Source organism: Chiloscyllium punctatum, chromosome 31 (assembly GCF_047496795.1).
Source record: "Chiloscyllium punctatum isolate Juve2018m chromosome 31, sChiPun1.3, whole genome shotgun sequence".
NCBI classification, from domain to species: Eukaryota; Metazoa; Chordata; class Chondrichthyes; order Orectolobiformes; family Hemiscylliidae; genus Chiloscyllium; species Chiloscyllium punctatum.
The window spans coordinates 16,691,733-16,762,580 of record NC_092769.1 but is presented as its reverse complement, the minus strand read 5'-3'; positions in this window follow the sequence as shown (position 1 = coordinate 16,762,580).

The following is a 70,848-nucleotide window of genomic DNA, read 5'->3' as shown; positions in this document are numbered from 1 at the left end:
CGTCTCAGGCGAGTCAGTCAACCCAGACTCATTTACCTGTGTGAGAAAGTGAGGACTGCAGATGCTGGAGAGTCAGAGTTACAAAGTGTGGAGCTGGAGAAGCACAGCAGGTCAGCCAGGAGAGTCGATGGGTCAGGCCTGACCTGCTGGGCTTTTCCAGCTCCACACTTTTCCACTCATTTCCCTCTGCCCCAGGGAGTGGGGATCACAGCAATGTTGGGGGCAGCAAAATATTTGAGGGGGGCACAGTTGGTAAGGAAGGTATTTGGGAGGGAAGGTTTTTGGGGAAGGGAATAAATTTCTGAGGAGAGTTAAAATGAGGGGCAAATGTTTTTAGCGGGGTCAAAATTGGGTGAGCACTTTCAGGTCTGAAATAAAGAAAAAGAGAAAGGGAGGGTGAGAAAAAAAGAGAGAGGAAGAGCGAGTGGAGATGGAGAAGGGGGATGAGAGAAAGATGGGGCAGAGACAGACAGTGAGAGGGAGGGTGTGAGAGAAAGGCAGATTGAGAGAAAGAGACAGACAGGGAGAGAGAAGGACAAAGAGAGAAGGGGAAGTCAGACTGAGACAAACAGGCGTTAAAGCATGGACAGACTGAAGGGGTGACACTCAGTATTCCAGTTGGTTCCAGCTCTCTCTCTCTCAATGGTTTTTCACACTCCCTCTCTCCCATGCTCCTGAGGTTTCCTTCAGCTTGTCTCTCTCTCCCACTCTCTCTCCCTCTCTCTGGATGGTGAGCTGGTCTCTGTCCCTTGCCATGTTGGTCACCTCAGAAAGCCTCCAGAAAATTCAAGAGATCAGTCTGCAGGTGATCCCTGGTTTTGTTCATTTCTGGATGGTTTCCCAGAACTTTCTATACTTCTGGCCAATTCAAAGAATCAGTTAATAGTTTGAAGCGTTGCTAATCATTTGGATGGCTTGTTCCTGTTAGTTTCTTTGTGTAGCAGGACCCGGTACCTTCCTGTTTGGGCCCTCCTTTGTTTGGTGGAGACGTTGTTAGGGATATGTCTGCCCAGGGGAACTGTTGCCTTTGACATTATGCTGATGGGATAACCATCTGGCTGCTGTCTGGCTTTTGTGATTTGGGAGTATAACTTGTCCAATATACCCAGCATCTCTTAGCTGTCTATCTGTGTTTTAGCAAGGAGGCAGTAACATTTCACCCATTCCCCCTCCCCCACCCAGTCTTTTGAATAGAAAGAAGCTTATACAATGAATTACAAACCTAATTTTAAAAGCTGGTTATGTTTGTTGTCAGAGTAGCCTGCTGTTTGAGCGAAAACCATTTTGTACATTGGTCAAACCGATTGTCATATGGCTGATAAGTGATACCATAGAATCCCTACAGAGCAGAAACAGGCCCTTCAGCCCATCGAGTGCACAATGACCCTCTGAAGAGAATCCAACTCAGATCCATCCCCTGATGATATCCCTGAAACCCTACATTTCCCATGGCTATTCCAGCTAACCTGAATATCCCTCGGCACTATGGGCAATCTGTCAAAAATGCCCACCATTGAACAGTGGGAGAAAACCCATACAGATGGAGGGAGAATGTACAAACTCCACACAGACAGTCGCTCAGGAGTGGAATCAAACCCAGGTCTCTGGCGCTGTGATGTAACAGTGCTAACCACTGAGTGACTGTGGCTCTCCTAACTGTTTTGACAAAACATATTCCGTTCTGAGAATCCATACAGAATTGTGATGCATAGCCTACATCCGGTGAGCAGAATAAATGCAAGTGAATGAGACCTCCTGGCTCAAACTCCAGGAATTCCCTTCCTAAGGACATTGTGGGTCCACTACCTGCAACAGTTCAATGTGCAGCTCACCACCAAAACCAGCTCCCGAGCAGCTACGGACAGGCAATCAATACTGGGCCCAGCCAGGAACACTCAAACACTGCAAATGAATGAAACTAAGGTGATCACCCGGGGAGTTCCATCTACCTTCCAGTCCCTGGGGGTGTGTCCAGGCATTATTCACCATGATCGGACCCATCTGTTACAGCCTGCAATCCTAACCACCGGTATCCCGAGATATATCAAGGTGAGTGCGGTTAGGGCCACAGCTTGATGTGAGAGGAGCCGAATTCGTTAATGACAGGCGGTGGGAATGCCATGGTCTGGCCTGTTCCTTCACATTTACGTAAGGGTGGTCCTTGTCAATGTCCCCTCTATCTCCACAGCATGTGGGATGGAATCATGATAACCCATCCAAATACCTTCTTTAATGTAATTCCGATACTTTCGACTTCAAAGATCCCCATCCTAACATTGTCACTTGGGATAATTGGAATCCCTCGCACCAAGCCCAGTGCCCCACTGAAAGTGTCCTTACAGCTGTCATTAACCCAGTCCTTGGTGAGCTGCTATAACTGACAGTGAGACATGTTAGTGTGGGTGTTCTCCTGGAACAAATATTTCCGCTGTTTGTCACTAATCCGGGATGGGACTTCTCTCGAGCAGTGAGGACTGCTGCCTTCATTTCATCAAGGATGCCCCTCCCCCACTGTTGTCCCTCAGGGAGGGCTGAATGGCCTGGTGGACAAAGTCACATGGCGATTAATTTAATTTGTTTGTCAGCATCCAGTCCGTGTATGACAGACTGTCGGTCTATCTCATCCAAAAATGTATCTGGGTTTGAGACAGGAACAAACAGAGTGGCCTTTTTGGTGCTGCCCACCAGCTGGGTGCCTGGAATGGCTGTTGTGTACGGAGTGAAGACCATAAGCTGCTTTACCCTGGGTAACCACAGGATTCATGGAATCTGGGTCCGTCTGTGGCTCAGGGATGGGGGCAAAAGTTGCAGTTACCTGGGAGACAGGCAGTGGGAGTCCCCATCTGTGAGCGGGTGTGGATGTGTCAGTGTGGGGCCTATCATTATCTCCCTGGGGAAGTAGAACCCCAAAGGCACACTTTATCCCATTCTGGGAGGAGTCCTGGTTCCCTAGGGATTGTATTTGCTCCTGACACCTCCTACTAGGGCCTGATGTGTGTTGTTCCGTGTTGTAGGTGTACAGGACCCATGCAGCTGCTTGGAGCTCATACACTGTCCTTCCAGATTGTCAATGTAACCTGAGGCTGCCTCCCCATCCCCAGAGACCCTCCTTTCACTGGAATGGGCTCTTCCCAATTGGAACTGGAGTGGTCCCATGTGGGTGAGATTTTCCTGCAACCTTCTGTCCTGCTCATTGTATCGGAGACCTAGCTCGGTCACAGCCTGTAGTTTTCCCTGGGGTGACCGGATCCCAGCTGCCTTATCCCAGCCGGGGGACCTCTATGCTATCAGCAGTGGAATGAGCTTTCCAGCTTCCTTCCCCAGTTCTCTATGGGCATCTCACCACAGCTCCTGTGCCAGGAATCCTTCACTGCACGGCCAGGCTGGCTTCCTGCCAAATTCTGAAGGACTGTTTCACATTTGTACCGGCTCGTGTTCCTGTTGCTTTGGCTGCTTCTGTATTATGGGATACCTGGGTATGTTCATATAGTCATAGAGTTCTACAGCATGGAGCCATGCTCTTTGGCCCAAACTGCTCCATCCACACTAACCCCGTTTCCCTGCACTTGGCCCATATCCTTCCAATACGTTCCTCTCCATGTATTTGTCCAAGTGCATTTTAAATGTTCTTAAATGTATCCTCCTCGACCACTTGCACTGGTAGTTCATTCCGTAAGTGTACCACCCACTGGGGAAAAGCATTATCCCTCAGGTTCCCTTTTAATCTTCCCCTTTCACCTTAAACTGATGCCCTTTCATCCTTGATTCCCCAAGCCTTGGATAAAGACTGAGTGCATTCACCCTATCCATGCCTCCCATGATCCTATACACCTCTATAAGGACACCCCCTCAGTCTCCTACGCACTAAAGAAAATGCCCTAACTTGTCCAACTTCTCTCTATATCTGTCTAGTTGAGTTCTGGCAACATCCTTGTAAGTTTCTTCTGCACTCTTTCCAGTTTAATAACATCCTTCCGATAGCAAGGTGGGTAAAACTGAACACAATACTCCGTGTGTGGCCTCACTAACATCCTGCACAACTACAACAGAACTTCCCAACTTCGATATTCCATGCCCTGACTGGTGAAGGGCCCAGTCTGCCAAAAGCCTTCTTCACTGCCCTGTCTCCCTGAGTTCAGAGAGCCGTGCTCCTGGAATCCAAGGTCCCTCTGTTCCACTACACTCCTTCAGGCCCTACCATTCCCCATGAAACCCCTGTCTTGATGTGACTTTCCAAAATGCAAGATCTCGCCCTTGTCTGTATTAAACTCCATTTGCCATTTCTCAGCCCAATTCCCCAGCTGATCAAGGCCCTGTTGCAATTGCTGAGAACCTTCCTCACTTATTTTAGTGTAATCTGCAAACTTTCAAATCATGCCTTAAACATCCTCATCCAAATCATTGATATAGATGACAAACAGCAATGGGCCTAGCACTGACCAGCTCAGCGGCACAATGGCTCAGTGGTTAGCACTGCTGCCTCACAGCACCGTGGATCTGGGTTCAAATCCAACCTCACAGGATGGTCTGTGTGGGTTAGATCCTGTTAGGGTTATATTTCCTACAGTATGGAAACAGGCCATTTAGCCCATCAAGTCCACACTGACCTGCTGAAGAGTAACCCACCTCGAGCCATTCTCCTTACCCAATATTTACTCTGGACGAATGTACCGAACACTATGGACAACTTAGCACGGCCAATTCATTCTGACCTGTACATTTTTGGATTGTGGGAGGAAACCCACGCAGACATAGGGAGAATGTGCAAACTCCACACAGACAGTCACCCGAGGCTGGGGTCAAACCCGGGTCCCTGGCGCTGTGAGGCAGCAGTGCCAACCACTGAGACACCATGCCAACCCAACTGAGATTGTATGTTCTTCCCATGTCTGCGTGGGTTTCCTCTTGGTGCTCCGGTTTCCTCCCACAGTCCAAAGATGTGCAGGTCAGGTAAATTGGCCATGCTCAATTGCCTATAGCGTTCATGGATGTGTAAGGAATTTGCATTAGTCAGGGGTTAATGTAGACTAACAGGGTACGGGAATAGGTTTGAGTGAAATGATCTTCAGAGGGCCAGTGGACTTGTTGGGCCGAAGGGCCTGTTTCCACATAAGACGGATTCTATGATTCTATGACCGCTGAGTCACACCACTAGTCACAGGCCTCCAGTCTGACTGTTACCCTCTGCTTCCTACCATCAAGCCAATTGAGTACTCAGTTTGCGAACGGATCCTGGATTCTATGCGATCTAACCTTCCAGAGCAAGGTACCATGTGGAATCTTATCAAAGGCCTTCCTGAAGTCTGTAGAGTCTACATGTACTGGCCTGCCCTCGTCAAACTTCCTGATCACTTCATCAAAAGAACCCTGACAAATTTGTGAGGCCTAGTCTCCCACACACAAGGCTATGCTGACTACTCCCAATTAAATGTTGTATTTCCAAATACAGAGCATCTTCTCAAGTAATTTACTTACCATGGATGTTGGGTTTACTGTTCTATAGTTCCCAGGTTTTCCTTTGCAGCCATTCTCGAACAAGGACACAACATTTGCTGCCCTCCAAAATCTGGGACCTCACCCGTAGGTAATGTTGATGCAAAAAGATCAGCCAGGGACCCCACAATTTCTTCTCTCGCCTCTTGCAGTGTTGTTGGATATATTTGGTCAGGAGATTTGTCCACGTTCATACATTCTAATACATACAAATACACAAAGGACAGGATTAATTATTAATACCTGCATCCCTCTGACCTGATCTGGGAGAGATGGGTCAGGAGGGGGAGATTACTTTGTTGGGTGGGTGTCAGTCAGGGAGGGGGAGATTGCAGTGTTGGGGAGGGACCAGTCAGGGAGGGGCATATTGCAGTGTTGGGTAGGGATCAGTCAGGGAGGGGGAGGTTGCAGTGTTGTGTAGAACATAGAACATAGAACATAGAACAATACAGCACAGAACAGGCCCTTCGGCCCACGATGTTGTGCCGAACTTCTATCCTAGATTAAGCACCCATCCATGTACCTATCCAAATGCCGCTTAAAGGTCGCCAATGAATCTGACTCTACCACTCCCACGGGCAGCGCATTCCATGCCCCCACCACTCTCTGGGTGAAGAACCCACCCCTGACATCTCCCCTATACCTTCCACCCTTCACCTTAAATTTATGTCCCCTTGTAACACTCTGTTGTACCCGGGGAAAAAGTTTCTGACTGTCTACTCTATCTATTCCTCTGATCATCTTATAAACCTCTATCAAGTCACCCCTCATCCTTCGCCGTTCCAACGAGAAAAGGCCGAGAACTCTCAACCTATCCTCGTATGACCTACTCTCCATTCCAGGCAACATCCTGGTAAATCTTCTTTGCACCCTCTCCAAAGCTTCCACATCTTTCCTAAAGTGAGGCGACCAGAACTGCACACAGTACTCCAAATGTGGCCTAACCAAAGTCCTGTACAGCTGCAACATCACCTCACGACTCTTGAATTCAATCCCTCTGCTAATGAACGATAATACTCCATAGGCCTTCTTACAAACTCTATCCACCTGAGTGGCAACCTTCAAAGATCTATGTACATAGACCCCAAGATCCCTCTGTTCCTCCACCTGACCAAGAACCCTACCATTAACCCTGTATTCCGCATTCTTATTTGTTCTTCCAAAATGGACAACTTCACACTTGGCAGGGTTGAACTCCATCTGCCACTCCTCAGCCCAGCTCTGCATCATATCTAAGTCCCTCTGCAGCCGACAACAGTCCTCCTCACTGTCCACAACTCCACCTATCTTTGTATCATCTGCAAATTTACTGACCCACCCTTCGACTCCCTCATCTAAGTCATTAATAAAAATTACAAACAGCAGAGGACCCAGAACTGATCCCTGCGGAACTCCACTTGTAACTGGACTCCATGCTGAATATTTACCATCTACTACCACTCTCTGACTTCGACCGGTTAGCCAGTTTTCTATCCAATTGGCCAAATTTCCCTCTATCCCATGCCTCCTGACTTTCCGCATAAGCCTACCATGGGGAACCTTATCAAATGCCTTACTAAAATCCATGTACACTACATCCACTGCTCTACCCTCATCCACATGCTTGGTCACCTCCTCGAAGAATTCAATAAGACTTGTAACGCAAGACCTACCCTTCACAAATCCGTGCTGGCTGTCCCTAATCAAGCAGTGCCGTTCCAGATACTCGTAAATCCTATCCCTCAGTACCCTTTCCATTACTTTGCCTACCACAGAAGTAAGACTAACTGGCCTGTAATTCCCGGGGTTATCCCTATTCCCTTTTTTGAACAGGGGCACAACATTCGCTACTCTCCAGTCCCCTGGTACCACCCCCGTTGCCAGTGAAGACGAGAAGATCATTGCCAACGGTACTGCAATTTCCTCTCTTGCTTCCCACATAATCCTAGGATATATCCCGTCAGGCCCGGGGGACTTGTCTATCCTCAAGTTGTTCAAAATGTCCAACACATCTTCCTTCCTAACAGATATCTCTTCTAACTTATCAGTCCGTTTCACACGGGTTAGAGTTAGGGTTAGAGGGAAATCAGAAGGGCAAAAAGGGGACATGAGATTGCTTTAACAATTAGGGTTAAGGAGAATCCAAAGATCTTTTACAAATGCATAAAGGCCAAAGGGTCACTGGGGAGACAATAGGGCCCTCAAAGATCAAGACAGCCTGCACGTGGAGCTGCAGGAGAGTGAGAATATACCGAACAAGTATTTCCTGTCGAGAAGGACATGGAAGATGTAGAATGGAATGATGGTTTGGGAAATAGCATTTGGGAGTAGATGATGTCATCTTGCAAAATGTCCATATTACAGAGGAGGAGGTGCTGGATGTCTTGAAATGGTTAAAGATGGATAAATCCCCAGGACCTGATCAGGTGTACTCTCGATCTCTGTGGGAAGGTAGAGAAGTGATTGCTGGGCCCTGTGCTGAAATATTTGTATCATCGATAAACACAGGTGAGGTACCAGAAGACTGGAGGTTGGGCTAACGTGGTGCCACTGTTTAGGAAGGGTGGTAAGGACAAGCCAGGGAACTACAGACTGGTTCACCTGTCGTCAGTCGTGGGCACATTGAGAGACGGATACATGAGGGACAGGAATTACATGTGTTTAGAAAGGCAATGTCTAATTGGGGATAGTCAGCATTGACTATCATGTCTCAAGATATTGAGTTTTTTGAAGTAGTAACAAAAGGATTGATGAGGGCAGAGCGGTGGATATGAGTGATATGGACTTCAGTAAGGTGTTCGAAATGTTTCCACATGGGAGATTGGAGAGCAAGGATAGATCTCACCGAATACAGGGAAAACCAGCCATTTGGATACAGAACTGGCACGAAGGTAGAAGACAGAGGGTGGTTGTGGAGGGTGTTTTTTTTCAGCCTGGAGACCTGTGACCAGTGGAGTGCCACAAGGATCGGTGCTGCGTCCACTACTTTCCATTAATTATATAAATGATTTGGATGTGAACACAGCAGGTATAGTTAGTAAGTTTGGAGATGACACCAACATTGGAGGGGTAGTGGACAGTGAAGAATGTTACTTCACATTACAACGGGATGGTGAACTGATGGGCCAATGGGCTGAGGAGTGGGAGATGGAGCTTCATTTAGATTAATGGGAGGTGCTGAATTTTGGGAAAGCAACTCTTCGCAGGACTGATACACTTAAAATTAAGGTCCCATGGAGTGTTTCTGAACAAAGAGACCTTGGAGTGCAAGTTCATTGTTCCTTGAAAGGAGAATTGTAGGTCGATAGGATAGTGAATAAGGAGTTTGGTATGCTTGTGTTTACTGATCAGTGCATTGAGTAGAGGAGTTGGGAGGTCATGTTGTGGCTATACAGGATATTGGATAAGCCAGTTTTGGAATATTGCGTGCAATTCTTGTCTCCTCCCTATCGGAAGGATGTTGTATAAATTGAAAGGGTTCAGAAAAGATTTACAAAGACGCTGACAGGATTGGAGGATGTGAGCTACAGAGAGAGGTGAAATGGACTGGGCCTGTTTTCCCGAGAATGTCTGAGGCTGAGGGGCACCCATATGTAGGTTTATAAAACCATGAGACAAATCGATAGGTATAATAGACATGTTCTTTTCCCTAGGGTGGGGTAGTCCAGAACTGGAGGGCCCAGGTTGAGGGTGAGAGGGGAAAGATATAAAAGGAACATAAGGGACAACGTTTTGATGTGGAGGGTGTTGCGTGTATGGAATTAACTGCCAGATGAAGTGGTGGAGACGGGTACAATTACTGCATTTAAAAGGCACCTGGATGGATATACGAACAGGAAGGGTTGAGAGGGATTTGGGCCAAGTGCTGGCAAATAAAACGAGATTATGATAGGATATGTGGGTGGCGTGGATGATTTGTTTCCGTGCTGTACATCTCTATGACTGTGAATGTTTTCCACTGTCCATTTCCAGCCATACACTTCACTGTTTCCCCTGTTTACCTTGGTCAGTTCTCCTCTCAAACACATGTCAATGGCTTTGGTTGTGATTGTAGGGTGTGCTTTATGGTCACTTTAAAAATCCATCATCTCGCTGAATTCCACTACACTACAATTCCCAGAGGATATCTCAGTGGGACATTACTCCTTCACTCAGCGTCATCACCCAACGGTCGATCTGAGATAGTCACCTCCCTGGCCGTTTGCACAACGTCTTATTCAAAGAAACACTGACACAAACATTCAAAGAGGAGTTCGGAGAACATCCCTTTTGCCGATGTGACTGTCCCAGATTATACAAAGACTGAAGTCTCCCAGAATTATCACAGTGCCTCTGTATTACACAGGAATGTGTAACAGGGTCTGAGCAATGAAATGCTGTTAGGTCACCTAAAAACTGTTCTCCTGCTTGTGTTTTTGACACGTGTTACCCAGAATCTGCATTCAGACTGATTCAGCTGCATCATCTGAGGCCAAATGCTTTCACTGTAATGTCTTTGTTAACCATTACTGTCAGGGTTACCCATCCTGCACTCCCTGACACCCCTAAAGGAGGTGGACAATAGAATATTCATGTTCCTCCTTTTGTTCACCCTGTCACCACTAAATCTCATTTATCTCTGTGCCACAGTCCATCCACCTTATTGCAGAGACATTATCCAGTCCAAAAAAGAACTTTACGATTGACTATTTCCACAATTTCTTGTCACAGTCCAATTAACTGATGTACAGTTTCAGTTAAACTCTGTCTCTCCCTGTTCCTTTCTGCTTGTCTTCAGCTACATCACCATTTTCTCTTTGGATTTGGAAAGCTCCTTTCACCTGAACCCTGGCCCTGCATCCTCTCTGTCAGTTTAAAGCCCTGTCCATAAGCTTACCGACATGATTGACCAGGACACTGCTCCCAGCAGTGTTGTGTTTAATTCACTCATGGGATGTTGCTGTCTCTGGCTGGCCAGCATCGCATGTCCACCCCGAGCTGCCCTTGAGCTGAGTGCCTTGCTGGATGATTACAGAGAGCTGTTTAGAGTCAACCCCATTGCTCTGGGTCTGGATCATGTGTAGGCCAGACCCACTGTCTATAATATATTTCCATCCTAAAAGGATATTAAGCAGTTAGATGGGTTATACTGGACACCGGCATTAACATCTGGATGAACAGTCGGGTGAGAATAGCACGAGGTCATCACCTGTCCCACTCGTAGGTCACCGTTCACTGAGGACTGATCCCCGTGCACCATGAATCACAACCCTTTTATCATGACCATTGTGTGATCCTGATACCTTCCTGCACTCTGGTGATATCACTCAGTCTCTCTCCATGTGGTATCCCTCACTGTGTGGGTCTAATTGCTGCCTCTGTCAGCGTCTCTCACACTTGCAGCTACTCCAGATCCTGAGCCAATGGAATTCCCCATTCCAGAGGGACACAGCAGCACAGGCCATGGATGGAGACTGGAATTTTCCAGATCTCTGTGGGACTCAGGGCCATTCTCCCATGTGTAACCCTCACTGCATCAGTCTAATTTCCCATTCTGTCTGTTTCTCTCTGTCTCCTGTAGGTCATCAGGATGTTCCTGTCTCAGCCGAATTCCTAACTCTTGTCCTCGTCCATAACCACCTGAAGACGCTTGGTCAGTCAGAGAGACATGAAGAGGGAGGTCAGGAGCCTTCAGTAAATCCTGCAGCGGTAAGATCACTCACAGTGAACAGCACAGGGAGGGTTAGTGACCTTCTGTATTCAGACATGGAAGACAGGACATAGACACAGAGCTGGGCAAGGAACAGCTACATTCTAGGCTTCATTCACATCATCTTGTGTGGGTCCTGCTTTCACTTTCTGCTGGACTGGTCCTCCCTGAGACATCTCTCTCTCTCTGTCTCTCTCCCCCTCTCTCACCCCCTCACTCGTATTCTCTCTTTCTCACCCTCTCTTTCTCTCTCACCCCTTCACTCACTCTCCACCCAAACCCTCTCTGTCACCCGACTCTCTCTCCCTCGTGTCCCTCTCTCCCTCATCCCTCTGTCTCTGGCTTGCCCTATATCTCTCCCTATCACGCTCTGCCCCCTCTCTATCAATCTTTCTCTTTCTCACGCGCTCTCTCTCTCTCTCTCTCTCGTCCCCTTCTCGTGTGCTCTTTCACTCTCTCAGACTCTCTCTCTCATTTCCATTTCCTCCCACTCACTTGCACCTCTCTGTCTTTTGCCCCCTCACTCTCTTTCACTCGCCCCCTCTCTCACCCCACTATTTCTCACCCCTCTCTCTACCCAAATCTCTCACCCCTCTCTCTCCCCCCTCACAATCTCACCCCCTCTCGCTCACACCCCCTCTCAATCACAACCCATCCCTCCCTCACCCTCTCTCCCCCGCCTCTCTCTTCCTCTCTCTCTCTGCCCCTCTTGTGCTCTCTACTCCTCTCTCACTCCACGTCTCTCACTCTCCCCACTCTCCCCCTCTCTCCCCCTCTCTCTCCCCCCTCTCTCTCCCCCCACTCTTACCCCTCTCTCTCTCCTCTCTCTTTCACCCCTTTCTCTTACCCTTCTCCCTCACTCCTTTCTCTCACTCCTCTCTTTCACTCCTCGCTCACACCCCCCTCTCACTCTCAACCCATCTCTCTCTCTCACCCTCTCTCCCCGCTCCTCTCTCTCTCTTCCCCCTCTCTCTTCTTCTCTCTCTCTGCCCCTCTTGTGCTCTCTACTCCTCTCTCACTCCACCTCTCTCACTCCCCCTCTCTCCCCCCTCTCTCGCCCTCTCTCTCCTCCCCCTCTCTCCCCCCACTCTCCCCCTCTCTCTCACCCCGCTATCTCGCCCACCAATCTCCCCCCACCACTCTCTCCCTCCCCCTCTCTCTCCCTCCCCCTCTCTCTCCTCCCTCTCTCTCCCCTCTCTCTCACCCCTTTCTCTCACCCTTCTCTCTCACCCCATTCTCTCAACCCTCTCTTTCACCCCTCGCTCACACCCCCTCTCACTCTCAACCCATCTCTCTCTCACCCTCGCGCTCTCCCGGCCTCTCTCTCTCTCTCTCTTCACCCTCTCTCTTCCCCTCTTGTGCTTTCTTCACCCTCTCTCACTCCACCTCTCTCACTCCCCCTCTCTCCCCTCTCTCCCCTCTCTCCCCCCTCTCCCCCTCACCCCTCTCTCCCGTCTCTCCCCTCCCTCACCCTCTCTCCCCTCCCTCTCTCTCACCCCTCTCTCTCACCCGCCACTCTCCCCCTCCCCTCTGTCTCACCCCTCTCTCTCACACCACTCTGTCACCCCTCACACTCCCCCATCTCTCTCGCCCACCTCACTCCCCTTCTCCCCTCTTTCATTCCTTTCTCTCAGCCCTCTCTCCCCCTCTCTCTCCCCCTCTCTACCCCCTCTCTCCCCACTCTCTCTTGCCCACATCGCTCCCCCCTCCCTCACCCCTCTCTCTCACCCTCTCTCTCCCCCTCTCTCTGCACCCCTGCTCTCACTCATCTCCCCCTCTCTCTCCCCCACCACTCCCCTCTCTCCCTCCTCTCTTCCCCCTCTCTCTCCACCCACCTCACCCCATTTCTCTCACACTCTCTCTCCCCTCCCCCTCTCTCACCCTTCTCTCACACTCCTCTCTCCTCCCGTCTCTCCCCCTCTCTCCTCCTTTCTGCCCCCGCTCTCCTCCCTCTGTCTCCCCCCTCTCTACCGCTCTCCCTCTCTCGCCCCTCTCTCCCTCCTCTCTCTCCCCCACCTCTCCCCTCTCTCCCTCCTCTCTTTCCCCTCTCTCTCCCCCCTGTCTCCCCTCTCTCTCCACAAATCTCACCCCCATTTCTCTCACACCCTCTCTCCCCTCCCTATCTCTCTCACCCTTCTCTCACACACCTCTCTCCTCCCGTCTCTCTCCCTTCTCACACCCCTCTCTCACTCCCTTTCTCACTCCCCTCTCTCTCACCACTCTCTCACCGCTGTCTCACCCCTCTCTCTCACCCCTCTCTCTGCCACCCTCTCACTCTACTCCTCTCTCTACCCCTTCTCTCCCCCCCTCTCTCCCCATCCCCTTCCCCCATCTGTCTCCTGTTCTCTCTCACCCCTCTCAACCCCCCTCTCTCTCCCCATCTCTCACCCCTTCCTCCCCCTCTCCCCCTCTCACCCCTCTATCATTCCTCTCCCTTACCCATCCCTTCCCCTTTCTCTCCCCCTCTCTCCCCACACTCTCTCGCACACATCTCAACCCCCTCCCTCACCCCTCCCTCTCTCCCCGTCTCTCTGCCCCCCGCTCTCCCCCTCTGTCTCCCCCCTCTCCCGCTCTCCCTCTCCCTCTCTCTCCTCCTCTCTCTCCCCCACCTTACCCCTCTCTCCCCCCTCTCTTTCCCCCTCTCTCTCCACCCATCTCACCCCATTTCTCTCACACTCCTCTCTCCCCCTTGTCTCTCCCCCTCTCTCACTCCCCTCTCTCTCACCGTTCTTTAACCACATTCTCTCAATCCCCCCCTCTCTCACATCCCTCTCTCTCACCCCTCTCTCCCCTTCTCTCCCCTCTCTCTCCCTCATCCCATCCACCCTCTCTCTCTCCCGCTCTCTCTCACCCCTCTCAAACTCCTCTCTCTCTCACCCCCTCTCTCACCCCCTCTCTTCCCCGCCTCTCTCTCACCCCTCTCTCTCACCCCCACTCTCAGAACCTCTGCCTGTCACACCCCTCTCTCTCACCCCCTCTCTTCCTCACTCCCTCTGTCTCTTGCCCGCTCTCTCTCTCGCCCACGTTCTCACTCACTCTCTCTCTCGCCCACTCTCTCTCTCTAGCCCACACTCTCTCAAACCCCTCTCTCTCATCACTCTCTCTCAGCCCTCTCTCTCTCTCACACCCTTCTCTCTCTCTCAGCCCCTTCTCTCTCACCCATCTCCCTCTCACGCCTCTCTCACCCCTCTCTTTCTCTCGCTCTCACCCAACTCTCTCTCTCTCACCCTCTCTCTCACTCCCTCTCTCTCACCCTGTGTCTGTCTCAACTCCTCTCTATCCCAACCCCTCTCTCTCAATCCCTCTCTCTCAACCCCTGTCTGTCTCACGTCCTCTCTCTCAACCCCCTCTCTCTCTCACCGCCTCTCTCAACACCCTGTCTCACTCAACCCCTCTCTCCCTCCCCCTCTCTCTCCCCCTCTATCTCTCCCCTCTCTCTAACCCCTCACTCACCTCGTCACTCTCTCTCCCCCTCTCTCTCTCTCACCGCCTCTCTCTCTCGCTCTCACCCCTCTCTCTCTCACCCCCTTCGCTCTCACCCCTCTCTGTCACCCCTCTCCCTCTCAACCTCTCTCTCTTTCACCCCCTCTCTCACACACTCCCTCTCTCTCTCGCCCCCTCTCTCTCATCCTCCCCTCTCTCTCTTAGCCTCTCTCTATCACCCCTCTCTCTCACCCTCTCTCCTTGAACCCCCCTCACACACTCCCTAACTCTAGCCCCCTCCTCTCACCCCTCTCTCTCTCACCCCTCTCTCTTTCTCGCCCCTCTCTCTCTCGCCCCGTCTCTCTTACCCCTCTCTCTCTGACCCCTCGCTCTCACCCCATGCTCTCGCTCACCCCACTCTCTCTCACCCCTCTCTCACCCGCTCTCTCTTTCACCCCGTCTCTCACACACTCTCTCTCTCTCGCCCCCTGTCTCTGTCGCCCCCTTTCTCTCTCGCCCCCTCTCTCCCCCCTCACGCTCTCCACCCTCTCTCTCCCCTCTCTCCCCCCTCTCCCCCTCAGCGTTCTCTCTCTCTCACCTCTCTCTCTCCCATCTGCTCTCTACCCCTCTCTCTCATCCCTTTCTTAACCTCTCTTACACTCCTCCCTCTCTCTCACCCCTCTCTCAGCCCTCTCATATTCTCACCCCTCTCTCTCTTACACCACTCGCTCTCCCCCCTCTCTCATCCCAATCTCTCACTGCTCTGTCTTACGCCCCTCTCTATTTTTCTCACCCTCTCTCATCCCCTCTCTTTCTCTCACCCTTCTCTCTCTCACCCCTCTCTCTCTCACCGCTCTCTCTCCCACCCCCTCTCTCACCCCCTCACTTTCTCACCCCTTCCCAACACCCTCTCTCTCTCAGCCCCTCTCTCAGCCCTCTCTCTCTCAGCCCCCTCTCTCTACTCACGCCCCCTCTCTCTCACCCATCTCCCTCTCACCCCTCCTCACGCCCCTCTCTCTCACCCCTCTCTCACCACTCTCTCTCATCCTGTCTCTCTCAGCCCTCTCTCTTTCACCCCCCTCACACGCTCCCTCTCTCTCACACCCCCCTCTCTCACAGCCCTCTCGCTCTCCTCCCACCACTCTCTCTCCCTCTCACTCATCCCTCTCTTAACCACTCTCTTTCTTACACTCCTCCCTCTCTCGCTCACCACTCTCTCAGCCCTCTTATAATCTTACCCCTCTCTCTCTTACACCACTCTCTCTCTCCTCCGCTCTCTCTACCCCTCTCTCTCAACCAACTCTCTCAACCCTCTCTCTTACACACCTATCTCTCACCCCTCTCTCAACCCCCTCTCTCACTCACCCCCCTCTCTCTCACCCCACTCTCTCTTACTCTCTCCCTCTGCCATCTCTCACTCTCACCCCTCTCTCTCTCACCGCCCCTTCTCTCTCACCCCACCTCCCTCTCACCCTGCTCTCTCACCTCTCTCTCTTACCTCCCTCTCTCACCTCTCTCTCACCCTCTCTCTCACCCCCTCTCTCTCACCCCGTGTCTGTCTCACCTCCTCTCTCCCAACCCCTCTTTCTCTCACCGCCTCTCTCAACACCCTCTCTCACTCAACACCCCTCTCTCTCACCCCCTCCCTCTCTCACCCTCTCTCTCAACCACTGTCTGTCTCAACTCCTCTCTCTCTCACACCCCTCCCTCTCTCAACCGTCTCTCTCTCTCACACCCCCTCTCTCTCACCCTCTTTCTCTTTCACCTTCCCTTCTCACACGCTCCCTCTCTCTCACACTCTTTCTCTTTCACCTTCCCTTCTCACACGCTCCCTCTCTCTCGCCCCCCCCCCCCACCCTGTCTCTCTCTCTCTCTCTCCCCCCGATCTCTCAGCCCTCTCTCTCTCTCACCACTCTCACTCTCCTCCGGCTCTCTCTCTCCACTCACTCATCCCTCTCTTAACCACTCTCCTTTCTTTCACTCCTCCCTCTCTCTCACCACTCTCAGTCCTCTCTATCTATCTCACCCCTCTCTCAACCCTCCCTCTCTCTCTCACCCCGTGCTCTCTTACCCTCTCTCTCTGACCTCTCTCTCTCACCTTTCTCTCTCACCCCCAGTCTGTCTCACCTCCTCTCTCTTCCAATCCCCCCTCTCACCCTCTCTCTCTTCACCCCCCTCTCTCTCTCTCACCACCTCTCTCACACCTCTCTCTCTCACACACCTCTATCGCCCCCCCCTCTCTCACCCCTCACTCTCTCTCACCCCATGCTCTCGCTCACCCCTCTCTCTCACCCTCTCCCTCACCCTCTCTCTCGTTCACCCCGTCTCTCACACACAAACTCTCTCTCGCCCCTGTCTCTCTCGGCACCTCTCTCTCGCACCCTCTCTCTCTCGCCTCTCTCCCCCTCTCTCAGCCCCCTCAGTCTCTCACCCCGTCACTCTCTCTCTCTTAAACCGCCTCTCTCTCACCACCCTCTTTCTCACACAACCCCATCTCTCCATCACCCTCTCTCTCTATCACCCCACTCTCTCACCCTCTCTCACCCCCTCTTTCTCACACAACCTCTCTCACAGCCTCACTTGCCCGCTCTCTCTTTCATCCCATCCCTCACACACTCTCTGTCTCGCCCCCTGTCTCGCTGCCTCTCTCTCGCCCCCCTCTCTCTCGGCAGTCTCTCTCCCCCTCACTCTCTCCCCCTTTCTCTCCCCCCTCACTCTCTCCCCCTCTATCTCTGTCTCTGTATCTCACACCCTCGCTCTCTCACCCCGTCACTCTCTCTCCGCCTCTCTCCGTCTCACCACCTCTCTCTCTCTCTCGCTATCACCCATCTCTCGCTCCCACCATCTCTCTCTACCCCGCTCTCTCATCCCACTGTCTCACCCTTTTCTCTTATACCCTCTCTATCTGTCTCATCCCTCTCTCACCCATCTCTCTCTCACCCCTCTCTCTCACCCCCCTCTCTCTCTCTCACTCTCACCCCCCTCTCTTACCTCTCCCTCTCACCCCCCCTCACCCTCTCTCTCTCTCACCCTTCTCTCTCTCACCTCACTCTCTCTCCCCCCTCTCACACCCTCTCTCTCTCAGCCCCTCTCTCTCTCTCACCCGCTCACTATCTCACCACGCCACTGTCTCTCCCCCTCTCTCTCTCTCACCGCCTCGCTCTCAACACCCTCTCTCACTCATCCCCCTCTCTCTCACCCGCCCTCTCTCACCATCTGTCTGTCTCACATCCTCTCTCTTACCCCTCTCTATCTCTCACCCCCTCTCTCTCACCCCCGTCTTTCTCACCTCCTCACTCTCTCATACCCCTCTCTCTCACCGCCTGTCTCGCAACACCCTCTCTCACTCAACCCCTCTCTCTCTCACCCCTCTCTCTCTCACACCTCCTCTCTCTCACACCTCTCTCTCTCACCTGTTCTCTCTATCTCACTTCACTATCTTACTCACCCCTCTCTCTCTCTCTCAACCCTCCCTCTAATCCCCATCTCTCCCTCTCACCCTCTCTTTCTCTCACCCCGTCTTTCTCACACCTCCGTCTCTTTCACCCCTTTCTTACTCACCCCTCTCTCAGCCCTCTCTCTCCCTCACCCGACCCTCACTCTCACTCCCTCTCTGTCTCTCACTCCTTTTCTCTCTCTTACCCCCTCACTCTCTCACCCCTCTCTCACCCTCTCTCTCACTCCCACCCTTCTCCCTCACCCCTCTCTTTCAACCCTGTCTCTTTCACCCCTTTCTTTCTCACCCCTCTCTCAGCCCTCTCTCTGGCTCACCCGACTCTCCCTCTCACTCCCTCTCTATCTCTCACCCTTCTCTCTCTCACCCCTCTCACTCAACCCTCTCTCTCTCACCCTCTCTCTCTTTCACCCCCCTCTCTCACACACTCTCTCACTCTCGCCCCCTCTCTCTCTCACCCCTCTATCTCTCACCCCATGCTCTCTCTCACCCCTCTCTCTCACACCCCTCTCTCACCCTCTCTCTCTTTCACCCCATCTCTCACACACTCCCTCTCTCTTGCCCTCGTCTCTGTCGTCCCCTTTCTCTCTCGGCCCCTCTCTCTCTCGCCCGTCTCTCTCCCCCTCACACTCTCCACCCTCTCTCTCTCCCCCTGTATCTCTCTCCCTGTCGCTCACCTCCCGACTCTCTCACCCCGTCACTCTCTCTCCCCCTCACCACTCTCTCTCTCTCTCACCCTCTTTCTGTCACCCCTCTCTCTCTCACCCCATGCTCTCGCTCACCCCCTCTAACACCCCTCTCCCTCATCCTCTCACTCTTTCACCCCGTTTCTCACACACTCCCTCTCTCTCGACTCCTGTCACTCTCATCGTCTCTCTCTCGCCCTCTCGCTCACCCCTCTCTCTCACCCCTCTCCCTCACCCTCTCTCTCTTTCACACTGTCTCTCATACACTCCCTCTCTCTCGCCCCCTGTCTCTCTCTCCGTCTATCTCTCCCCCCTTCATTCAGTCTTTCCCCTCACTATCTCACCCCGTCTGTCTCTCCCTCTCTCCCTCTCACCGCCTCACCCCCCTCTCTCACCCCCTCTCTCTCTCACAACCTGTCTGTCTCACCTCCTCTCTCTCCCACCCCTCTCTATCTCTCACCCACCTCACCCCTCTCTCTTACCCTCTCTCGCTGACCTCTCTCTCTCACCCTCTCTCTCACACCTCTCTCTCACCCCGTGTCTGTCTCACCTCCTCTCTCTTCCAACCCCCCCTCTCTCTCACCCCCTCTGTCTCACCCCCTGTCTGTCTCACCTCCTCTCTCTCTCACCCCTCTCTCTCTCTCAGACCTCCTCTCTCTCACCCCCTCTTTCCCACACCCCCTCTCTCACAACCTTCCTCGCCCTCTCTCTCTTTCATCCCATCCCTCACACACTCTCTCTCTCTCTCTCGACCCTGTTTCTCTCGCTGCCTCTCTCTCGCCCCTCTCTCTCTCTCGCCCCTCTCTCTCTAGCCTCACTCTCTCCCACCTCTCTCTCCCCCTCTATCTCTCTCCCTGTCTCTCAACCCCTCTCTCTCACACCCTCGCTCTCTCACCCCGTCACTCTCTCTCCACCTCTCTCTATCTCACCACCTCTCTCTCTCGTTCTCACCCATCTCTCTCTCCCACCATCTCTCTCTACCCCTCTCTCTCATCCCACTCTCTCACCCTTTTCTCTTCTACCCTCTCTATCTCTCTCACCCCTCTCTCATCACCTTCTCTCTCACACTTCTGTCTCTCACCCCCTCTCTCACTCCCGCCCCTCTCTCTCAACCCTCCCTCTCTCACACCTCTCTCTCACCCCCCCTCTCACACCCCTCTCTCTCTACCCCTCTCTCTCATCCCAGTCTCTCACCCTTCTCTCCTCCACCCCTCTCTATCTCTCTCACCCCTGTATCATCCACCACACTCTCTCACACCTCTCTCTCGCACCCCTCTCTCTCACTCACGCCCCTCTCTATCACACCTCTCTCTCACCCCTCTCTCTCTTACCCTCACTCTCTCAGCTCGCTCTCTCTTACCCTCTCTCTCAGTCCGCTCTCTCATCCCTCTCTCTCACCCATCTCTCTCTAACCCTTCTCTCTCACCCCGCTCTCTCTCTCGCTCTCACCCTTCTCTCTCTTACCTCTCTCTCTCTTACCTCTCTCTCACCCTCTCTCTCACCATTCTATCTCTTACCCCCTCACTATCTCACCCCGTCAATGTCTCTCCCCCTCTCTCTCTCACCGCCTCGCCCTCAACACCCTCTGTCACTCATCCCCCTCTCTCGCACCCCCTCTCTCTTACCACCTGTCTGTCTCACATCCTCTCTCTCTCACACCTCTCTACCTCTCACACCCATCTGTCTCACCTCCTCACTCTCTCATACCTCTCTCTCTCACCGCCTGTCTCGCAACACCCTCTCTTACTCACCCCCTCTCTCTCTCTCCCCCTCTCTCACTCACACCTCTCTCTCTCACCGGTTCTCTCTATCTCACTTCACTATCTTACTCACCCCTCTCTCCCTCTCACCCTCTCTCTCTCTCACCCCATCTCGCTCACCCCTCTCTCTCTTTCACACCTTTCTTTCTCACCCCTCTCTCAGCCCTCTCTCTCCCTCACCCGACCCTCACTCTCACTCCCACTCTGTCTCTCACTCCTTTTCTCTGTCTTACCCCCTCACTCTCTCATCCCTCTCTCACACTCTCTCTCTCTTAGCCCTCTCTCTCTCACCCTCTCTCTCTCGCTCTCACCCTTCTCTCTCTCTCACCCCCTCTCTCTCACCCCTCTCTCTCTTACCCCTCTCTCACCCTCTCTCTCTTTCACCCCGTCTGTCACACACTCCCTCTCTCTCGCCCCCGTCTCTGTCACCCCCTTTCTCTCTCGGCCCCTCTCTCTCTCACCCATCTATCTTCCCCCTCACACTCTCTACCCTCTCTCTCTCCCCCCTCTCTCCCCCTCTCTCCCCCTCTATCTCTCCCCCTGTCTCTCACCCCCTGAGTCTCTCACCCCATCACTCTCTCTCCCCCTCTCTCCCTCACCACTCTCTCTCTCTCACCCCTCTGTCTCTCACCCCATGCTCTCGCTCACCCTCTCTAACACCACTCTCCCTCATCCTCTAACTCTTTCATCCTGTCTCTCACACACTCCCTCTCTCTCGCCCCCTGTTTCTCTCGCTGTCTCTCTGTCGCCTCCCCTCATCCCTCTCTCTCTCCCCCTCTCCCCCTCTATCTCTCCCCTGTCTCTCAGTCTCTCTCTCTCATCCCCTCACTATCTCACCCTGTCGCTGTCTCTCCCCCTCTCTCACCGTCTCGCTCTCAACACCCTCTCTCACACATCCCCCTCTTTCTCCCCTCTCTCAGTCTCACCCCCCTCTCTCACCCCCTCTCTCTCACAACCTGTCTGTCTCACCTCCTCTCTCCCCCAGCCCTCTCTATCTCTCAACCCCTCTCTCTCACCCCTCTCTCTCACCCCGCTCTCTCTTGCCCTCTCTCTCTGACCTCTCCCTCTCTCACCCTCTCTCACCCCTCTCTCTCACCCCTGTCTGTCTTACCTCCTCTCTCTCTCACCCCTCTCTCTCACCACCTCTCTCTCTCAACACCCTCTCTCGCTCATCCCTTCTCTCTCTCACACCTCTCTCTCTCACCCCTCACTCTCTCTCACCCCATGCTCTCGCTCACCCCTTCTCTCCCCCTCCCCCTCACCCTCTCTTTTGTTCACCCCGTCTCTCACACACTCCCTCTCTCTCGCCCTCTCTCTCTCGCCTCTCTCCCTCTCTCTCAGCCCCTTCAGTCTCTCACCCCGTCACTCTCTCTCTCTCTCACACCGCCTCTCTCTCAACACCCTCTTTCTCACACATCCCCATATCGCCTTCACCCTCTCTCTCTCACCCCACTCTTTCACCCCACTCTCTCACCCCCTCTTTCTCACACCCCCTCTCACAACCTTCCTCGCCCTCTCTCTCTTTCATCCCATCCCACACACACACACACTCTCTCTCTCTCTCGCCCCCTGTTTCTCTCGCTGCCTCTCTTGCCCCTCTCTCTTGCCCCTCTCTCTCCCCCTCACTCTCTCCCACCTCTCTCTCCCCATCACTCTCTCCCCCCTCTATCTCTCTCCCTGTCTCTCAACCCCTCTCTCTCACCCCCTCGCTCTCTCACCCCGTCACTCTCTCTCCGCCTCTCTCCCTCACCACTGTCTCTCTCACCCCTCTCTCTCACCCTTCTGTCTCTCACGCGATGCTCTTGCTCACCCTCTCTAACACCCCTCTCCCTCATCCTCTCACTCTTTCTCCCCGTCTCTCACACACTCCCTCTCTCTCGCCCCCGTCTCTCTCGCCGTCTCTCTCTCGCCCTCCCCTCTTCCCTCTCTCTCTCCCCCCACTCTCTCCCCCTTCTCTCACCCCCTCTATCTCTCCCCCTGTCTCTCAGTCCCTCCCTCTCTCACCCCCTCTCTATCTCACCCTGTCACTGTCTCTCCCCCTCTCTCTCTCTCACCGCCTCGCTCTCAACATCCTCTCTCACTCATCTCCATCTTTCACCCCTCTCTCAGTCTCACCCCTCTCTCTCACCCCCTCTCTCTCACCACCTGTCTGTCTCACCTCCTTTCTGGCCCACTCCTCTCAATCTCTCACCCCCTCTCTCTCACCCCTGTCTGTCTCAGCTCCTCTCTCTCTCTCTCATACTGCTCTCCCTCACTGCCTCTCTTGCAACACCCTTTCTCACTCACCCCCTCTCTCTCACACTCTCTCTCTCACACGTTCTCTCTATTTCACTTCACTATCTCACTCACCCCTCTCTCTCTCAACCCTGTCTCTCATCCCTCTATCTCTCCCTCTCACCCCCTCTCTCTCTCTCACCCCATCTCTCTCTCACCCCTCTTTCTCTTTCACCCCTCTCTTTCTCACCCCTCTCTCTCCCTCCTCTGTCTCTCACCCAACTCTCTCTCACAGTCCCTCTCTTTCTCTCACTCCTCTCTCTCTCTCTCTCACCCCCTCACTGCCTCACCCCTCTCTCTCACCCCTCTCTCTCTCAGCCATCTCTCACTCACCCTCTCTCTCTCTCGCTGTCCCCCTTCTCTCTCACACCCCCCTATCTCTCTCCCCACTCTCACTCACCCTCTCTCTCTCTCTCACCCTCTCTCTCACCCCTCTCTCTCTCACCCTCTCTCTCTCTCGCTCTCACCCTTCTCTCTCTCACCCCTCTTTCTCACAATGCTCTCTCACCCCTCTCTCACACCCTCTCTCTCCCAGCCCTCTCTCTCTCTCCTTCTCTCTCTCTTGCTCTCACCCTTCTCTCTCTTACCCCCCTCTCTCTCACATCTTTCTCTTTCTAACTCTTTACCCCACTCTCTCTCATCCCTCTCTTCCCCCTCTCTCTCTTATACTCCTCCATCTCTCTCACCACTCTCTCAGCCCCCTCATACTCTCACCCCTCTCTCTCTTAAACCACTTTCTCTCTACCCTCTCTCTCTACCCCTCTCTCTCACACACCCCTCCTTCTCTCTCTCTCCCCCCCTCTCTCTCACCCCTGTCTCTCTCACCCCCCTCTCTCTCACCCCCTCTCTCACACCCTCTCTCACTCGCCCTCTCTCTTTCACCCCGTGTCTCACACACGCCCTCTCTCTCACCCCCTGTTTCTCTCTCTCCCCCACATTCTCTCGCCCCCCTCTCTCTCTCTCGCTCCTCTCTCTCTCCCCCTCATGCTCTCCACTCTCTCTCTGTCACCCCCTCTCTCTCCCCCTCTATCTCTCCCCTGTCTCTCAGCCCCTTTCTCTCTCACCACCTCACTCTCTCTCCCCAATCTCTCACCACCTCTCTCTCAACACCCTCTCTCACACATCCCCCCCTCTCTCTCACCCTCTCTCTCTCTTACCCAATCTTTCTCACTCCCTGTCTGTCTCACCTACTCTCTCTCCCACCCCCTCTCTCTCTCACCCCCTGTCTGTCTCTCCTCCTCTCACTCACGACCCTCTCTCTCTCACCGCCTCTCCCTCAACAACCTCTCTCACTCACCCCTCTCTCTCTCTTTCACCCGTCTGTTTCTCACCCCTCTCTCAGCCCTCTCTCTCCCTCACCCGACTCTCTCTCACTCTCTCTCTGTCTCTCACTTCTTCTGTCTCTCTCACCCCCTCATTCTCTCTCTCATCCTCTCTATCTCTCTGTCACACCACTCTCTGTCTCTCACGCCCCAATCTCTCACCCCTATCTCCCTCTCAACCCTTTCTCTCACCCTCTCTCTCTCCTCTCACCCTTGTTGCTCTCACCCTTCTCTCTCTCACCCCCTCCTATCTCACCCCTCTCTCTCTCTCATACCACCCTCTCTCACCGTCTCTCTCTTTCACCGCCCTCTCTCACACACTGCCTCTCTTTCGGCCCCTCTCTCGCACCCCGTCTCTCTCTCCCCACCTCTCTCAACTCTCTCCCTCTCTCACCTCTCTACCCCCTCTCTCATCCCTCTCTTACACTCTCTCTCTTACACTCCTCCCTCTTCTATCTCACACCCCTCTCTCACCCTCTGTCTCTCTCTCTCTTACCGCCCTCTCTCACACACTGCCTCTCTCTCGGCCCTTCTCTCGCAACCCGTCTCTCTCTCTCTCTCCTCCTCTCTCTCTCAGCTCCCTCTCTCTCTCACCGTCTCTCTCTCTCCCTTTCACCCTTCTCTCTCTCACCGCTCTTTCTCACCATGCTCTCTCACCCCTCTCTCATACCCTCTCTCTCCCAGCCCTCTCTCTCTCTCTCACCTTCTCTCTCTCTTGCACTCACCCTTCTCTCTCTTACACCTCTCTCACATCTTTCTCTTTCTATCTCTTTACCCCACTGTCTCTCATCCCTCTCTTACCCCTCTCTCTCTCTTATACTCCTCCATCTCTCTCTCACCACTCTCCCAGCCCCCTCATACTCTCACCCCTCTCTCTCTTACACTACTGTCTCTCTCCCCTCTCTCTCTACCCCTCTCTCAACCCACTCTCTCACCTCTCTCTTGCACCCCTCTCTATCTCTCTCACCCCTCTCTCTCACCCCTCGCTCTCACCCCTCTCTCTCACACACCCCTCCTTCTCTCTCTCTCTCACCCCCCTCTCTCTCACCCCTGTCTCTCTCAACCCCTCTCTCTCACCCCTCTCTCTCACACCCTCTCTCACTCCCCGTCTCTCACCCCCTGACTCTCTCACCCCGTCACTCTCTCTCCCTCTCTCTCTCTCACCGCCTCTCTCTCAACAGGCTCTCTCACTCATCCCCCTCGCTCTCTCATCCCTGTCTCTCTCCCCCCCCTCTCACCCCATTTCTGTCTCACCTCCTCTCTCTCACCCCCTTTCTATCATCGCCTCTCTCTCTCACCCCTCTCTCTCGTTCACCCCTCTCTGAGCCCTCTTTCTCCCTCACCCGACTCTCTCTCTCGCTCCCTCTCTGTCTCACACTCCTTCTCTCATTCTCTCATCCTCTCACAATCTCACCCCTCTCTCTCTCACCCTCTCTCTCTCACCCTCTCTCTTTCACCGCCCTCTCTCACACACTGCCTCTCTCTCGACCCCTCGGTCTCACCTCGTCACTCTCTCTCTCTCCCGCCTCTCTCTCTCTTTCACTTCTCTCTCTCACTCCGCTCTCTCTCATCCCTCTCTTAACCCCTCTCTCTCTTACACTACTCTCTCTTACCCTCTCTCTCCCTTCCCCTCTCTCTCATCCCACTCTTTCACCCCTCTCTTTTACACCCCTCTCTGTCTCTCTCACCCCTCTCTCTTTCAAACACCTCTCTCTCACTCACGACCTCTCTCTCACCCCATCTCTCTCACCCTCTCTCTCCCTTCTCTCTCTCTCAGCCCTCTCTCTCACCCCCCCTCTCTCACACCCATCTCTCTCTCACCCCTCTCTCTCTCACACCCATCTAGCACTCTCGTTCTCACCCCTCTCTCTCTCACACCCTCTCTCCCTCACCCTCTCTCTCTTTAATCCGCCTCTCTCACACTCCCTCTCTCTCTCTCAGTCCCCTCTCTCTCACACACGCCCTCTCTCACCCCTTCTCTCTCTCACCCTTCTCTCTCTCACACCCCCTGTGTCTCATCCCCTCTCTCTCTCTCCCCCTCTCTCTTCCCCTCTCTCTCCCCTCTCGTCCCCTCACTCCACAACTCTCGTCACCTCTGTCTCCCCTCTCTCTCACCTCTCTCATTCCGTCTCTCTCCTCCTCCTCTCATCCCCTCTCTCTGCCCTTTCTCTCCCCTCTCTCGCCCCCTCCATTTCACCCCTCTCTCTCCCTCCCTCGCCCCTTCTCTATCCCTCTCTCCTCCCCTTTCTGCCCCCTCGCGTCCCCTCTCTATCCCCCACTCGTCACCTCTCTCTCCACCACTTGCATCAGCTTACTTTCCCCTCTCTCGCCCCTGTCTTGTCCCCTCTCTCTCCCTCTCTCCCCCTCTGCACCCATTGTTCCATCTCTCTCCCTCATCGTCCCCGCTCTCCCCCTCTCGTCCCCTCTGTCTCACCCCATCGTCCCCTCTCTCACCCCCATCATCCCCTCTCTCTCCCCACATCGACCCCCTCTCTCTCCCTCTCTCTCCCCCTTCTGTCTCTCTCCCCCTCTCTCTCTCTTCTGCTCTCTCTCCCTCTCTTGACCCCTCTCTCTCCCTCTCTCTTCCCCTGTCTCTCCCCATGTCATTACCACTCTCTCCCCTCCCTCGTCCCCTCTCTCTCCCTCTCGTCCCCTCTCTCTCCCTCAATATCTCCCCCTCTCTCTCTCACTTCCCATCTCTTGCTCCCTCTCGTCACCTCTCTCTCCTCTCTCCCCTCTCTCCACCCCTCTCTCTCTCCTCTCTCGTCCCCCCTCTCTCTCTCCCCCCTCCCCATCATCCCCTCTCTCTCCTCCTTTCGTCCCCTCTCTCTCCCCTCTCGTCCCCTCACTCCACTCCTCTCGTCAACTCTCACTCCCCTCTCTCTCACCTCTCTCATTCCGTCTCTCTCCTCCTCCTCTCATCCCCTCTCTCTGCCCTTTCTCTCCTCTCTCTCGCCCCCTCCATTTCACCCCTCTCTCTCCCTCCCTCGCCCCTTCTCTATCCCTCTCTCCTCCCCTTTCTGCCCCCTCGCGTCCCCTCTCTATCCCCCACTCGTCACCTCTCTCTCCACCACTTGCTTCACCTTATTTTCCCCTCTCTCGCCCCTGTCTTGTCCCCTCTCTCTCCCTCTCTCCCCCTCTGCACCCATTGTTCCATCTCTCTCCCTCATCGTCCCCTCTCTCTCCCTCTCGTCCCCTCTGTCTCACCCCATCGTCCCCTCTCTCACCCCCATCATCCCCTCTCTCTCCCCACATCGACCCATCTCTCTCCCCCTCTCTCTCCCCCTCTCTCTCTCCCCCCTCTCTCTCTTCTACTCTCTCTCCTTCTCTTGCCCCCTCTCTCTCCCTCTCTCTTCCCCTGTCTCTCCCCATCTCGTTACCTCTCTCTCCCCTCTCTCGTCCCCTCTCTCTCCCTCTCGTCCCCTCTCTCTCCCTCAATATCTCCCCTTCTCTCTTCCCCTCTCTCTCTCACTTCCCATCTCTTGCTCCCTCTCGTCACCTCTCTCTCTCCTCTCTCCCCTCTCTCGTCCCCCCCTCTCTCTCTCTCCCCCTTCCTCTCTCTCCCCCCTCACCATCATCCCCTCTCTCTCCTCCTCTCGTCCCCTCTGTCTTCCCCATTGTCCCCTCTGTTTCCCTCTCTCATCCCCTCTCTCTCCATCATTCGTCCCCGTCTCTCCCGCTCTCGTCACCTCTCCCCCCTCATTCGTCCCCTCTCTCTCCCCCTCTCATCCCTTCTCTCTCACTCCTGTCCCCTCTCTCTCCCCTCGTCCCCTCTCTCTCTGTCTCTCCTCCCCTCTCACTCCCACCCCTCTCTCTCCCCCTCTTGTCCCCTCGCTCCCCCTCTCATCACCTCTCTCTCCCCCTCTCTTCAGCTCTCTCCCTCCCCTCTCTTGTACTCTCTCTCCCCTCTCTCGACCCCTCTCCTTCCTTCTCCCTCACCCTCATCCCCATCGTCTCCCTCTCTCCCCCCATCGTCCCCTCTCTCTCCCACCCCTCTCTCTACCTCTCTCGTCCCCTCTCTCTCCACCCTCGTCCTCTCTCTCCCCCTTTTGTCCCACCTCTCTTACCCTCTCTCCCCCCGCCATCGTCCCCTCTCTTTCCTTCACTCATCCCCTCTTTCTCCCCCTCTCGTCCCCTCGACCCCCATCACTTCTTTCCCCATCGTCCCCTCTCTCTCCCCTCTCATCCCCTCACTCCATTCCTCTCGTCATCTCTCTCTCCCCTCTCTATCTCCGCTCTCGTTCCCTCTCTCTCCTCCTCTCATCCTCTCTCTCTCCCCTTTCTCTCCCCTCTCTCACCTCCTCCCTTTCGCCCCTCTCTCTGTCCCTCCCTTGTCCCCTCTCTATCCCTCTCTTGTCCCCTTTCTCCCTTCTCGTCCCCTCTCTCCCCCTCTCCTCACCTCTCTCTCCACCCCTCTCGTCACCTCTCTTTCCCCTCTCTTGCCCCTCTCTTGTCCCCTATCTCTCCCCCATTGTGCCCTCTCTCTCCCTCTCTTCCCCTCTGCACACATCATTCCCTCTCTCTCTCCCATGGTGCCCTCTCTCTCCCCTCTCTCAGCCCCTCTGTCTCACCCCATCGTCCCCTCTCTCTCCCCCCATCGTCCCCTCTCCCTCCCCCCATCGACCCCTCTCTCTCCCTCTTTCTTCCCCTCTCTCTCTACCCCCTCTCTCTCCCTCTCTCTTCCCATTTCTCTCTCTTCCCCACGCTCGCCCCTCTCGTCCCCTCTCTCTCCCTCAATCTTTCCCCCTCTCTCTTCCCTCTCTCTCTTCCCCTCTCTCTCCCCCATTCGTCACCTCTCTCTCCCCTCTCTCTGTCACTTTCCCTCTCTCTCTCCCTCTCGTAACCTCTCTCCCCCCTCTCTCTATCACTTTCCCTCTCTCTCCCCTCTCTCATCCCCTCTCTCTCCCTCTATCGCCCCATCTCTCCCCTATAGTCCCCTCTGCCTCCCACTCTCTCCACTCTCTCTCCCTCTCTCATCCTCTCTCTCCCCATCTCTCTCCCCCACCGTCCCCCCTCTCTCCTGCTCTCGTCACCTCTCCCGCCTCATTCGTCCCCTCTCTCTCTCCCCCATCGTCCCCTCTCTCTTCCCCCCTCATCCCTTCTATATCGCTCCCGTCCCCTCTCACTCCTGTCGTCCACTCTCTCTCTCTCTCTGTCCTCCCCTCTCGCTCCCTCCCCATTCTCTCCTTCTCTTGTCACCTCTCTCTCCCGCTCTTGTCCCCTCGCTCCCCCACTCCCCCATCACCTCTCTCACCTTCTCTCTTGCCCTCTCTCATCCCCTCTCTCTCCCCCTCTGGTCACCTCTGTCTCCCCTCTCCCGAAACCCTCTCTCCCCCTCTCTCTCCCCCTCTCTCTTCCCCTCTCTCTCTCAATTACCCTCTCTCTCTCTCCCTCTCGTCTCCTCTCTCTGCCCTCTCTCCCCTCTCTCCACCCCTCTCCCCTCTCTCGTGCGCTCTCTCTCCCACAAGCTCTCCCCCTCTCTCTTCCCCTCTCTCTTTCCATCTCGTCTCCTCTCTCTCGCCCCATAATCCCCCATCTCTCCTGTCCCCTCTCTCTCCCTGTCTCGTCCCCGCTGTCTCCACCCTCGTCCACTCTATCGTCCCCTCTTGTCCCACCTCTCCTAACCTCCCTCTCATCCTCTCTCCCCCCATCGTCGCCTCTCTCCCTCTCTCTCGTCTCTCTCTTCCCGCATCGTCTCCTCTCTGGCCATCCATCGTCCCCTTTCTCTCCCTCTGTCCCCACATCGTAACCTCTCTCTCCCTCTCTCTCCTTTTTCTATCCCTCCATCGGCCCCTCTCTCTCCCTCTCGCTACCCTCTCTCTACCCTCTCTCCCACAATTCTCTACTCTCTCTCCCCCCATCGTCCCCCTCTCTCCCTCTCTCTCCCCTATCTCTCCCTCCTTCTCCCCTCTCTCTCTCCCCCTTTCGTCCCCTCACTCTCCCCACATCGTCCCCTCTCTCCCCCCCCCCATTGTCCCCTCTCTCTCCCTCTCTCGTCCCCTCTGTCTCACCCCATCGTCCCCTCTGTCTCTCCCTCTCTCCTACCCTCTCTTTCCCACCCCTCTCTCTCCTCCTCTTGTCCCCTCTCTCTCCCCCATCATTCCATCTCTCTCCCCCTCTCATCCCTTCTCTCTCATCCCCGCCCCTCTCTGTCCCCCATCATCCCCTCTCTTTAACCATCCTCCCCTCTCTCTCCCCATCTCTTCCCTTCTCTCTCACCCCGTCCTCCTCTCTCCCCTCTCTCATCCACTCTCTCTCCCTCTATCGCCCCCTCTCTCCCCTATAGTCCCCTCTGTCTCCCACTCTCTCCCCCCTCTCTCCCTCTCTCGTCCCCGTTCTCTCCACCCTCGTCCTCTCTCTCGTCCCCTCTTGTCCCACCTCTACTAACCTCCCTCACACCCTCTCTCCCCCCATCGTCGCCTCTCTCCCTCTCTCTCGTCTCTCTCTTGTCTCTCTCTTCCCGCATCGTCTCCTCTCTGGCCACCCATCGTCCCCTTTCTCTCCCTCTCTCTCCCCACATCGTCACCTCTCTCTCCCTCTCTCTCCTTTTTCTATCCCTCCATCGGCCCCTCTCTCTTCCCTCTCTCTCTTCCCCTCTCGCTCCCCTAATCGTCACCACTCTCTCCCCTCTCTCTATCACTTTCCCTCTCTCTCTCCCTCTCGTCACCTCTCTCTCCCCTCTCTCTATCACTTTCCCTCTCTCTCCCCTCTCTCATCCCCTCTCTCTCCCTCTATCGCCCCCTCTCTCCCCTATAGTCCCCTCTGTCTCCCACTATCTCCCCCTCTCTCGTCCCCATTCTCTCCACCCTCGTCCTCTCTCTCTCTCCCGCTGTTGTCCCACCTTCTCTTTCCCTCTCTCTCTCCCTCACTCCCCCTCTCTCTCCCACTCTCGTCCCCTTTCTCCACCATCAACTCTCTTCCCCATCGTCCCCCTCTCTCCCCGCTCGTCCCCTGATTCCATTCCTCTCATCACCTCTCTCCCCTCTCTCTCACCTCTCTCGTTCCTTCTCTCTCCTCCTCTAATCCCCTCTCTCTCCCCTCTCTCTCCCCCTCTCTCTCCCTCTCTCTTCCCCTCTCTCTCTCTTCCCCTCTCTCTCTTCCCCTCTCTCTCCCTCTCTTGGCCCCTCCCTCTCCCTCTCTCTCCCCCTCTCAATCCCTCTCTCTCTCCCCCCCCATCGTCACCTCTCTTTCCTTCTCTCCTCTCCTCTCTCTCCCCCTCTCGTCCACTCGCTTCCCCATCACCTCTCTCCCCCCATCGTCCACTCTCTCTCCCACCCCTCTCTCTACCTCTCTCGTCCCCTCTCTCTCCACCCTCGTACTCTCTCTCCCCCTCTTGTCCCACCTCTCCTACCCTCTCTCTAACCCCCTCACTCCCCCTCTCTCCCCCCCATCGTCCCCTCTTTCCTTCTCTCGTCCTTTTTCTCCCCCTCTCGTCCCCTCGCTCCCCATCACTTCTTTCCCAATCGTCCCCTCTCTCTCCCCTCTCATCCCCTCACTCCACTCCTCTCGTCATCTCTCTCTCCCCTCTCTATCTCCTCTCTCGTTCCCTCTCTCTCCTCCTCTCATCCCCTCTCTCTCCCCTTTCTCTCCCTCTCTCACCCCCTCCCTTTCGCCCCTCTCTCTCTCCCTCCCTTGTCCCCTCTCTATCCCTCTCTTGTCCCCTTTCTCCCTTCTCGTCCCCTCTCTCCCCCTCTCCTCACCTCTCTCTCCACCCCTCTCGTCACCTCTCTTTCCCCTCTCTTGCCCCTCTCTTGTCCCCTCTCTCGCCCCCATTGTCCCCTCTCTCTCCCTCTCTCCCCCTCTGCACACATCATACCCTCTCTCTCTCCCATGGTGCCCTCTCTCTCCCCTCTCTCAGCCCCTCTGTCTCACCCCATCGTCCCGTCTCTCTCCCCCCATCGTACCCTCTCCCTCCCCCCATCGACCCCTCTCTATCCCTCTTTCTTCCCCTCTCACTCTACACTCTCCCTCTCTCATCCCCTTTCTCTATCTTCCCCTCTCTTTGCCCCTCTCGTCCCCTCTCTCTCCCTCAATCTTTCCCCCTCTCTCTTCCCTCTCTCTCTTCCCCTCTCTCTCCCCCATTCATCACCTCTCTCTCCCCTCTCTCTATGACTTTCCCTCTCTCTCTCCCTCTCCGCTCTCTATCACTTTCCCTCTCTCTCCCCCTCTCATCCCCTCTCTCTCCCTCTATCGCCCCTCTCTCCCCTATAGTCCCCTCTGTCTCCCACTCTCTCCCCTCTCTCTCCCTCTCTCATCCTCTCTCTCCCCATCTCTCTCCCCCACCGTCCCCCCTCTCTCCTGCTCTCGTCACCTCTCCCGCCTCATTCGTCCCCTCTCTCTCCCCCATCGTCCCCTCTCTCTTCCCCCCTCGTCCCTTCTATATCGCTCCCGTCCCCTCTCTCTTTCCCGTCGTCCAATCTCTCTCTCTGTCCTCCCCTCTCGCTCCCTCCCCATTCTCTCCTTCTCTTGTCACCTCTCTCTAGCGCTCTTGTCCCCTCGCTCCCCCACCCCCCATCACCTCTCTCACCCTCTCTCTTGCCCTCTCTCGTCCCCTCTCTCTCCCCATCTGATCACCTCTGTCTCCCCTGTCCCGAAACCCTCTCTCCCCCTCTCTCTTGCCATCCTCTCCCCCTCTCCCTTTCCCGTCTCTCACTTACCCACTCTCTCTCCCTCTCGTCTCCTCTCTCTGCCCTCTCTCCCCTCTCTCCCCTCTCTCGTCCGCTCTCTCTCCCACAATCTCTCCCCCTCTCTCTTCCCCTCTCTCTTTCCATCGCGTCTCCTCTATCTCGCCCCATAGTCCACCCTCTCTCCTGTCCCCTCTCTCTCCCTCTCTCGTCCCCGCTCTCTCCACCCTCGTCCTCTCTCTCGTCCCCTCTTGTCCCACCTCTCCTAACCTCCCTCTCAACCTCTCTCCCCCCATCGTCGCCTCTCTCCCTCTCTCTCGTCTCTCTCTTGTCTCTCTCTTTCCGCAACGTCTCCTCTCTGGCCACCCATCGTCTCCTTTTTCTCCCTCTCTCCCCACATCGTCACCTCTCTCTCCCTCTCTCTCCTTTTTCTATCCCTCCATCGGCCACTCTCTCTCCCTCTCTCTACCCTCTCTCCCACAATTCTCTACTCTCTCTCCCCCCATCGTCCCCCTCTCTCCCTCTCTCTCCCCTCTCTCTCCATCCCTCTCCCCTCTCTCTCCCCCTTTCATCCCCTCACTCTCCCCACATCGTCCAATCTCTCTACCCCCCATTGTCCCCTCTCTCTCCCTCTCTCGTCCCCTCTGTCTCCCCCTATCGTCCCCTCTCTCTCTCCCTCTCTCCTCCCTTCTCTTTCCCACCCCTCTCTCTCCTCCTCTTGTCCCCTCTCTCTCCCCCATCGTTTCATCTCTCTCCCCCTCTCGTCCCTTCTCTGTCATCCCCACCCCTCTCTCTCCTCTCGTCCCCTCTCTCTCCCCTCATCGTCCCCTCTCTCTCCCACCCCTCTTTCTCCCCCATCATCCCCTCTCTTTCACCATCCGCCCCTCTCTCTCCCCATCTCGTCCCTTCTCTCTTACCCCGTCCTCCTCTCTCTCCTCTCGTCCCCTCTCTCTCCCCTCATCGTCCCCTCTCTCTCCCACCCCTCTCTCTCCCCCATCATCCCCTCTCTTTCACCATCCTCCCCTCTCTCTCCCCATCTCGTCCCTTCTCTCTTACCCCGTCCTCCTCTCTCTCCCCTATAGTCCCCTCTGTCTCCCATTCTCTCCCCTCTCTCTCCCTCTCTCATCCCCGCTCCCTCCACCTCGTCCTCTCTCTCTCTCCCCCTGTTGTCCCACCTTCTCTTTCCCTCTCTCTCCCCCTCACTCCCCCTCTCTCTCCACCCCGTCCCCTCTCTCCACCATCACCTCTCTCCCCCGTCGTCCCCTTCTCTCCCCGCTCGTTCCCTGACTCCATTCCTCTCATCACCTCTCTCCCCTCTCTCTCACCTCTCTCGTTCCTTCTCTCTCCTCCTCTAATCCCCTCTCTCTTCCTCTCTCTTCCCCTGTCTGTCTCTTCCCCTCTCTCTCTTCCCCTCTCTCTCCCTCTCTTGGCCCCTTCCTCTCCCTCTCTCTCCCCCTCTCAATCCCTCTCTCTCTCCCCCCATCGTCACCTATCATTCCTTCTCTCCTCTCCTCTCTCTCCCCCTCTCGTCCCCTCGCCTCCCCATTTCCTCTCTCCCCCCATCGTCCCCTCTCTCTCCCACCCCTCTCTCTACCTGTCTCGTCCCCTCTCTCTCCACCCTCGTCCTCTCTCTCCCCCTCTTGTCCCACCTCTATTACCCGCTGTCTATCCCCCCCACTCCCCCTCTCTCCCTACCCATCATCCCCTCCCTCTCCCACCCCTCTCTCTACCTCTCTCGTCCCCTCTCTCTCCACCCTCGTCCTCTCTCTCCCCCTCTTGTCCCACCTCACTTCCCCTCTCTATATCCCCACTCACTCCCCCTCTCTCCCCCCCCATCGTACCCTCTCTTTCCTTCTCTCATCCCCTCTTTCTCCCCCTCTTGTCCCCTCGCTCCCCCATCACTTCTTTCCCCATCGTCCCCTCTCTCTCTCCCCTCTCATCCCCTCACTCCACTCCTCTCGTCATCTCTCTCTCCCCTCTCTATCTCCTCTCTCGTTCCCTCTCTCTCCTCCTCTCATCCTCTCTCTCTCCCCTTTCTCTCCCCTCTCTCACTCCTCACTTTCGCCCCTCTCTCTCTCCCTCCCTTGTCCACTCTCTATCCCTCTCTTGTCCCCTTTGTCCCTTCTCGTCCCCTCTCTCCCCCTCTCCTCACCTCTCTCTCCACCCCTCTCGTCACCTCTCTTTCCCCTCTCTTGCCCCTCTCTTGTCCCCTCTCTCTCCCCCATTGTCCTCTCTCTCTCCCTCTCACCTCTCTGCACCCATCATTCCCCCTCTCTCCCATGGTGCCCTCTCTCTCCCCTCTCTCCGCCCCCCTGTCTCACCCCATCGTCCCCTCTCTCTCCCCCCATCGTCCCCTCTTCCTCCCCCCATCGACCTCTCTCTCTCCCTCTTTCTTCCCCTCTCTCTCTACCCCCTCTCTCTCCCTCTCTCTTACCCTTTCTCTCTCTTCCCCTCTCTCGCCCCTCTCGTCCCCTCTCTCTCCCTCAATCTTTCCCCCTTCTCTTCCCTCTCTCTCTTCCCCTCTCTCTCCCCCAATTGTCACCTCTCTCTCCCCTCTCTCTATCACTTTCCCTATCTCTCTCCCTCTCGTCACCTCCCTCTCCGCTCTCTCTATCACTTTCCCTCTGTCTCCCCTCTCTCATCCCCTCTCTCTCCCTCTATCGCCCCCTCTCTCCCTTATAGTAAACTCTGTCTCCCACTCTCTCCCCTCTCTCTCCCTCTCTGATCCTCTCTCTCTCCCCATCTCTCTCCCCCACAGTCCCCCCTCTCTCCTGCTTTCGTCACCTCTCCCGCCTCATTCGTCACCTTCTCTCCCCCATCGTCCCCTTTCTCTTCCCCACTCGTCCCTTCTATATCACTCCCGTCCTCTCTCTCTCCCGTCGTCCACTCTCTCTCTCTGACTTCCCCTCTCGCTCCCTCCCCATTCTCTCCTTCTCTTGTCACCTCTCTCTAGCGCTGTTGTCCCCTCGCTCCCCCACCCCCCATCACCTCTCTCTCCCTCTCTCTTGCCCTCTCTCGTCCCCGCTCTCTCCCCCTCTGGTCACCTCTGTCTCCCCTCTCCCGAAACACTCTCTCCCCCTCTCTCTCTCCCTCTCTCTTGCCACCCTCTCCCCCTCTCTCTTCCCCTCTCTCTCAATTACCCTCTCTCTCTCCCTCTCGTCTCCTCTCTCTGCCCTCTCTCCTCCCCTCTCTCTCCCCTCTCTCGTCCGCTCTCTCTCCCACAATCTCTCCCCCTCCCTCTTCCCCTCTTTCTTTCCATCTCGTCTCCTCTCTCTCGCCCCATAGTCCCCCCATCTCTCCTGTCACCACTCTCTCCCTCTCTCGTCCCCGCTCTCTCCACCCTCGTCCTCTCTCTCGTCCCCTCTTGTCCCACCTCTCCTAACCTCCCTCTCATCCTCTCTCCCCCCATCGTCGCCTCTCTCCCTCTCTCTCGTCTCTCTCTTGTCTCTCTCTTCCCGCATCGTCTCCTCTCTGGCCACTCATTGTCCCCTTTCTCTCCCTCTCTCCCCACATCTTCACCTCTCTCTCCCTCTCTCTCCTTTTTCTATCCCTCTCGCTACCCTCTCTCTACCCTCTCTCCCATAATCCTCTACTCTCTCCCCTCCCATCGTCCCCCTCTCTCCCTCCCTCTCCCCTCTCTCTCCCTCTTTCGTCCTCTCACTCTCCCCACATCGTACCCTCTCTCTCCCCCCATTGTCCCCTCTCTCTCCCTCTCTCGTCCCCTCTGTCTCCCCCTATCGTCCCCTCTCTCTCTCCCGCTCTCCTCCCCTCTCTTTCCCACCCCTCTCTCTCCTCCTGTTGTCCCCTTTCTCTCCCCAATCATTCCCTCTCTCTCCCCCTCTCCTCCCTTCTCTCTCATCCCCGCCCCTCACTCTCCCCCATCATCCCCTCTCTTTCACAATCCTCCCCTCTCTCTCCCCATCTCGTCCCTTCTCTCTTACCCCGTCCTCCTCTCTCTCCTCTCGTCTCCTCTCTCTCCCCTCATCGTCCCCTCTCTCTCCCGCCCATCTCTCTCCCTCTCTCGTCCCCCCTCTCTCCACCCTCTTCCTCTCTCTCTCTCTCCCCCTGTTGTCCCACCTTCTCTTCCCCCTCTCTCCCCCTCACTCCCCCTCTCTCTCCCCGTCTCGTACTCTCTCTCCACCATCACCTCTCTCCCCCATCGTCCCCCTCTCTCCCCGCTCGTCCCCTGACTCCTTTCCTCTCATCACCTCTCTCCCCTCTCTCTCACCTCTCTTGTTCCTTCTCTCACCTCCTCTAATCCCCTCTCTCCCCCTCTCTCTCCCTCTCTCTTCTCCTCTCTCTCTCTTCCCCTCTCTCTCTTCCCCTCTCTCTCCGTCTCTTGGCACCTCCCTCTCCCTCTCTCCCCCTCTCAATCCCTCTCTCTCTCCCCCCATCGTCACCTCTCTTTCCTTCTCTCCTCTCCTCTCTCTCCCCTCTCGTCCCCTCGTTTCCCCATCACCTCTCTCCCGTCATCGTCCCCTCTCTCTCCCCGCTCGTCCCCTCACTCCACTCCTCTCCTCCCCTCTCTCTCCCCTCTCTCGTCCGCTCTCTCTCCCACAATCTCTCCCCCTCTCTCTTCCCCTCTTTCTTTCCATCTTGTCTCCTCTATCTCGCCCCATAGTCCCCCCTCTCTCCTGTCCCCACTCTCTCCCTCTCTCGTCCCCGCTCTCTCCACCTCGTCCTCTCTCTCGTCCCCTCTTGTCCCACCTCTCCTAACCTCCCTCTCATCCTCTCTCCCCCCATCGTCGCCTCTCTCCCTCTCTCTCGTCTCTCTCTTGTCTCTCTCTTCCCGCATCGTCTCCTCTCTGGCCACTCATTGTACCCTTTCTCTCCCTCTCTCCCCACATCTTCACCTCTCTCTCCCTCTCTCTCCTTTTTCTATCCCTCCATCGGCCCCTCTCTCTCCCTCTCGCTACCCTCTCTCTACCCTCTCTCCCACAATCCTCTACTCTCTCCCCTCCCATCGTCCCCCTCTCTCCCTCCCTCTCCCCTCTCTCTCCCTCTTTCGTCCTCTCACTCTCCCCACATCGTACCCTCTCTCTCCCCCCATTGTCCCCTCTCTCTCCCTCTCTCGTCCCCTCTGTCTCCCCCTATCGTCCCCTCTCTCTCTCCCTCTCTCCTCCCCTCTCTTTCCCACCCCTCTCTCTCCTCCTGTTGTCCCCTCTCTCTCCCCCATCATTCCCTCTCTCTCCCCCTCTCCTCCCTTCTCTCTCATCCCTGCCCCTCTCTCTCTCCCCCATCATCCCCTCTCTTTCACAATCCTCCCCTCTCTCTCCCCATCTCGTCCCTTCTCTCTTACCCCGTCCTCCTCTCTCTCCTCTCGTCCCCTCTCTCTCCCCTCATCGTCCCCTCTCTCTCCCGCCCATCTCTCTCCCTCTCTCGTCCCCCCTCTCTCCACCCTCTTCCTCTCTCTCTCTCTCCACCTGTTGTCCCACCTTCTCTTCCCCCTCTCTCCCCTTCACTCCCCCTCTCTCTCCCCATCTCGTACTCTCTCTCCACCATCACCTCTCTCCCCCATCGTCCCCCTCTCTCCCCGCTCGTCCCCTGACTCCTTTCCTCTCATCACCTCTCTCCCCTCTCTCTCACCTCTCTTGTTCCTTCTCTCACCTCCTCTAATCCCCTCTCTCCCCCTCTCTCTCCCTCTCTCTTCTCCTCTCTCTCTCTTCCCCTCTCTCTCTTCCCCTCTCTCTCCGTCTCTTGGCACCTCCCTCTCCCTCTCTCCCCCTCTCAATCCCTCTCTCTCTCCCCCCATCGTCACCTCTCTTTCCTTCTCTCCTCTCCTCTCTCTCCCCTCTCGTCCCCTCGTTTCCCCATCACCTCTCTCCCGTCATCGTCCCCTCTCTCTCCCCGCTCGTCCCCTCACTCCACTCCTCTCCTCCCCTCTCTCTCCACTCTCTCGTCCGCTCTCTCTCCCACAATCTCTCCCCCTCTCTCTTCCCCTCTTTCTTTCCATCTCGTCTCCTCTCTCTCCCCTCATCGTCCCTTCTCTCTCCCGCCCATCTCTCTCCCTCTCTCGTCCCCGCTCTCTCCACCCTCGTCCTCTCTCTCGTCCCCTCTTGTCCCACCTCTCCTAACCTCCCTCTCATCCTCTCTCCCCCCATCGTCGCCTCTCTCCCTCTCTCTCGTCTCTCTCTTGTCTCTCTCTTCCCGCATCGTCTCCTCTCTGGCCACTCATTGTCCCCTTTCTCTCCCTCTCTCCCCACATCTTCACCTCTCTCTCCCTCTCTCTCCTTTTTCTATCCCTCCATCAACCCCTCTCTCTCCCTCTCGCTACCCTCTCTCTACCCTCTCTCCCACAATCCTCTACTCTCTCCCCTCCCATCGTCCCCCTCTCTCCCTCCCTCTCCCCTCTCTCTCCCTCTTTCGTCCTCTCACTCTCCCCACATCGTACCCTCTCTCTCCCCCCATTGTCCCCTCTCTCTCCCTCTCTCGTCCCGTCTGTCTCCCCCTATCGTCCCCTCTCTCTCTCCCTCTCTCCTCCCCTCTCTTTCCCACCCCTCTCTCTCCTCCTGTTGTCCCCTCTCTCTCCCCATCATTCCCTCTCTCTCCCACTCTCCTCCCTTCTCTCTCATCCCCGCCCCTCTCTCTCCCCCATCATCCCCTCTCTTTCACAATCCTCCCCTCTCTCTCCCCATCTCGTCCCTTCTCTCTTACCCCGTCCTCCTCTCTCTCCTCTCGTCCCCTCTCTCTCCCCTCATCGTCCCCTCTCTCTCCCGCCCATCTCTCTCCCTCTCTCGTCCCCCTCTCTCCACCCTCTTCCTCTCTCTCTCTCTCCACCTGTTGTCCCACCTTCTCTTCCCCCTCTCTCCCCCTCACTCCCCCTCTCTCTCCCCGTCTCGTACTCTCTCTCCACCATCACCTCTCTCCCCCATCGTCCCCCTCTCTCCCCGCTCGTCCCCTGACTCCATTCCTCTCATCACCTCTCTCCCCTCTCTCTCACCTCTCTCCCCTCTCTCTCACCTCTCTTGTTCCTTCTCTCGCCTCCTCTAATCCCCTCTCTCCCCCTCTCTCTCCCTCTCTCTTCTCCTCTCTCTCTCTTCCCCTCTCTCTCTTCCCCTCTCTCTCCGTCTCTTGGCACCTCCCTCTCCCTCTCTCCCCCTCTCAATCCCTCTCTCTCTCCCCCCATCGTCACCTCTCTTTCCTTCTCTCCTCTCCTCTCTCTCCCCTCTCGTCCCCTCGTTTCCCCATCACCTCTCTCCCGTCATCATCCCCTCTCTCTCCCCGCTCGTCCCCTCACTCCACTCCTCTTAACACCTCTCTCTCCCCTCTTTCTCCCTTCTCTCACCCCCTCCCTTTCCCCCTCTCCCTCCCTCCCCCGTATTCTCTCTATTCCTCTCTTTATCCCCTCCCTTTATGGCCCCTCTCGTCCCCTCTGTCGTCCCCTCTTGGCAGCCCCCAACCCTCCTGTCATCTCTCTTTCCCCTCTCTCGCCCCTCTCTTGTCCCCTCTCTCTCTACCCATTGTCCCCTCTCTCTCTCTCTCTCTCTCTCCCCCCACTCTCCCCCTATCGTCCTCTCTCTCTCCCTCATTAGTCCCCCTCTCTCCCGCTCTCATCCTCTCTGCTCCCTCATTCGGCCGGTCTCTCTTCACCCATCGTCCGCTGTCTCTCACACATCGTTCCCTCTCTCTACCCCTCTCGTCCCCTCTGCCACACCCCATCATCCCCCTCTCTCCCCATCTCGTCACCTCTCTCTCCCTCCATCGACCCCTCTCTCCCTCTCTCCCTCTCTTCCCATCACCCCCGTCGTCCTCTCTCTCTCCCCCTCTCTCTCCCACTCTCTCCCCATCGTGCCTTCTCTCTCCCTCTCTGTCCCATCTCTCTCCCCCTCTCGTACCCCTCTCTCTCCCCCCATCATCTCCTCTCTCACACCCTATTGTCCTCTCTCTCGCCCTCCCATCTCAATCCCTCGTTCGTCCCCCCTCTCCCCCATTCCCTCTCTCCCCCCATCGTCCCCTCTCTCCCTTGTCTCGTACCCTCTCTCTCCCACCATCTTCCTCACTCTCTCTCCCCATAGTCCCCTCTCTCTCCCTCTCACTACCTCTCTCCCCGCCATTGTCCCTTCTTTCTCCCCCATCGACCCTCGCTCTCTCTCTTCCCCCTCTCCCTCTCTCTCCCCTCTCTCACCCCCTCTCGACCCCTCTCTCTCTCCCCAATTCGTCCCTCTCTCTCTCCCTCTCGTCCCCTTTCTCTCCCGCATCGTGCCCTCTCTCTCCATCTCTCGTCCCCTCTCTCTTCCCCATCGTCCCCTCTGTCACCTCACTCTCTTCCCCCTGTCATCCCCTCTCTCCCTATTGTTCCCTTTCTATCCCACCATCGTCCCCTCTCTCTCCCTCTCTCTCCACTCTCTCCCCTTTCTGTCCCCTCATCGTCTCCTCTCTCTCCCCTCTCCATCCCCTCTCTCTTCCTCTCTCTCTCTCCGTCTCCATACCCCCTTCCCCATCGTCCCCTCTCTGTCCGCCTCTCGTCCCCTCTCTCTCCTCCCATCGTCGCCTCTCTCCCCTCTCTCCCACCTCTCTCTCCTTCTCTCGAACCCCCATCTCCCTCTCTTTCCTCCCTCCCCTTCGTCAGCTTTCGTTCCCCCTCTCGTCCCCTCTCTCTCCCCCCATCACCCCTCTCTCTCACTCTCTCTCCACTCTCTCTCCTTCATTGGTCCCCCCTCTCTCCCGCTATCGAACCCTCTCCCCCCTCATTCATTTCCTCTCTCTCCACCCATCGTCCCATCTCTCTCCCCATCTCCCCTCTCTCTACCCCCATCGTCCCCTCTCTTTACCCCCATCATCCCCTCTCTCTCTGCAATCGTCCCCCCTCTCTCCCCCTCTCGTCCCTTCTCTCTCACCCCCGTCCCCTCTCTCTTCCCCCCCTCTCTCTCCTTCCTCTCGCTCCCTCCCCTCTCTCATCCCCTCTCCCTTCCCCTGTCTCTCCCCCTCTCTCTCCTTTTCTCGTCCCCTCTCTCTCCCGCTCTGGTCCCCTCTCTCCCCCTTCTCTGCCCCTCACCCCCCTTGTCCCCGCGGTCTCCCCTTCTCGTCCCCCCCTCTCTCCCCCCATCGTCCCCTCTCTATCCCCTTCCTCCCCTCTCTCTCCCCCTTTCTCTCTCTCCTCCCCTCTCGCTCCCTCCCCTCTCTCTCCTTCTCTCGTCCCCTCTCTCTCCCCCCTCGTCCCCTCGCTCCACCCTTCTCATCACCTCTCTCCCCTCTCTCTTCCCCTCTCCCTCTCTCGTCCCCTCTCTTCGCCATCTCATCCCCTCTCTCTGACCCATCGTCCCCTCTCACCCTCATTCATCCACTCTGTCTCCCCCAACCTCCCCCTCTCTCCCCTCTCTTCCCCTCTCGCTCCCTCCCCTCTCTTTTCTTCTCTCGTCCCCTCTCTCTCCCCTCTCGTCCCCTCGCTCCCCTCTTCTCGTCCCGTCGCTCCCCTCTTCTCATCAACTCTCTCCCCTCTCTTCCCCTCTCCCTCTCTCGTACCCCTCTTCCCCCTGTTATCCGCTCTCTCCCCTCTCTCGTCCCGCTCCATTCCCCGCTCGCTCCCCCTCTCTCTCTCCCGTCCTCGTCCCCTCTCCCTCCCTCTCTCTCCCCCTCAACATCATCGTCCTCGCGCTCTCCCCCTCTCGTCCCCTCCCTCTCCCCCATCATCCCCACTCTCTCCCCCATCCTCTACTCTTTCTCCCCTCTTGTCCCCTCTCTCTCTCCCCCCCATTGTCCCCTCTCTCTCTCCCTCTTTACCCCTTTGCACCCATCGTCCCCTCTGTCTCCCCCATCGCCCCCTCTCTCTCTCCCCATCTCATCCCATCTCCCTCCCGCCATCGACCCCTTTCTCTCCCTCTCTCTCACCCCCGTCGTCACCTCTCTCTCCCCTCTCTCCCTCTTTCTCTCCCCCATCGCCCCTCTCTATCCCTCTCTCTCCCCTCTCTCTCCCCCTGTTAACCCACTCTCTCCCCCCTCGTCCACTCTCTCTCACCTTCTAGTCCGCTCTCTCCGCTGTCTCGTCCCTTTTCTCTCCCACCATCGTCCTCACTCTCTCCTCCCATCATCCCCTCACTCTCCCTCTCTCTACCCTCTCTCTCCCCATCGTCCCCTCTCTCTCCCCCCATCGTCCCCTCTCCCTCCCCTCTCTCTCCCCCATTCGACACCTCTCTCTCTCCCCATCGTTTCCTTTGTCTCTCGCCCATTGTCCCCTCTCTCTCTCCCCACTCTCTACCCCTGTCGTCCCCCCTCTCTCCCACCATCGTCCCCTCTCTCTCCCCTCTCTCTCCCCTCTCTCTCCCTCTCTCTACCCTCATCGTCTCCACTCTCTACCCCATCGTCCCCTCTTTCTCCCCCTCTCGTCCCTTCTCTCTCAACCTGTCCCCTCTCCCTCCACCCCCCTCTCTGTACTCGCTCCGTCCCCACTCTCTCCTTCTCTCGTCCCCTCTCTCTCCCCCTCTCGTCCCCTCGCTCTCCCCTCTCATCACCTCTCTCCCCTCTTTCTTCCCCTTTCCCTGTCTCGTCCCCTCTCTCCCCCTCTCACCCCCTCTCTCTCCCCTGTCTCATCCCCTCTCCCTCCCCCTCTCTCTCTCTCCCTCTCTCTCCCCCTCACCCCCATCGTCCCCACTCTCTCCCCCTCTTGTCCTCCATCTCTCCCCGATCCTCCCCTCTCTCTCACTCTCTCTCCCCTCTCTCTCCTCCCTCTCTCCCCCTCTCTCTCCCCCCATCGTCCCCTCTCTCTTCCCCATCGTGCCCTCTCTCTTCCCCTCTCGTCCCTTCTCTCTCACCACCGTGCCTCCTCTCTCCTCCTTATCCCCCTCTCTCCCTCTCTCCTTCCCACTCTCTTATTCCCCTCTCTCCCTCTCTCGTCCCCTCTCTCCCCACCCTCGTCCCCTCTCTCTCCCCCTCTTGTCCAACCTCTCTTACCCTCTCTCTCTCCCCTCTCTACCCCTCTCACTCCCCCACTCTCCCATCGTCCCCTGTCTTTCCCTCTCTCGTCCCCTCTCTCTCTCCCTCTCGTCCACTCGCTCCTCCCTCATCACCTCTCCTCCCCCATCGTCCCCCCTCTCTCCCCACTCGTCCCCTTACTACTTTCTTCTCGCCACCTCTCTCTCCCCTCTCTCGCCCCCTCCCTCTCCCCCTCTTTCTCCCTCCCTCGTCCCCTCTCTCTCGACCCCTATCTTCCCCGTCCCATCTCTCCCCCTCTCGTCACCTCTCTCTCCCAGTCTCCCCCTCTGCACCCATCGTCCCCTCTCTCTCCCCCATCATCCGGTCTCGTCCCCTCTGTTTCCCCCCATCGTCCCCTCTGCTTCCCCCCCGTCGTCCCCCCTCTCTCCCCTCTCTCTCCCCTCTCTCTCTTCTCTCTCTCTCTCCCTCCATCGTCCTCTCTCTGTCCCTCTCTCCCCTCTCTCGCCCCCTCTCGACCCCTCCCTCTCCCTCTCTCGTCCACTCTCTCTCCCCCATCGTCCCCTCTCTCTCTCCCTCCCCTCTCAATCCCTCGTTCGTCCCCTCTGTCCCCGTTCCCTCTCTCTCCCACATCGCCCCTCTCTGTCCCTCTCTCTCTCCCTCTGTCTCCCCCCATCGTGCCCTCTCTCCCCCTTTCTCGTCCCCTCTCTCTCCCACCATTGTCCCCATTTTCTCTCCCCATCCTCCCCCTCTCTCCCTCCCTCTACCCTCTCTCGACCCCCATCCTCCCCTCTCTCTCCCCCACCCTCCCCTCTCTCTCCTCCCATCGTCCTCTCTCTCCCCATCATCCCCTCTCTCTCCCTTTCTCTCACCTCTATCTCCCATCTCTCTCTCCACATCGTCCACTCTCTCTCCTTCTCTCTCTCCCCTCTGTCTCCCCTCTCTCTCTCTCGATCGAACCCCCCTCTCTCCCTCTCTCTACCGCCCGTCAGCCCCTCTCTCTCCCCCCTCTCTCCCCTCGCTCTCCCCCAACGTCCCCTCTCTATCCCCCATTGTCTCCTCTCTCTACACTCTAAATCCCCTCTCTCTCCCCCTCTCTCCCCTCGCTCTCCCCCATCGTCCCCTCTCTATCCCCCATTGTCTCCTCTCTCTACACTCTAAATCCCCTCTCTCTCCCCACATCGTCCCCTCTCTCTCCCTCTCTCTCCCCTCTATCTCCCCGCATCGTCCCCTCTCACTCCATCTCTCATCCCCTCTCTCTCCCCCATTGTCCCCCCTCTCCCTCTCTCTCCCCTCTCTATCCCTCGCTCGTCCCCTCCCTCTCTCTCTTTTGTCCCCCCTCTCTCCCCCATTGTCCCTCCTCTCTCCCTCTCTCTCCTCTCTCCCTCTCTCGTCCCCTCTCTCTCACCTCATCGTCCCCTCTCTCTCAGCCTCTCGTCCCCTCTCTCCACTTCTCTTGTACCTTCTCTCTCCCCGATCTTGCCCTCTCTCTCCCCATTGTCCCCTCTCTCTCCGTCTGTCTCCCCGTGTCGTCCCCTCTCTCACGCCTCTCTCTACGCTCTCTCTCCCTCTCTCGTCCCCCCTCTCCCCTCTCTCGTACCCTCTCTCTTCCCATAGTGCCCTCTCTTTCCCCCAGTCGTCCCCCCTCTCTCCCTCTCTCTCCCCTCACTCTCCACACTCTCTCCACTCTCTCTCTCCCTACATCGCCCCTCTCTCTCCCCCTCTCTCCCCTCTCTCTCCCTCATTAGTCCCCGTCTCGTCCCCTCTCATCACCTCTCTCTCTCCCCTTGTCCCTTCTCTCTCATCCCCGTCCCCTCTCACGCCCCTCGCTCTCTCTCTCTCCTCCCCTCTAGCTTCCTACCCTCTCTCCTTCTCTCGTCCCCTCTCTTTCCCCCTCTCGTCCGCTAGCTCCCTCTCTCATTACCTGCTTCCCCCACTCTTCCCCCCTCTCTCTCTCGCTCGTCCCCTCTCTCCCCTCATGTCACCCCTCTCTCCCCTCTCTCATCCCCTCTCTCTCCCCCTCATCCCCTCGCTCTCCCCCCTCTCTCGTCCCCGCTCTCTCCCTCTCTCTCCCCGTCACCCCATCATCCCCGCGCTCTCCCCCTCTCGTCCCCTCTCTCTCTCCCATCCTCCCCTCTCTTTCCCAATCTCATCCCCTCTCTCTCCCTCTCTTCTCCCCTCTCTCTCCCTCCCCTTTCTCTCCCTCTCTCGACTCTCTCTCTCCACCCTCGTCCTCTCTCTCTCTCCCCCCTCTTGTCCCACCTCTCTTACCTTCTCTCTCCCCCCCTCTCCCTCTCTCACTCCCCCACTCTCTCCCCATCGTCGCATCTCTCCCCTCGCTTCCCCCCTCCTCACCTCTCTACCCCTCTCTCTTCCCCCTCTCTCGTCCCCTCTCTCTTCCCCTCATGTCACCTCTTTCTCCCCTCTCTCGTCCCCTCTCTCCCCCTCTCATCCCCTCTCTCTCCCCTCTCTAGTCCCCTCTCCCTACCCCTCTATCTCTCCCTCTCGCATCCCCTCTCTCTTCCTATCTCTCCCCATCACCCCACCGTCCCCGCTCTCTCCCCCTCTCGTCCCCTCTCTCTTCCCCCATCATCCCCTATCTCTTCCCCTATCGTCCCTTCTCTCTCACACCCGTCCACTCTCTCCTCTCTCATCCTCTCTCTCTCCCTCTCTTTTCCCTCTCGCTCCCCTCTCTCTCCCTCTCTCAATCCTCTCCCTCCACCCTCGTCCTCTCTCTCTCCCCCTCTTGTCCCACTTCTGTTACCTTCTCCCTCCCCCTCTCTCCGCCACTCACTCCTCCTCTCTCCCCCCATCGTCCCCTCTCTCTCCTTCTCTCGTACCCTCTCTCCCCCTCTTCTCTTCGCTCCCCCCTCTCCTCACCTCTCTCCCCCTCCCTCTTCCCCTCTCTCTCGTCCATTCTCTCTCCCCCTCACGTCACCTCTCTCTCCCCTCTCTCGTCCCCTCTCTCCTCCTCTCATCCAATCTCTCTCCCCTCTCTCGTCCCCTCTCCCTCCCCTTCTCTCTCTCCCTCTCTCGTCCCCTCTGTCTCCCACTCTCTCCCCGTCACCCCCACCGTCCCCGCTCTCTCCCCCTCTCGTCCCCTCTCTCTTCCCCCATCATCCGCCTCTCTCCACCTCTCACTCCTCCTCTCTCCCCCCATCGTCCCCTCTCTCTCCTTCTCTCGTACCCTCTCTTCCCCCTCTTCTCTTCGCTCCCCCCACTCCTCACCTCTCTCTCAACCTCTCGTCCCCTCTCTCTCCCCCATCATCCCCTCTCTCTCCCCCATCCTCCCATCTATCTCTCTCTCTCTACCCCTCTCTCTCCCCCTCTCGTCTCCTCTCTCTACCCCCATCGACCCTTCTCTCTCACCCCCGTCCCCCCTCTCCCCTCTCATCCCCTCTCTCTCCCTCTCTCCTTCACTCTCCCTCCCATCTCTTTCCCTCTCTCGTCCCTTCTCTCTCCACCCTCGTCCACTCTCTCTTCCCCTTTTGTCCCACCTCTCTTGCCCTCTCTCTCGCCCCTCTCTCCCCTCTCACCGCCCCCCTCTCCCCCATTGTCCCCTGTCTCTTCCCCTCCTGTCCCCTCACTGCCCCCTCTCAACACCCTCTCCCCTCTCTCTTTCCCTCTCTCCTCCCCTCTCTCCTTCTCTCTCCCCCCATCTTTCTCTCGTCCCCTCTCTCTCCCCCTTCTCCTGCTCTCGTCTCCTCTCTCTACCCCCATCATCCCCGCTCTGCCCCCTCTCTCCCCCCTCTCCTCTGTTTCTACCCCCATCGTCCACACTCTCTCCCTCTCTCATCACCTCTCTCCCCTCTGATGCCCTCTCTCCCCCCATTGCCCCTCTCTCTTCCCCATCGTCCCGTCTCTCACCCCATCCCCCCTCCCCTCTTTTCCCCTCTCTCTCCCTCTCTTCTCCCCTCTCTCCCTTCCCCCTCTCTGCCTCTCTCGTCCCATCTCTCTCCACACTCATCCTCTCTCTCTCTCTCTCTCCCTCTTGTCCCACCTTTCTTACCCTCTCCCACTCCCTCTCTCTCCTCACTCCCCCATCCTCCCCTCTGTCTCACCTCTCTCATCCCCTCTCTCTCCCCATCTCATCCCCTCTCTCTCCCCTCTCTGTCCCCTCTCTCTCCACTCTCTCGTTTCCTCTCTTTCCCCTTCTCTCTCCCTCTCTCGTCCCCTCTCTTCCCCACTCTCTTCTGCGACCTCCCCCCTCCTGTCCACAAACTTCCCCTCTCTCTCCCACCTCATCACCACCTCCCCCCTCATGTCCCCTCTCTCTCCCCTCTCTTGTCCCCTCTCTCTCCCCCCCCACCATGGTCTGCTCTCTCTCCCTCTCTCTCCCCCTCTGACCCCATCGACCTCTGTCTCCCCCCCTTTCAGCCCCTTTTTCCCCCTCTGGCACCCTCTCTCTCCCCCCATCGTACCCCCCTCTCCATCTCTCTCCCCTATCTCTCCACCCATCGTCCCCTCTCTCTCCCCCTCTCATACCTTCTCTGTCACCCCCGTCCCCCCTCTCTCCCTCTCTCGTCTCCTCTCTCTACCTCTCTCGTCCGCTCTCTCTCACCCCCATCCTCTCTGTCTCCCCCCTTGTCCCATCTCTCTTACACTCTCTCTCCCCCCTCCCCCTCTCACTCCCCCTCTCTCCCCCATCTTCTCCTCTCTCTCCCCCTCTCGTCCCCTCACTACCCACTCTCATCACCTCTCCCCTCTCTCCCTCTCTCTCCCCACCCTCTCACCTCTCTCGCCCCCTTTCTCTCTCCCTCTCACCCTCTCTTGTCCCCTCTCTCCCCATCAACCCCTCTCTGCCCCCTCTCTCCCCCCTCTCTCCCCTCTCTCTACCCCCAACGTCCACTCTCTCTGCCTCTCTCATCACCTCTCTCCCTCTCTCATCCCCTCTCTCCCCCCATCGTCCGCTCTCTCTTACCCAGCGTCCCCTCTCTCTCCCCCTATCGTCCCCTCTCTCTCCCCCTATCGTCCTTTCTCTCCACCCCCATCCCCCCTCTTCCCCTCGTCCCTCTCTCCCTCTCTCCTCCCCTCTCTCTCCCTCCCCTCTCTATCCCTCTCTCGTCCCCTCTCTCTCCACATTTGTCTTCTCTCTCCCCCTCTTGTCCCAACTCTCTGACCCTCTCTCTCCCCCTCTCTCCCCCTCTCACCCCCTCTCCCCCATCGTCCCCTCTCTCTCCAGTGTGCCCTCTCTCCCCTCCTCTCTTCCACTCGCGCCCCCTCTCATAATCTCTCTCCCCCTCTCTCGCCCCCTCTCTCTCCCACTCTCGTTCTCTCTCTCCCTCTCTCGTCCCCTCTCTCCCCCTCTCGTCCCCTCATTCCACTCCTCTCGTAACCTCTCTCTCCCCTCTCTCGTCACCCCTCTCTCCCCATCTCATCCCCTCTCTTTCCCCTCTCTCATCCCCACTCTTTCCCCCTCTCTCTCCCTCTCTCATCCCCTCTCACTCTCCCATCAATGCCTCTCTCTCTACCATCGTCTCTTCTCTCTCCCTCTCTCTCCCCTCTCTCTCCCCCATCGTTCCCTCTCTTTCCCCCATCGTGTCTATCTCTCCCCCATCCTCCCCCTCCCTCCCCCATCGTCCCATCTCTCTCCCCCTCTCATTACCTCTCTCTGACACACTCTCTGTCTGTCTGTCTCTCTCAGCTTCAACTCCCTCTCCTGCCTCCTCTGTCTCTCTCGTGCCCCTCTCTTTCATCCCTCTGTCTCTCGTTCACCTCCCCTCCCTTTTGCTGTCCCATTCTCTCTCCCACTCTCTCTCTCTATCCCCCTCCCACTCTCACATCCTCTCTCTCTTACACTTCCTATCTCTCTCTCTCACTCTTCCTCTCTCTCTTGCGCTCTCACCCTCTCTCACGCTCTCTCTTACTCCCCTCTCTCGCTTATCTCACTCTTTCTCTCACTCGCTCACTCGTGCTCTGTCCGACTGTCTCTCTCTCTCTTCCTCTCTTTCCGTCCTCCCTCCCTCCCTCCCTCTCTCACCTCTTCTGTCTCACTCTTACTCTATCTCTCTCTATGTCTGTCGGTTGCTCTCTCTCTCTCTCTCTCCCTATCTCACTCAGTCCTCCCTCCCTCACCTCCTCTCTCTCACACCCCTCTCTCTCATCCCTCTGTCTCTAGCTTGCCCCCATCTCTCGCTCTGCCCTCCTCTCTCTTGCTCTCCCCATTTCTGTATCTCGCTCTCCCTCTCTCACATGCTCATGCTCTCTCTCTCTGTCTCCCTTTCCCTTCCCCCCTCGCACTCTCTCCCCTCTCTCTCCCTTCTCTCTTCACCTTGTTCTCTCCCCCTCGCTCTCTCTCTCTCTGTCGCCCTTCTCTCGCCCCTCTCTTGCTCTCTTTCGCTCACTTTCTCCCTGTCTCCCTGTCTCCCTCCCTCCCTCTCTCCTCTCTCCTGCTCTCTCACTCTCTCTTGTATCTGCCCCCTCTTTCCTTCTCTCTTGCACCTGTCTCCCTCCCTCTTGTTCTCTCTCGTTCTCTTTCGTTCTCTTTCTCGTTCTCTCTCTCTCGTTCTCCCTTTCTCACTCTCTCCCTCTTTATCCCTCTGTCTATCACCCCCCTCTCTCTCTCGCCCCCCTCTCTCTCTCGCACCTCTCTTTCTTTGGCCCATCTGTCTGTCTCTCTCTTGCCACTGTCTTCCCCATTCACTCTTGCCTCATCACTCTCGCATCCATTCTTCCTCTCTCACCCCTCTTTCTCTGTCTCTGTCTGTCTCTCTCTCTCTCTGTCTCTTCTGGCCTTCCCTCTGTCTCTCGTCTCCTCTCTCTCTCTCTCTCTGTCATCTCTCTACCTCTCACTTGCCCCATCTCTCCATCTCACTCTCCCCTATCTCTCGCTCCCTCTCCCTCTCTCGCGGCCCCTGTCTCTCACTCGCCCCCTCTCTTTCTCTGTAGCCCTCTCTCTCTATCCCGCTCCCTTCTCTCTCTCTATTAATCCTCTCTCATACGATCATCTCTCTCCCTCTCTCTCGCACTCTCTCTCATATCTGCCCCCTCTCTCCCTCCATCTTGACCTCTCTCTCTCTCGCCTCCACTTTCTCTCACTGTCTCTCTCGTGCACACTCTCTCCCCCTTGCTCACCTCCTTTCTTCATCTCTCTGCGACTCTTTCTCTCATTATGGCTTCTCTCTCTGTCATCCTCTCCCTGTCGCCATCTCTCACTTCCCTCTATCACTCTTGCCCTCTCTCTCTCTCGACACATCTTTCCCTCCTTTGCGCTCTCATCCCATCTCACTCTCGCTCTCGCACCCTCTCTTCCTCTCTCAACCCCGTCGCCCTCTCTCATCTCTCTCTCTCTTTCTCGCTCTCCCTCTCTCTCTGTCTCTCTCGACCCTCCCTCCCACTCCCGCCTCCTCTCTCTCTCTACCCCACACTCTCTTTGTCTTTCTCTATCTCTCTCTTTCACACACCCCCTCTCTCTCATCTCTGTCACTCACTAGTCGCCTCTCTCTCACTCTCCCCCCGTCTCTCTCACAAACTCTCTCCCTAATTCCCGCTCTCTCATCCCCTCTCTCTCGCTCTTGCAACCTCTTCTCCTCTGTCACCCATCTCCCTGTCGCTCTCTCTCGCCCGTCTCTCTCTCTCTCTCTCTCACCCCCTCTATCTTTCCCTTGCTCACTCTCTCCCTCTCTCTCTCACCCATTTTCTCCCTCCCACCCTCTCGCTCTGTCTCGTCCTCTCTTGCCCTCACGCTCGCTCTTACCCTCTCTCTCTCTCCTGCCCTTCTCTCTCTCGACCACCCCCCATACACTCCTCTCTCCTTCTTGCCTTTGCTCTCTCTCACCATTTCTCTCTCTCGCCCTCGCGCTGTCTCTCGTCCCGTCTTTCTCTCTCTCTCGTCCAATCTCTCTCTCTCTCTCCCTTTCTCTCTTGCCCCCTCCCTCACCCCTCTCTCTCTCTCCCTTTCTCTCTTGCCCCCTCCCTCACCCCTCTCTCTCTCTCTCTTTCTCTCTTGCCCCCTCCCTCACCCCTCTCTCTCTCTCCCTTTCTCTCTTGCCCCCTCCCTCACCCCACTCTCAGTCTCACCCTTTCTCTCACCCCCCTCTCTCTCTCTCCCTTTCTCTCTTGCCCCCTCCCTCACCCCTCTCTCTCTCTCCCTTTCTCTCTTGCCCCCTCCCTCACCCCTCTCTCTCTCTCCCTGTCTCTCTTGCCCCCTCCCTCACCCCTCTCTCTCTCCCTTTCTCTCTTGCCCCCTCCCTCACCCCTCTCTCTCTCTCCCTGTCTCTCTTGCCCCCTCCCTCACCACTCTCTCTCTCTCCCTTTCTCTCTTGCCCCCTCCCTCACCCCTCTCTCTCTCTCCCTGTCTCTCTTGCCCCCTCCCTCACCCCTCTCTCTCTCTCCCTTTCTCTCTTGCCCCCTCCCTCACCCCTCTCTCTCTCTCCCTTTCTCTCTTGCCCTCTCCCTCACCCCTCTCTCAGTCTCACCCTTTCTCTAACCCCCCTCTCTCTCTCTCCCTTTCTCTCTTGCCCCCTCCCTCACCCCTCTCTCTCTCTCCCTTTCTCTCTTGCCCCCTCCCTCACCCCTCTCTCTCTCTCCCTGTCTCTCTTGCCCCCTCCCTCACCCCTCTCTCTCTCTCCCTTTCTCTCTTGCCCCCTCCCTCACCCCTCTCTCTCTCCCTTTCTCTCTTGCCCCCTCCCTCACCCCTCTCTCAGTCTCACCCTTTCTCTCACCTCCCTCTCTCTCTCTCCCTTTCTCTCTTGCCCCCTCCCTCACCCCTCTCTCTCTCCCTTTCTCTCTTGCCCCCTCCCTCACCCCTCTCTCTCTCTCCCTGTCTCTCTTGCCCCCTCCCTCACCCCTCTCTCTCTCCCTTTCTCTCTTGCCCCCTCCCTCACCCCTCTCTCTCTCTCCCTTTCTCTCTTGCCCCCTCCCTCACCCCTCTCTCAGTCTCACCCTTTCTCTCACCCCCCTCTCTCTCTCTCCCTTTCTCTCTCCCCCCTCTCTCTCTCTCCCTTTCTCTCTTGCCCCCTCCCTCACCCCTCTCTCTCTCTCCCTTTCTCTCTTGCCCCCTCCCTCACCCCTCTCTCTCTCTCCCTGTCTCTCTTGCCCCCTCCCTCACCCCTCTCTCTCTCTCCCTTTCTCTCTTGCCCCCTCCCTCACCCCTCTCTCTCTCTCCCTTTCTCTCTTGCCCCCTCCCTCACCCCTCTCTCAGTCTCACCCTTTCTCTCACCCCCCTCTCTCTCTCTCCCTTTCTCTCTTGCCCCCTCCCTCACCCCTCTCTCTCTCTCCCTTTCTCTCTTGCCCCCTCCCTCACCCCTCTCTCAGTCTCACCCTTTCTCTCACCCCCCTCTCTCTCTCTCCCTTTCTCTCTTGCCCCCTCCCTCACCCCTCTCTCTCTCCCTTTCTCTCTTGCCCCCTCCCTCACCCCTCTCTCAGTCTCACCCTTTCTCTCTCTCTCTCTCTCTCCCAAACCTCACTCTCATTGTCTCCTCCCGTGGGTCTCTCTTTCCTTTCCTCACCCGATCTCTCTCTTGCCCCTCTCACTCCCTGCCCCACACTCTCTCTCCACCTTCTCCCACTCTCGATCCCCCTTCCTCGGTGACTCTCTCTCTCTCCACCTCCTTCCGTTTCTATTCGGCTGAATCTCTCTCCCTCCCTCCCTGTCTATCTGCCACACACTGTCTCCCTGGTCCTGCCCTTCCCCTCTGACCCAGAGACTGGGGTATTGGTGGGAGGCTGCTTGTGCGATGGTGGGGATGGGATATGGGAGAAGGGGGGAAATGTGGTAGAGATGGAATTGCAGAAGGGAGACAGAGGCGGCAAGAGAGAGAGAGTGAGGGGGAGGCGGAGAGGGAAGAATGGAGGCAGGTGGAGAAACCTGTTTTGGGGGTGTTGTGAGAGAGGGGGATGAGGGAGAATGAAGAGGAGAGGTGGTGGAAAAGAGAGAGGGAGAGAATTGAGGAGGAAGAGTGGGGGATAGGAAATGGGGAGGCCAGGTTGGATTGGGGGGTGGACAGAGGGAATTAAACCCAGCTCCTGAGCTCAGGGCGCGGTGCCCTCCCCTTCCCTGAGGACCAGGACTTGGGGCTGAGTCTGTCTCTCTCCAGCTGAGCTTCTCCAACACAAAGACACACAACAACATCGGTCACTCTGCTGCTCGGCACGCTTTAATCAACATTTTTATTAGTTACAAATGGAAGTGATGGATACAGTCAGTGGGATGGTGCCTTTTCTCACTGGCCCCTGAGTTGTGAGAAACATTGAAATGTTTTCCTGTAACCCCCCTGGGGGATAAGGATGGACAAACCAGCACTACCCTCAGTCTGTTACCATAGCGACAGGCTGCTCCATCGCTGAAACACTGAACTGAAATGAGAAAATCCCGGATGGTGTGATTAATGAGGGAATTTGATGGATGGATGGATTTGGGTGAAGGGATATTTCAGCACATTCTTCAGCTGCTGCCTGAACTTAGTCTGGGTCACGGCATAAATCGCGGTGTTTGTGCAGCAACTGAGGAGCTGCAGCATGAAGCCCAATTCCTTCACAAAGAGATGGAGATACATAGGTGTAGACACAATCCACAACATGCGGTTCCATATAGAATACAGCATTAACGTTGACCATAACAGGATGAAATTGGCCGAGATCACAAACAGTAAAATGATGGATTTTTTTCGGTTTCTCATTTCAGTGTCAGACTGAGCGTCCCCATTGGTGTGAGCGCGGAGTCTCCTGCGGGCTCTGCTGGTCACTAAAATGTGTCTGACGGTGAGAACATTGAGCAGCAGAATCAGGAGAAATGGGACACACGGGGTTAGAATGTGGTGGAGGAACTCGATTGTGACCCAGACAATGGAGAATCGAACAGCGACTGTTACATCACAAAACCAGGGGGAGTTCCCCAGCCAATACCGAGCCGTGAACATAAAATACCAGGAAATGTTCTTTAAACAGCTCAGCACAGTCACTGCTCCCAGAACCACAGCCGCCGTTTTCTCACTGCAATATTTACTTTTCAGCTTCTGGCAACAAATGGCTACAAACCGATCAAAGGTGAAAGTGACGGTGAACCAGACAGAGCAGTCAGTGGCTGCATAAAGCAGGACGGCGTGGATATTACACACGGGGACGGAGTACAGGAAATAAAACTGTTCCCGATAAACAATGGGAATGTGTCTCAGGATCAGGTCGAGGATAATGACCAGGAGATCCGCCGCTGACATGGCCCCCAGGTAACATCTGACACATGGAGACAATCCACAATCTTTATAAAGCAGGACGTAGATGGTCACAACGTCAACTGTGAGGAAGGAAAACAAACCCATTATCCATCAGCCTGGAGGGAAAGGGACCCGTTTGATCGGGGACCCAGTGAGATTTTCAAATGTGTCCCTGTATTCAGGGATTTACTAAAATAATTGGAGCTGGAATAACAAATGGGAAGGTCGGAATTACTGACAAAAATGTGACATAAACCACAAGAAACCCTCCCTCCCCAAACACACAGAGACACATCCATAAGGACAGATGGTTTCTAGAACATTCCCACACACTCGATCACTCGAGAGCAGACACAGGTCACTCCTTCCCAGTTCCTAATACGGAGGGTGGGAACGTTGCTGTCCTGAAGGATTCTCTCCTAGTTTCCTGAAGACAAACGGAGTTTGGGAATTCCTGTATTTTGGTCTAAATTGTGGTCGATCCTGTGTCGTGGAGAAATGTAAACGCAGGGAAAACGTATTCACCCCTTTAACTGCCTGAGGGTCCTTCGGAACAGTGTCTCCTTCTCCCTGGAACGGGATCTCTTCCCTCGGGAACTTATCGTTTGTTCAATTCACTGACGTCCGGCCGTTCACAAACAATGTCAGGGACAGAACGTTCCGGGGAATGTCAGTTATAGAATGTTGGGGACAGAACGTTCCGGGGAATGTCAGTTATAGAATGTTGGGGACAGAACGTCCCGGGGAATGTCAGTTATAGAATGTTGGGGACAGAACGTTCCAGAGAATGTCAGTTATAGAATGTTGGGGACAGAACGTTCCGGGGAATGTCAGTTATAGAATGTTGGGGACAGAACGTTCCGGGGAATGGCAGTTATAGAATGTCAGGGACAGAACGTTCCGGGGAATGGCAGTTATAGAATGTCAGGGACAGAACGTTCCGGGGAATGTCAGTTATAGAATGTCAGGGACAGAACGTTCTGGGGAATGGCTGTTATAGAATGTCAGGGACAGAACGTTCCAGGGAATGTCAGTTATAGAATGTCAGGGACAGAACGTTCCGGGGAATGTCAGTTATAGAATGTCAGGGACAGAACGTTCTGGGGAATGGCTGTTATAGAATGTTGGGGACAGAACGTTCCGGGGAATGTCAGTTATAGAATGTCAGGGACAGAACGTTCCGGAGAATGACAGTTATAGAATGTTGAGGACAGGACGTTCCGGGGAACCCCTTGACCTGTCCATGACCTTTCCCCCCTCCCCACCCCACCAACACGATGTACTGTGCCTGGACACACTGTAACATTAATGGGGTGTGAGACGGAGCGTCCAATCACAGGAATGGGAACTAAAGGCATTGCCAGATCAGCTGAAATGGTTAGATATACCACATTCTCAATCCACCTCCCAGAACCAGCCCAGACACCATATACCTAGAGGAGATATCTGTTCACTGTGGAACACTGTACAGAACAAGCCAGTGTCCTGCTCAGTACAACCCAGCAATCTGGACAGATTCATCCATTACACTGGTCAATACAATCCAGCAATCTGTCCAGAGTGGAACACTGCGCAGACCACAGCAGTGCATTGATCTATAAACCCGGACTAGATATCTGTCCAGCACAGGGAGCTGTGTAGACCATAGCAGTGCATTGATCTATAAACCCGGACTAGATATCTGTCCAGGACGGGGAGCTGTGTAGACCATAGCAGTGCATTGATATATAAACCCGGACTAGATATCTGTCCAGCACAGGGAGCTGTGTAGACCACAGCAGGGCACTAATGTGTGAACCTGAAACAAATATCCATCCAGCATAAGGAGCTGCACAGACCACATCATTGTATTATCTATAAACCTCAACCAGAATGAGTGACCAGCACAGGGAACTGTGCAGTGATCACCCGTGCATTGATCTGTAAACCAGGAGCAGTTACCATCCCAGTATGTAGGACTGTGTACACCACCCCAGTACATTGATCTGTATCCCAGGAGCAGTTACCCTCCCAGCATGTAGGACTGTGTACATCACCCCAGTGCATTGATCTGTAACCCAGGAGCAGTTATCCTCCCAGCATGTAGGACTGTGTACACCACCCCAGTACATTGATCTGTAACCCAGGAGCAGTTACCCTCCCAGCATGTAGGACTGTGTACATCACCCCAGTGCATTGATCTGTAACCCAGGAGCAGTTACCCTCCCAGCATGTAGGACTGTGTATCCCACCCCAGTGCATTGATCTCTAACCTAGGAGCAGTTACCCTCCAGCATGTAGGACTGTGTACACCACCCAGTGCATTGATCTGTAACCCAGGAGCAGTTACCCTCGCAGCATGTAGGACTGTGTACACCACCCCAGTACATTGATCTGTAACCCAGGAGCAGTTACCCTCCCAGTATGTAGGATTGTGTACCCCACCCCAGTGCATTGATCTGTAATCCAGAAGCAGTTACCCTCGCAGCATGTAGGACTGTGTACACCACCCCAGTACATTGATCTGTAACCCAGGAGCAGTTACCCTCCCAGTATGTAGGATTGTGTACCCCACCCCAGTGCATTGATCTGTAATCCAGGAGCAGTTACCCTCCCAGTATGTAGGACTGTGTACACCACCCCAGTACATTGATCTGTAACCCAGGAACAGTTACCCTCCCAGCATGTAGGACTGTGTACACCACCCCAGTACATTGATCTGTAACCCAGGAACAGTTACCCTCCCAGCATGTAGGACTGTGTATCCCACCCCAGTACATTGATCTGTACCCCAGGAATAGTTACCCTCCCAGCATATAGGACTGTGTACCCCACCCCAGTGCATTCCTCAGTAATACTGTATTCGATCCCTGCCCAGTGTGGGGAAAGTTGCAGCCCATGCTGGAACTGACAGGATGTGCAGCTCCCACCCATTTACAGCTCCATGTCTCCATTGTTGCCCTGACAAGGGGGTGCTATGGGTGTGAACATCACTGCCAGAGAGACCAAGCGGGGGAATCAGTTTAAATATCATCACATGGGAGGGGTTTGGGGTATAGACAGTGAGGGGGAGACTGAGAGACAGTGTCATGGAAGGATGTGTTCCCAGGTTTCAGAATACTGAAAGCTGGACACTTCGATAACATCCTGAAACATGAGCCAGTCTTCCCAGGAAAAATGGGAAAATGGGATATTGGTGTGAGGTCAGATGATGGAGAGTTTTGGATGAGCATTTGTTCTCCAGCTTTGTAAATGGAGTCCTTCATGGCTGGAGGTACTCACCATCACCCAGATGCCCCTGGATATTCCGTGATCCCTGACACTGGGGCCATCTTTAAAAGGCCAATGGGCACATGGTTGAGCTTTCTCAGTTTGGACCTGCCCTGGACAGTTTACCCCGAGCCTGGCAAATAAGGGGCAATTACACCATGGTTTGTCAACAGGGGTACGGAGGTCCTGGTGGCTGGGCTAGTACAGAGGGGGACCATTCTCTTCCCAGAGGGGGACACACCACCAGACCCACCGAGCATGGTCTGAGCTCCCCACCCAGCTCAGTGCAGTATCTGGGGTCTGAAGAAATGTCCAGCAATACAGGACAAGCATCAATTACCTCCCCCACTCTGTCAGGATAAGGGTCACTGTATTCTCTCTGCTCCCTCACACTCACGGTATATCTGTTATAGCACCAACCACCGAACAAGGCTCATGGTCCACCACTCTCACTGCCTCATGCTGCACCTTCTCTCTCTGTCTCTGTCTCTGTCTCTGTCTCTGTCTCTCTCTCTCTCTCCCCCCCTCCCTCCACTTCACCCCCACACTAATAACACTGCATGGAATCAACACTGTGGACTGACTCCCTCCAGACACCTCACTATGACCCCCTCCACACCGATACTCACACTAACAGTAGGACCACACCCACTCCCTCCCTCCCTCCCTCCCTCTCTTCCTCCCATTCCAGGAGAAACAGCCTGGAAAAGGACAGAAAGGGCCAAGCCGGGTGGTGGAGTGCCCGATATCCGTTCCCTCACCCCCCCCCCCCCCCCCGCCATGTGGGGAGGATCCTGGTACAAGCCGGAGAGGACCGGGACGTCTCGTGTGGAGATTCTGAAACATCCACGTCCCACCGACCGAGTAAGGAGCAATGTTCAGTGAAGGGCAATTCTCACTTTAAATCCACTGGCAGTTCTGTTTCCTCCCGGCACAACTTAGAAGCTGTGGCCCTGATGCCATCTCCCTTTTGTGTCGAGCTGGTACAAATGGTGGGCTCACATCACATCGTCACCACCACTTCCCAGGAAAGGAGCACCGAGACTGCCTCCTCCACCTCCCCCAATAAACATCTCAGATACTGAAACTATTCTTCAGTGAAAAAAGTCCCAGCCGATCCAGCCTCTCCTTATAGCTCACTCCCTCCTTTCCCAGCAACATCCAGGTTAATCTCTTCTCAATCCTCTCCAACTTAATAATATCAACGTCAGTAATATCAAAGAGAATAGTCAAGGTATTTTCTAAGGGTATGGGGAGTCCAAAACTAGAGGACATAGGCTTAAGGTGAGAGGGGAAATATTTAAAAGTGACCTAAGGGGCAGCTGTTTCACCCAGAGGGTGGTGTGCCTATGGAATGAGCGGGCAGGATGACCAGACTGGACACAGTATTCCAGAAGAGGTCTCACCAATGTCCTGTACAACCACAACATGACATCCCCACTCTGATACTCAAAGGTCTGACCAATGAAGACAAGTGTGTTAAACACTTTCTTAACCACACTATCTATATGAGATGCAAATTTTAAAGAATTAAACCTGACAGCCTAGGTTTCTGTACTACAGCACTGCCAAAGGCTCTACTTTTAATTGTACAGGTCCTGCTGTTGTTTGATTTACCAAATCCAGTACCTCGCATTAATCCAAATTAAACTCCATCAGCCACCCCTCAGCCCAGTGAGTGATATTAATGTCACCGCCCCCTCCCCCTTCAATTTTAAAATGCCCATCCCTCTCCAGGAGGCCTGCACACTCCGGCCTTGATTATCACAAAGACCCTGAGCTTGGTTTGCCTTGTGTGGTTTGGGGGAGGAGGGACAGATTGCAGACACAGTCAGTGGGGAGGAGAGGCTGGCCAGTAATCAGCAGCCAGGAAGAGGGGAGTCGCACATTAGAGTTGGGTAAGTGTGATCGGTGTTTTGTGACCAGAAATTAAGCTCTTCCTTCGTCTCTGGTGTTCAGTAATAAATATCTAATTGAGACCCTTCATTGGGCATTACCTTCATTACCATTCTTATTTTTATTGAATCCCTGCAATGTTGACACAGGCCCTTCGGCCCAACAAGTCCATACCAACCTTCCCAAACCATTTCCCTATATTTACCCCTGACTAATTCACCTAACCTAGAAATCCCTGAACACTACAGACAATTTAGCATGACCAATCCACCGAACCTACACAGTTTGTGGTAGGAAACTGGATCACCCATTATAAGTTCACACAGACAAGTGGAGAATGTGTAAACTCCACACAGACAGTCACCCAAGGCTGGAATCAACCGCAAGTCCCTGGTGCTGTGAGGCAGTAGTGCTAACCACCGTAGTACCCTTTGGATGATCCCTAACCAGCATTCACTGGAATCTACTCACTGCCTAAAGCAAAGGGAATTCAGTCAAATCCAAACTCTCCCAGGATGAAATCCCATTGCTAGTAGCTTGTGTGAGTACAATATCTTCAGAAGCAGAATAACGTTTTGGACAATCTCACAATTTTTCCTTTGTCACACGTTTCAATAATATTTGGACAAAGTTCTTTCAAGTTAAAATTGCAGAGATTGTGTGTGTCTGTGTGTGTGTGTGTGTGTGTGTGTGTGTCAGCATTTTTAGAAAGGGAAATATTGATTATATAATTGCAATACCCAAACAGTTTGCCATTCATCTTTCCACCATAGTTTGAGTAACATTGCTTTGGATCATGAACATGTTGTTTTAGCAGATTAAAGAAACTAGTCTGACTTGTTCCTAAAACTGACACTGACCCAGTCTGAGACCGATATCATCGGCCATATCACCAACCTGGTCACATTTAACATTTGTTTTGAGCAGTGGAGGAGTGGGACTAGAAAAGGAAACAGTGACCCAAAAAGCTGGGGAACTATAGACCGGTGAGCCTGATGTCAGTGGTGGGTAAGTTGTTGGAGGGGATTCTGAGGGACACGACTTACATACATTTGGGAAGGCAAGGGCTGATCGGAGTAGACAACATAGCTTTCTGCATGGGAAAGCATTGATTTGGTTGAGATTTTGAAGAGGTGACAAAGAAGATTGATGAAGGCAGTTTGGTAGGCATTGTCTATATGGACTTCAGCAAGGTGTTCATTTAAAGAACAAAGACCAAAGAAAATTTACAGCCCAGGAACAGGTCCTTCTCCCTCCAAACCTGAACCAATCCAAATGTACTGTCTAAATCTGTCGGTCAATTCCTAATCATCTGTCTCCCTCTGCTCCCCACCTCCTCATGCATCTGTCCAGACGAATCTTAAATGAATCTACCGTGCCTGCTTCCACCACATCTGCTGGAAACGCATTCCAAACGCCTACCAGCCTCGACGTGAAGTACTGACCAGGTGTATTCCCCTTAAACATTCCACCTCTCACTTTGAAAGTATGACATCTCGTTATTGAATCCTTCAACCTGGGAAAAAGCTTGTCTCTATCCATACTGTCTGTACACATTGTGATTTTGCAAACCTCAACCAGGACCCCCTCAACCTCCTTTTTTGTAGTGAAAATAAACCGAACCGACTCAGCCTCTCTTCATAGCTAGTATTTCATTCCGATTGGTAGACAGATTAGTAAGTTTCAGTCACATGGGATACAGAGGAAGCTCGTCACAATTGGCTTGAAGGAAGACGGATATTTTTCAGACTGGAGGCTTGTGAGCAGCAGTGTGCTGTAAGAATCAGTACTGAGTTCACTGTATTTCATCAATTATGTAAAGGATTTAGATGTGAATATTTGGGCCATTGTTAGTAAGTTTACAGATGACATCAGAAAGGTGGTGTAGTAGATTATCTCAGAGTACAACAAGACCGCAATTAGATGGGACAAAAGGGGCAAGGAGTGACAGATGAAGTTTAATTTAGAGAAATACGAGGTTTTTGTATTGTGTGAAAGCAAATCAAGGCAGAAATTATACACTTAATGATAAGGTCCTGGGGCGTGTTGTGAAACAAAGAGACCGAGCGATGCAGGTATTTTGTTCCTTGAAAGTGGAGTCGCAGGTAGACAGAGTGGTGCAGAACACATTTGGCACATTTGCCTTAATCAGTCAGAGCATTGAGTATAGGAGTTGTGGTGGTATGTTACATCTGTACAGGACGTTGGTGAGGCCACTTTCAGAATACTGCGTACAACTCGGTTTTCTGCAGAAATGATTTACACAAATGTCCCAGGAGTGGAGGTTTGAGCTTTAGGGAGAGGTTGATTAGGTTGAGGTGTTTCCCCCTGGAGTGTCAGAGGCTCAGGGGTGACATTATAGAGGTTTATAAAACCATCAGGGGCATGGATATTCTGAACAGCCACGTTCTGCTCCCCAGGATAGGGGGTGTCCAGAACAAGAGGGCAGAGGTTGAAGGGGAGAGGGCGAATGATTTACAAGGGACCTGAAGGTACATATTTCACACAGAGAGTGATGCGTACATAGAAAGTGCTGTCAGAGGAAGTGCTGAAGGCGGTTACAGTCGCACATTTAAAAGTATCTGAGAGGAGGAATATTGGCCAAATGCTGGCAAATGGGACTGGATCAGATTTGATATCTGATTGGAGGGAACGGATTGGACTAATGGATGACTCTCTGATTCTACAAGAGAGATGACAAAAAATTCTGAAAGGACTTGTCAAGTCAGAATTCTCTTCACTGGAAGTTTATTTTGTCTCTATGCTCATATTGATTGAATGCTGCGTTGGGTAAATATTTGACAGAGAAGTGAATCTTGCATAATGGGACACAGACAGGAAAGTGGGGCTGAGACCCCAACCTGATCAGCCACAATCTTAGTCCCTGGTAGAGAACGCTCAAAGTATCTAATGACCCACTCCTGCTCCTCAGTGTCATGTTCCTGTGTTCCATTCAGCCCCTCACACCTGCTAGACAGGAGCAGTTGGAGGCTACTTACTCCTATAACCTGGTGCACAGAAACACAGGAGACTATTCGGCCCTTCAAGACTGTCCCACATTGTTTGAGGTGATTTGGGAAATGTAATTGGGAAGCCCAGGCTGGGTATGAAAGAGGCCCCTCATCTCTCTTTGCAGAGGTCCTCCTCTCTGCAACTTGTGATTCATTTGTTGGTCATGTTGTAGACCCAGATTCACTGTGATTACAGCCCACATACCTCACCAAGCAATGGCTCACAAAATCCTCTGGTCTCCCTGACTGCAACATTCAATAACAGAACTTTCATGAAAATAACACCCACTAACTTTCAAATAATAGAATGGGAGAACATCAGAAACAGGGGCAGGTCGTTCACTCCCCAAGGCTGCCTTACCCTTCACTAAGATCATGGCTGATCTGTTCTTGGTCTCAAATACTTTTTCATACCCAATTATTCATAGCACTCACTTCCTTGACAGGTCAATATCTATCTACCTCCTCTTCAAATACTTTCAGTCATCTTGCTCCCCAACACTCTTGAGAAGAGAAATCCACTCATTCAATCCTACCTGTTTGAAGAAAACAGTTGCTGCTCCTATATCATGGCTTATTGATGTGAACAAAAGAGGTTGACTCAAGGGTTCAGGTAAAAATGACTGGCCCCGATATCAAGGCAGTGATTAACTTCTGTTGACACCAAGGAGCTGGACTTAATGGGAATCAGAGTAAACTCTCCAGTGTTTGGTGTCAAACATGGCACAAAGTAAGATGTTCATCATCTCAGTTCTGGGTCACCTCTGTCGGAGATCGTTAGGTCAGCTTCCTTTTCTCAAAGATATTCAGCTGCTTCATCAATGTCTCCCCGACCCACCCTCCCCACCATAAGATCAGAAGTGGGGATGGTCGATGAAGATTCCACAATGTTTGGAACATTTTTTCCCCCCTCAGCTCCTGAACTGGTCTGTGTCCATTGCAGCAAGACCCTGACTCCATTGAGACTTGTGCTGTTAAAGTGTCAGTAACATTCATGTAACAGTACATTGCCACAGTAAAACAAGAGTTCATTCACCATCTAACTCTGGTTTCACAGGAATATGAGGAAGCCATTCAGCCCATTTACACTATTGGAGAAGAACAGTGACAGCCCATTCAGCGCCTTCAGCCTATTACTCAGGAAGAGAAGGAGTCTAGTGTGATGGACCACACCAGAGCCCCCCGAAAATATTTGAAGGCAGTAGCCGCGATTCTAATGTTTTCTTATTTTAAAGGAATTGTAAAGTTTCTGTTCCAGATGCAATGTGATTGGTCAAACTACTCGGTGGTAAGCAAAACACCATTTACTTAAACACAAAAGATGACACAAAACCAAAGAAAGAGGAATTTAGAATAATGTAATTACATTGGACAGCTTAACAGAATAATAGATCTAGGAGCTATTACTAATGAACTATTCTAACACAGGAAACTCCCATAAACACAGCCCTTGGCAAAAAGAAATATTCAGATACAGAATGCCACAAACATTTCTCCAATCCAAGAATTAAAAACAGCAGCAAGAGAAAATTCAGAGAGAGTATCAGCTAGGAGACATTCCTTAAAGCTTCCAACTTTGTGGAGACCCCAATAGTTTCTGATGTTACTGAGAAACCAAAACCCAGTGATCCTAATCTGTGAGAGCTGGCCACACCCATTCAGACTTGATGGCCTCCCTCACTGTTACTCAAGTGGTCTTAACTAGCCAGCTTGGTAACAATCGTTCAATCTCTCTCTTAAAAAAAACAGGACAAAATGACCCCTTAAAGCTGCAGCATTGTCACACTTGTCAGCACATCGAGCTGTCAAACAGGAACCCAGTCAGGCCCTTGGCCCTGTCCAATTGGACGAGGAAGTAGCCAGTCAGTCCCTTGAGCCACTTACACAGGAACAGAAGGATGCCATTTCCACCTCAATGCGCTTACACTGGGGCAGAATTAGGTAATTTATGCTGATCCTGATGAATGTCTTATGCCCGAAACGTCGATTCTCCTGGTTCTCGGACGCTGCCTGTCCTGCTGTGCTTTTCCAGCAATCCACTATCTACTCTGATCTCCAGCATCGGCAGTCCTCACTGTCTCCTAATTGATGCTCTAACATGATGAACAATTGGAGCAGAGGCTGCACAGAGAGATTGCTCCACGGTGTTCCTCTTGGCTCCGTGGCTTATGATACACACGTGGGACTTTAACGTGGTTTTCTCGAGGTGAGCAGGGAAGCCATATGTCTTGTGTAAAGTCTCAAGAAGGCACCTTCCATCTCCAAGAAGACAGCCTGGTGTTCTCTATGTAGGGCAGAAGTGGGTGGGAATGGCTACCTGTTTCAAATAGAAGGTATTGTGGCTGCTGTTGGGGATTGTGAGCAACCTGACGTTCAGTACAGGGTTCACACGCCGACTGCACAATAACATGGGGAGAGTTAATTTAGGCATATAAACTGTTAGGAAAGTCACGTTAGACTGATGAATGGATGCTCTAAGTTCAAATAATGGTGATCTTGTTCATGTTGATCTTGTCTAGTGCACGTCCTGTTCAGTGTAACCTGTATGCCTTACCCTGTCCAAGTCTATTTCCACCCTATGATCTGTCTGGCCATGCTTCCTATGATCTTCCTCCACTGCTCATAAATAAAGTGTTTCCCTGTACTGAGGTACACGTGACAATAAATCAAACCAATCAATCCTGGGTAAAGTATAGAATTTCTCTCCCTGTCAATGTCTTTTTTGGAAATAAGTGATCGCTACCACTCCTAGTGTTTCAGCATCACCATTTCCTCGTCTCTCACAGTACTACAGATTAAACACTCAGCTCCTTCACTTTATTCACATGATACCATCACTGGTTTATATGGTAAGGAGATCATTCCTTACAAAAGTGATCAAATCTGTACAGAGTGCCCCGAGTTCTCTCTCAGCAAAGCTCTACAACAGCAGGAAGATGGCTTTACTTATGTACTCGAATCATCTTACAATGAAGGACAGCATACCATTGACTGCACCCATTACTTACACAGGGTTTGATTCAGAGCAGTCAGCATAGACTTGTGAGTGGGAGATCATGCTTCCCAAATTTCTTAGAGTCCTTTGATGAAGTGACCAAGAAGGTTGACGAGGGAAGAGCGGTAAACGTAGTCTGTAATGATTTCAGTAAGTCCTTTGATAAGGTTTCACATGGCAGGCTGCTCTGGAAGGTTCCATCATGTGGAATGTTGTGGGATTTGGCCAATTAGATACACAGTTGGCTTGATGGTAGGATGCAGCGGGTTTAGTGGAAGGATGCTTGTCAGACTGGAGGCTGGGCCCATTGCTGTTTGTTATCTATGATTGGGTTGAGAATGTATAAGGCATGATTAGTAAGTTCGCAGATGACACTAAAATAAGTGGTATTGTGATTCGTGAGGAAGATTATCACAAATTGCAGCAGACCCTTAATCAAGTGGGCAAGTGGGCCGAGAAATGGCAAATGGAATTTAAAATAGAAGTGTGAGGTCTTGCATTTTGGAATCTCAAATCAAGGTAGGAGTTCCATGGTGCATGGGCGGGTCTTAAGGGGTGTAGTGGGCAGAGAGACCTTGGCGTTCAGGTGCACGGTTCTCTGAGAGTGGAGTCACAGGTCGACAGGGCAGTGAAAAGGGCATTTGCGACACTGGCCTTCATCAGGCAGGACATTGAGTATAGAAGTTGGGAATTTATGTTTCAGTTACACAGGACTTTGGTAAGGCTGCACTTGGAGTATTCAGTTTTGTCACCTTTGTTATGGGGAGGATGTTATGAAATTAGAAAGCGTGCAGAAGAAATTTACAAGGACATTGCCAGGACCCATTGGTCTGAGTTATAGGGCGAGGTTGGGCAAGTAGGTCCTTTTCTTTAGAGTGGAAGAGACTGAGGAGGGTCCTTATAGAGCTGTATAATATCATGAGGGATACGGATAGGGTGAATACTCTCAGTCTTTTCCAAGGTTTAGAAAATCGAGGACGAGGGGGGATCAGTTTAAGGTTAAAGGGGAAGGAATAAAAGGGAACCTGAGGGGCCACTTCTTTACACAGAGGGCTAGTACGTGGATGAGCTGCCAGCAGATGTGGTTGAGGGGGGTACATTAACAACATTTCAATAGCATCTGGATAAATATGTGGATCGGAAAGGACTGGAAGGATATGGGCCTACTGCAGGGAATTGGGGTTAGCGTGGATGGACATTTACAAAGTGGTGTCAAACCCCTCTGTTAATTAAAACCAAACATCCAGAAAAGCTCGCCTCACCTTGTTAAACTGTTAAGATATGAGTGACACAGATCTCCTACATTCCACTATTTAAACAAAAATTAACAAGTTAATTTCTTAACTTTAAAAGTGAACACTAAACAACAACTATTCTCAAATACAAGCCCCTCTTGTCTGAGCTAATTACTATCTGACTCAGACTCTGTAAAAATATGCTGTTCCAACAACCCAATCACAACCCAAACCCATGCAACATCACAATCTCAAGACCACACATTCTCTATCTTCCCCGCTGTGTTCACTCTTTCAGCTGCTGATCTCCTGGGTAATTTTTTTACGCAAGTAGGTTTGACATGAACATGTATCTTTGCTAGAGAGTGTTAGAAATGGCCAGTTAGCACTCCTGCTCTACAGCAGTTACTCTGCTGTAGGATGGCAGTGGCTCTCCCTCTAGTGTTCAAAATGCTGGGTTTATATACTCCCCACAATACAATAATTCTCATAATTCGATTGCTTTCCAGGTGTCCAAACAATAATATTCACATTCTGTTGGCTTCTGGTATCCTGAGCGTTATTTAAACTCTTTGGTTGTCTTTGAATTGTTGTCAAAACAGCAACCAAAACTCAGGTTTCCATTTCCCAGCTCAGTGTTACATTTGGAACATTTTGAACTTTAGCTTCCATCTCTGGCTGTACTTCCTATTCAGCAAAACCCGTTCTGTCTTAAAATGACCGGACATGCTTTCGGCTTCATAACATCTCCCCACTTCAAAAAAAAACATGAAATGGCAGAATGAAAAGATGGCTTCATTTCTTTTCCTCTAGTTCTTAATACCATTATTATGAATTACAAAAGTATTAATCTCAGCTATACCATATATATTAATTCTGCACACATATATATAACACTGCAATAAGTCAAATTTTATCTAAACGTATTCCATAAAATCGGGGTTAACGCATCTGCTATCACATTTTAGGACCCACAACATGTACATTTCGTAAGGTTAAAGTCGGTAAGATTAGACTCAAATGAAATAGTCTCATATTCTGGTCTTTAAATATTCCAAAAAATGCGAGAGGTATGTCGTTCTCCACAACCATCTCTGACAATTCCTTTGTCATACAAACATAAAAATATTGTCAGTCCAGTGCTAAACTTAATCATTCTTTTTCAATAATGGAGATGTTGCATTTTTTTTCTGGTGGATATTGAATTTTTTCGACAAGTAGCCAATTGGTCATTCAATTCCATCATCCTCTTTCTGTATCAATACATCTCCGACCACGATACCCCGAGCATCAAACTCAATTTTCAAAGGGTTTCAGAATATTTGGTGCAGCTAAAACTGGTGCGGTGATTAATCCTGCTTTAAAATCCTCAAATGCCTCCTGGCATTGTTCTGTCCACCACAATTCTGTGTTCATCTTTAGTAAATCCATCAGTGGTGCCAATACGCTGCTGAAGTTTGGAACAAACTTCCGATAGAATCCACGCAGTTCGAAAAATCGAAGCACCTCTTTGTGTTCCATGGGGTCAAGCTTCCATGTCCAATGTAATGTCCCAAGAACTTCCCCTCTGCCTTCGCGAATTCTGTTTTCTTTAAGTTTATTACCAAGTTTGCTTCTTGTAATCGTTCAACATGCTTTGCCAACTGTAACATGTGAGCTTTCAAACACTTGCTAAAGGTCACTACATCATACAGATAAGCTGCATAATTTGTTCATCTGGCCACAACTCTGTTCCTGAGTCTTAAATGTATCTGGAGCATTATTCATTCACGTGACGAACTCTAACTTTTTTTGTCATCTCTGCTATCTTTACCAGATAGTTGAACTGACTCAACACTTTTTTCATTTGAAAGGGGGCACTAAACCTGGCTTTGAAGGGATTTCCTACCACTGGTGGCAATACTAATACCTCATCCCCACGGGAAATCGTCAAAGTTTCAGAGTTTCTATCTGCCACCTGCTTCATTCCATGCTGTGTCCTCTTCAGGTGCTGTTTAGCTAACTCACCTACTCCATCTAATTTCTCCCTCACGTGTGACACATAATCCAAGTGTGGATCTCCGACTTCGGTCCTGTCAATTTATATTTAATTAATTTCAAAGGACCTCTCACTTCATGTACGAATATTAACTCAAAGGAAATAAACTGAGTAGATTTATTTGGGGCATCTCTCATGGCAAACAATATAATGAGACGCCTTTATTCCAATCATTCTGGTAATTCTGACAGTACGCTGTTAATATTGCCTTTAGCATCTGATGCCAACTTTCCAAGACTCCCTGGGATTCGGGATGGGATGCACTTGATTTAAACTGCTGTATGCCGAAGTTATCCAAGATGTACTTAAATAGCTGATTGGTAAAATGAGACCCTTGGTCTGACTGAATCACACTGCATAGCCCACAGCGAGTAAAGAAAGCTACCAACTCCTCCACCTCCCCTTTTGCCTTAACACCCCATAATGGAATTATCCCTGGAAATCTGGTGGACACATCCATTATGATCAGCAGATATTGGTTTCCTCTTTAATTTGAAAAGGGGAGCTCCACCACTAATCATAACTTACGTGAAAAGCTCTTCGATGACAGGAATTGGCAACAAAGGTGCTGGTTTTAATACGGCCTGTGACTTTCCTACCATTTGGTATGTATGACATGTACAACAAAAAGTCACCATGTCCTTGTTCATTCCAGCCACTAGAAATGCTTTAGCCTGAATATTCCGTGCAGCAACTCCTTTGGCGTTTTCTTTCGGTTTTCCTTCCTGTTGTAACTTACGACAGTAGGATCTTGTTACTACACAGTCTGGAAAAATCTCTGGGGTATTTTCCTTTTAATTCCCCTGTTCCCTGGTCTTACTTTGGCTTCTCCACCACAAGGGGCGCCTTTCCCACCTTTGACCCTGCTAACTCATTCCCAAGAACAAACTGCATTCCTGGAACTGACACCCTGCCACTCAATCTCACTGTTACTTCCCCAACCTTGATGTGGCACTGCAACCTGATTTTACACAAGGGAATGCTTAATTTCTGTCCCCATTCCACAAATTATCGTGCTGTTGAGTAATATGTCAGAAAGAGTGAAAATACTTCCAGCTCTTACTATTAGAGGCCGAGGGAAAGTGAGGACTACAGGTGCTCGAGATCAAAGTTGAAAAGTGAGGGGCTGGAAAAGCACCGCAAATCGGCAGCATCCGAGGGGCAGGCAAGTTGACGTTATAGACAATAGACAATAGGTGCAGGAGTACACCATTCTGCCCTTCGAGCCTGCACCACCATTCAATATGATTATTGCTGATCATCCTTAATCAGTATCCTGTTCCTGCCTTATCTCCATAACCCTTGATTCCACTATCTTTGAGAGCTCTATCCAAGTCTTCCTTAAATGAATCCAGAGATTGGGCCTCCACTGCCCTCTGGGGCAGAGCATTCCACACAGCCACCACTCTCTGGGTGAAGAAGTTTCTCTTCATCTCTGTCCTAAATAGTCTACCCTGTATTTTTAAGCTGTGTCCTCTGGTACGGCACTCACCCATCAGCAGAAACTTGTTTCCTGCCTCCAGAGTGTCCAATCCTTTAATAAACTTATATATCTCAATCAGATCCCCTCTCAGTCTTCTAAACTCAAGGATATACAAGCCCAATTGCTCCAGTCTTTCAGCGGAAGATAGTCCCGCAATTCCAGGAATTAACCTCGAGAACTTACGCTGCACTCCCTCAATAGCAGAATGCCTTTCCTCA